This window comes from Oncorhynchus keta, unplaced genomic scaffold (assembly GCF_023373465.1).
Source record: "Oncorhynchus keta strain PuntledgeMale-10-30-2019 unplaced genomic scaffold, Oket_V2 Un_contig_19831_pilon_pilon, whole genome shotgun sequence".
Classification (NCBI taxonomy): domain Eukaryota; kingdom Metazoa; phylum Chordata; class Actinopteri; order Salmoniformes; family Salmonidae; genus Oncorhynchus; species Oncorhynchus keta.
The window spans coordinates 1-59,663 of NW_026281680.1; the positions used below are offsets into that span (position 1 = coordinate 1).

The 59,663-nt window shown below is 37.3% G+C and overlaps 1 pseudogene; it reads left to right on the forward strand.

The window, feature by feature from the left end:
- The first annotated feature begins 8,079 nt into the window (after window positions 1-8,079).
- On the forward strand, window positions 8,080-31,926 carry LOC118381959 (voltage-dependent L-type calcium channel subunit beta-2-like; annotated as a pseudogene).
- The last annotated feature ends 27,737 nt before the right edge of the window (window positions 31,927-59,663 follow it).

Sequence of the window (59,663 nt, forward strand, 5' to 3'; positions counted from 1 at the left end):
GATCCATCTGATGTTACATACTGTCCATGTGATGGAGGAGCCATCTGATGTTACATACTGTCTATGTGATGGAGGAGCCATCTGATGTTACATACTGTCCATGTGATGGAGGAGCCATCTGATGTAACATACTGTACAGGATGGAGGATCCATCTGATGTAACATACTGTCTCATGTGATGGGAGGAGCCATCTGATGTAACATACTGTCCATGTGATGGAGGAGCCATCTGATGTTACATACTGTACATGTGATGGAGATCCATCTGATGTAACATACTGTCCATGTGATGGAGGATCCATCTGATGTTACATACTGTACATGTGATGGAGGAGCCATCTAATGTAACATACTGTACATGTGATGGAGGAGCCATCTGATGTTACATACTGTACATGTGATGGAGGATCCATCTGATGTAACATACTGTACATGTGATGGAGGAGCCATCTGATGTAACATACTGTCCATGTGATGGAGGATCCATCTGATGTAACATACTGTACATGTGATGGAGGAGCCATCTGATGTTACATACTGTCCATGTGATGGAGGATCCATCTGATGTTACATACTGTACATGTGATGGAGGAGCCATCTAATGTAACATACTGTACATGTGATGGAGGAGCCATCTGATGTTACATACTGTCCATGTGATGGAGGAGCCATCTAATGTTACATACTGTACATGTGATGGAGGAGCCATCTGATGTTACATACAGTCCATGTGATGGAGGAGCCATCTGATGTTACATACTGTCCATGTGATGGAGGATCCATGGAGTGGAGGAGCCATCTAATGTTACCTGTACATACTGTTACATACATGTGATGGAGGATCCATCTGATGTTACATACTGTCCATGTGATGGAGGAGCCATCTGATGTTACATACTGTACATGTGGATGGAGGATCCATCTGATGTAACATACTGTCCATGTGATGGAGGAGCCATCTGATGTTACATACTGTCCATGTGATGGAGGATCCATCTGATGTTACATACTGTCCATGTGATGGAGGAGCCATCTGATGTAACATACTGTACATGTGATGGAGGAGCCATCTGATGTGTCCATGTGATGGAGGAGCTGATGTAACATACTGTACATGTGATGGAGGATCCATCTTACATACTGTCCATGTGATGGAGGAGCCATCTGATGTAACATACTGTCCATGTGATGGAGGAGCCATCTGATGTTACATACTGTCCATGTGATGGAGGATCCATCTGATGTAACATACTGTCCATGTGATGGAGGAGCCATCTGATGTTACATACTGTACATGTGATGGAGGAGCCATCTAATGTAACATACTGTACATGTGATGGAGGAGCCATCTGATGTTACATCCATCTGATGTAACATACTGTACATGTGATGGAGGAGCCATCTGATGTAACATACTGTCCATGTGATGGAGGAGCCATCTGATGTAACATACTGTACATGTGATGGAGGAGCCATCTGATGTTACATACTGTCCATGTGATGGGAGGAGCCATCTGATGTTACATACTGTACATGTGATGGAGGAGCCATCTGTAACATACTGTACATGTTATCTGATACATAGTCCATGTGATGGAGGAGCCATCTGATGTAACATACTGTACATGTGATGGAGGAGCCATCTGATGTTACATACTGTCCATGTGATGGAGGAGCCATCATGTGATGGAGGAGATCCATCTGATGTTACATACTGTCCATGTGATGGAGGAGCCATCCATACTGTACATGTGATGGAGGAGCCATCTGATACTGTCCATGTGATGGAGATCCATCTGAGTTACATACTGTCCATCTGATGGAGGAGCCATCTAATGTTACATACTGTACATGTGATGGAGGAGCCATCTGATGTTACATACTGTCCATGTGATGGAGGAGCCATCTGATGTAACATACTGTACATGTGATGGAGGAGCCATCTGATGTAACATACTGTCCATGTGATGGAGGAGCCATCTAATGTAACATACTGTACATGTGATGGAGGAGCCATCTGATGTAACATACTGTCCATGTGATGGAGGAGCCATCTGATGTTACATACTGTCCATGTGATGGAGGAGCCATCTGATGTAACATACTGTCCATGTGATGGAGGAGCCATCTGATGTAACATACTGTACATGTGATGGAGGAGCCATCTAATGCCATCTAATGTAACATACTGTACATGTGATGGAGGAGCCATCTGATGTTACATACTGTACATGTGATGGAGGAGCCATCTAATGTAACATACTGTACATGTGATGGAGGAGCCATCTGATGTTACATACTGTACATGTGATGGAGGAGCCATCTGATGTAACATACTGTACATGTGATGGAGGATCCATCTGATGTAACATACTGTCCATGTGATGGAGGAGCCATCTAATGTAACATACTGTACTGATGGAGGAGCCATCTAATGTAACATACTGTCCATGTGATGGAGGAGCCATCTGATGTTACATACTGTACATGTGATGGAGGAGCCATCTGATGTAACATACTGTACATGTGATGGAGATCCATCTGAGCTACATACTGTCTGGAGGAGCCATCTGTGTTACATACTGTCCATGTGATGGAGGAGCCATCTAATGTAACATACTGTACATGTGATGGAGGAGCCATCTAATGTTACATACTGTCCATGTGATGGAGTAGCCATCTAATGTAACATACTGTACATGTGATGGAGGAGCCATCTAATGTAACATACTGTCCATGTGATGGAGGAGCCATCTAATGTTACATACTGTCCATGTGATGGAGGAGCCATCTGATGTAACATACTGTACATGTGATGGAGGAGCCATCTGATGTTACATACTGTCCATGTGATGGAGGAGCCATCTGATGTAACATACTGTACATGTGATGGAGGAGCCATCTGATGTAACATACTGTACATGTGATGGAGGAGCCATCTGATGTTACATACTGTCCATGTGATGGAGGAGCCATCTAATGTTACATACTGTACATGTGATGGAGGAGCCATCTAATGTTACATACTGTCCATGTGATGGAGTAGCCATCTAATGTAACATACTGTACATGTGATGGAGGAGCCATCTGATGTTACATACTGTACATGTGATGGAGGATCCATCTAATGTAACATACTGTCCATGTGATGGAGGAGCCATCTGATGTAACATACTGTACATGTGATGGAGGAGCCATCTGATGTTACATACTGTCCATGTGATGGAGGAGCCATCTGATGTAACATACTGTACATGTGATGGAGGAGATCTGATGTAACATACTGTACATGTGATGGAGGAGCCATCTGATGTTACATACTGTCCATGTGATGGAGGAGCCATCTAATGTTACATACTGTACATGTGATGGAGGAGCCATCTAATGTTACATACTGTCCATGTGATGGAGTAGCCATCTAATGTAACATACTGTACATGTGATGGAGGAGCCATCTGATGTTACATACTGTACATGTGATGGAGGATCCATCTAATGTAACATACTGTCCATGTGATGGAGGAGCCATCTGATGTAACATACTGTACATGTGATGGAGGATCCATCTAATGTAACATACTGTACATGTGATGGAGGATCCATCTGATGTTACATACTGTCCATGTGATGGAGGAGCCATCTGATGTTACATACTGTACATGTGATGGAGGATCCATCTAATGTAACATACTGTACATGTGATGGAGGAGCCATCTGATGTTACATACTGTACATGTGATGGAGGAGCCATCTGATGTAACATACTGTCCATGTGATGGAGGATCCATCTGATGTAACATACTGTACATGTGATGGAGGAGCCATCTGATGTTACATACTGTCCATGTGATGGAGGATCCATCTGATGTTACATACTGTACATGTGATGGAGGAGCCATCTAATGTAACATACTGTACATGTGATGGAGGAGCCATCTGATGTTACATACTGTCCATGTGATGGAGGAGCCATCTGATGTAACATACTGTCCATGTGATGGAGGAGCCATCTGATGTAACATACTGTACATGTGATGGAGGATCCATCTGATGTAACATACTGTCCATGTGATGGAGGAGCCATCTAATGTAACATACTGTACATGTGATGGAGGAGCCATCTAATGTAACATACTGTCCATGTGATGGAGGAGCCATCTGATGTTACATACTGTACATGTGATGGAGGAGCCATCTAATGTAACATACTGTACATGTGATGGAGGAGCCATCTGATGTAACATACTGTACATGTGATGGAGGAGCCATCTGATGTTACATACTGTACATGTGATGGAGGAGCCATCTGATGTTACATACTGTACATGTGATGGAGGAGCCATCTGATGTAACATACTGTACATGTGATGGAGGATCCATCTGATGTAACATACTGTCCATGTGATGGAGGAGCCATCTAATGTAACATACTGTACATGTGATGGAGGAGCCATCTAATGTAACATACTGTCCATGTGATGGAGGAGCCATCTGATGTTACATACTGTACATGTGATGGAGGAGCCATCTGATGTAACATACTGTACATGTGATGGAGGAGCCATCTGATGTTACATACTGTCCATGTGATGGAGGAGCCATCTGATGTTACATACTGTACATGTGATGGAGGAGCCATCTAATGTAACATACTGTCCATGTGATGGAGGATCCATCTGATGTAACATACTGTCCATGTGATGGAGGATCCATCTAATGTAACATACTGTACATGTGATGGAGGAGCCATCTGATGTTACATACTGTACATGTGATGGAGGAGCCATCTGATGTAACATACTGTACATGTGATGGAGGATCCATCTGATGTTACATACTGTCCATGTGATGGAGGAGCCATCTGATGTAACATACTGTCCATGTGATGGAGGAGCCATCTGATGTAACATACTGTCCATGTGATGGAGGAGCCATCTAATGTTACATACTGTACATGTGATGGAGGAGCCATCTGATGTTACATACTGTCCATGTGATGGAGGAGCCATCTAATGTAACATACTGTACATGTGATGGAGGAGCCATCTGATGTTACATACTGTACATGTGATGGAGGATCCATCTAATGTAACATACTGTCCATGTGATGGAGGAGCCATCTAATGTTACATACTGTCCATGTGATGGAGGAGCCATCTGATGTTACATACTGTCCATGTGATGGAGGAGCCATCTAATGTTACATACTGTCCATGTGATGGAGGATCCATCTGATGTTACATACTGTACATGTGATGGAGGAGCCATCTGATGTAACATACTGTACATGTGATGGAGGAGCCATCTGATGTCACATACTGTCCATGTGATGGAGGAGCCATCTGATGTTACATACTGTACATGTGATGGAGGAGCCATCTAATGTAACATACTGTACATGTGATGGAGGAGCCATCTAATGTTACATACTGTACATGTGATGGAGGAGCCATCTGATGTTACATACTGTCCATGTGATGGAGGAGCCATCTGATGTAACATACTGTCCATGTGATGGAGGAGCCATCTGATGTAACATACTGTCCATGTGATGGAGGATCCATCTGATGTTACATACTGTCCATGTGATGGAGGAGCCATCTGATGTTACATACTGTACATGTGATGGAGGAGCCATCTGATGTCACATACTGTCCATGTGATGGAGGAGCCATCTGATGTAACATACTGTACATGTGATGGAGGAGCCATCTGATGTTACATACTGTACATGTGATGGAGGAGCCATCTGATGTTACATACTGTACATGTGATGGAGGAGCCATCTGATGTTACATACTGTCCATGTGATGGAGGAGCCATCTAATGTAACATACTGTACATGTGATGGAGGAGCCATCTAATGTAACATGTCCATGTGATGGAGGACCCTTCTAATGTAACATACTGTCCATGTGATGGAGGAGCCATCTAATGTAACATACTGTCCATGTGATGGAGGACCCTTCTAATGTAACATACTGTCCATGTGATGGAGGAGCCATCTGATGTAACATACTGTCCATGTGATGGAGGAGCCATCTGATGTAACATACTGTCCATGTGATGGAGGAGCCATCTGATGTTACATACTGTCCATGTGATGGAGGAGCCATCTGATGTAACATACTGTACATGTGATGGAGGAGCCATCTGATGTTACATACTGTCCATGTGATGGAGGAGCCATCTGATGTAACATACTGTACATGTGATGGAGGAGCCATTTGATGTTACATACTGTCCATGTGATGGAGGAGCCATCTAATGTTACATACTGTACATGTGATGGAGGAGCCATCTGATGTTACATACTGTCCATGTGATGGAGGAGCCATCTGATGTAACATACTGTCCATGTGATGGAGGAGCCATTTGATGTTACATACTGTCCATGTGATGGAGGAGCCATCTGATGTCACATACTGTCCATGTGATGGAGGATCCATCTGATGTTACATACTGTACATGTGATGGAGGAGCCATCTGATGTTACATACTGTCCATGTGATGGAGGAGCCATCTGATGTTACATACTGTCCATGTGATGGAGGAGCCATCTGATGTAACATACTGTCCATGTGATGGAGGAGCCATCTAATGTAACATACTGTACATGTGATGGAGGAGCCATCTGATGTTACATACTGTCCATGTGATGGAGGAGCCATCTGATGTTACATACTGTCCATGTGATGGAGGAGCCATCTGATGTTACATACTGTCCATGTGATGGAGGAGCCATCTGATGTTACATACTGTACATGTGATGGAGGAGCCATCTAATGTTACATACTGTACATGTGATGGAGGAGCCATCTGATGTAACATACTGTCCATGTGATGGAGGAGCCATCTGATGTTACATACTGTCCATGTGATGGAGAGCCATCTGATGTTACATACTGTACATGTGATCTGATGTAACATACTGTCCATGTGATGGAGGATCCATCTGATGTTACATACTGTCCATGTGATGGAGGAGCCATCTGATGTAACATACTGTACATGTGATGGAGGAGCCATCTGATGTCACATACTGTCCATGTGATGGAGGAGCCATCTGATGTAACATACTGTCCATGTGATGGAGGAGCCATCTGATGTAACATACTGTCCATGTGATGGAGGAGCCATCTGATGTCACATACTGTCCATGTGATGGAGGATCCATCTGATGTAACATACTGTACATGTGATGGAGGAGCCATCTGATGTTACATACTGTCCATGTGATGGAGGAGCCATCTGATGTTACATACTGTCCATGTGATGGAGGAGCCATCTGATGTTACATACTGTCCATGTGATGGAGGAGCCATCTGATGTCACATACTGTCCATGTGATGGAGGAGCCATCTGATGTTACATACTGTCCATGTGATGGAGGAGCCATCTGATGTAACATACTGTCCATGTGATGGAGGAGCCATCTGATGTTACATACTGTCCATGTGATGGAGGAGCCATCTGATGTAACATACTGTCCATGTGATGGAGGAGCCATCTGATGTTACATACTGTCCATGTGATGGAGGAGCCATCTGATGTAACATACTGTCCATGTGATGGAGGAGCCATCTGATGTAACATACTGTCCATGTGATGGAGGATCCATCTGATGTTACATACTGTACATGTGATGGAGGAGCCATCTGATGTTACATACTGTCCATGTGATGGAGGAGCCATCTGATGTAACATACTGTACATGTGATGGAGGAGCCATCTGATGTTACATACTGTACATGTGATGGAGGAGCCATCTGATGTTACATACTGTACATGTGATGGAGGAGCCATCTAATGTAACATACTGTACATGTGATGGAGGAGCCATCTGATGTTACATACTGTACATGTGATGGAGGAGCCATCTGATGTTACATACTGTACATGTGATGGAGGAGCCATCTAATGTTACATACTGTACATGTGATGGAGGAGCCATCTGATGTTACATACTGTACATGTGATGGAGGAGCCATCTAATGTTACATACTGTCCATGTGATGGAGGAGCCATCTAATGTAACATACTGTACATGTGATGGAGGGTGTTTCTGTGTGATCCTAGGTAACAGACATGATGCAGAAAGCACTCTTCGACTTTTTAAAACACAGATTTGAAGGGAGGTGAGTTATACAGGTTGTATCAACTGTGGATTTGACAATAAATCAAATATACATATTGTTTATCCAAACGTTTTAACTTCAAATAAAATATCACGTTTTCTCTGTGTTTCTCAGAATTACTATAACTCGTGTGACTGCAGACATCGCTCTAGCGAAGCGGTCCATACTCAACAACCCCAACAAGAAAGCCCTGATGGACCGCTCAAACACACGCTCTAACCTAGGTAAGGTATCGGTTAACTATCTAACCCCAGCACTAATCCTCTAACCCCAACCCCGTAATCCTAACTGTGTCATGGTAACTAATCTAGGTTAAAGTATGGGCTAACACACCTTACCACAGGAACTAACACATTCGCTAACCTCAGCAGAAAATATAACAGTTCATTTCCTTTTGTTTGTCTAGAACCCTGTGGGTCATAATGTTTGCTAATAATTGCACAGTAGATTATTGTTGATTTGGGGTTGGGTCTCAAAATAATCAGAAAACTTACAGCTACCATACTTTACAATACAATATTATAGCAACCATATTTTAAAATACAATGTTATAGAAATCAAATCAAATTTATTTATATAGCCCTTCGTACATCAGCTGATATCTCAACGTGCTGTACAGAAACCCAGCCTAAAACCCCAAACAGCAAGCAATGCAGGTGTAGAAGCACGGTCCCTAGAAAGGCCAAAACCTAGGAAGAAACCTAAAGAGGAACCAGGCTATATGGGGTGGCCAGTCCTCATCTGGCTGTGCCGGGTGGAGATTATAAAAGAACATGGCCAAGATGTTCAAATGTTCATAAATTACCAGCATGGTCCAATAATAATAAGGCAGAACAGTTGAAACTGGAGCAGCAGCATGGCCAGGTGGACTGGGGACAGCAAGGAGTCATCATGTCAGGTAGTCCTGATGCATGGTCCTAGGGCTCAGGTCCTCCGAGAGAGAGAAAGAAAGAGAGAAAGAGAGAATTAGAGAGAGCACACTTAAATTCACACAGGACACCGAATAGGACAGGAGAAGTACTCCAGATATAACAAACTAACCCTAGCCCCCCGACACATAAATTACTGCAGCATAAATACTGGAGGCTGAGACAGGAGGGGTCAGGAGACACTGTGGCCCCATCCGAGGACAGCCCGGACAGGGCCAAACAGGAAGGATATAACCCACCCACTTTGCCAAAGCACAGCCCCCACACCACTAGAGGGATATCTTCAACCACCAACTTACCACCCTGAGACAAGGCTGAGTATAGCCCACAAAGATCACCGCCACGGCACAACCCAAGGGGGAGGCGCCAACCCAGACAGGATGATCACATCAAGAAACCATACAGTGATCGGTCAGGTTTATAAAATACATTTTACACCCAATCAGAACAGGTTTATATCGGGTAATGCCAATACCCAATCAGAACAGGTTAATGTCGGGTAATGTCCATACTCAATCAAACCAGGTTTATATCGGGGTAATGTCCATACCCAATCAAACCAGGTTTATATCAGGGTAATGCCCATACCCAATCAAACTGGTTTATATCGGGGTAATGTCCATACCCAATCAAACCAGGTTTATATCGGGGTAATGTCCATACCCAATCAAACTGGTTTATATCGGGGTAATGTCCATACTCAATCAAACCAGGTTTATATCGGGATAATGTCCATACCCTAACAGAACAGGTTTATATCGGGTAATGCCCCTACCCAATCAAACCAGGTTTATATCGGGTAATGTCCATACCCAATCAAACTGGTTTATATCGGGGTAATGTCCATACTCAATCAGACCAGGTTTATATCGGGGTAATGTCCATACCCTAACAGACCAGGTTTATATCGGGGTAATGTCCATACCCTAACAGACCAGGTTTATATCGGGGTAATGTCCATACCCTAACAGACCAGGTTTATATCGGGGTAATGTCCATACCCTAACAGACCAGGTTTATATCGGGTAATGTCCATACCCTAACAGAACAGGTTTATATCGGGTAATGCCCATACCCAATCAAACTGGTTTATATCGGGGTAATGTCCATACTCAATCAAACCAGGTTTATATCGGGGTAATGTCCATACTCAATCAAACTGGTTTATATCGGGTAATGTCCATACCCAATCAAACTGGTTTATATCGGGGTAATGTCCATACTCAATCAAACCAGGTTTATATCGGGGTAATGTCCATACTCAATCAAACCAGGTTTATATCGGGGTAATGTCCATACCCTAACAGAACAGGTTTATATCGGGGTAATGTCCATACTCAATCAAACTGGTTTATATCGGGGTAATGTCCATACCCTAACAGAACAGGTTTATATCGGGGTAATGTCCATACTCAATCAAACCAGGTTTATATCGGGGTAATGTCCATACCCAATCAAACCAGGTTTATATCGGGGTAATGTCCATACTCAATCAAACCAGGTTTATATCGGGGTAATGTCCATACCCAATCAAACTGGTTTATATCGGGGTAATGTCCATACTCAATCAAACCAGGTTTATATCGGGGTAATGTCCATACTCAATCAAACCAGGTTTATATCGGGGTAATGTCCATACCCTAACAGAACAGGTTTATATCGGGTAATGCCCATACCCAATCAGAGGTTTATATCGGGGTAATGCCCATACCCAATCAAACCGGTTTATATCGGGGTAATGCCCATACCCAATCAGAACAGGTTTATATCGGGGTAATGTCCATACTCAATCAGAACAGGTTTATATCCATACTCAATCAAACCAGGTTTATATCGGGGTAATGTCCATACCAATCAAACCAGGTTTATATCGGGGTAATGTCCAGAACAGAACAGGTTTATATCGGGGTAATGCCCATACCCAATCAGACCGGGGGTAATGCCCATACCCAATCAGAACAGGTTTATATCGGGTAATGTCCATACTCAATCAGAACAGGTTTATATCGGGTAATGCCCATACTCAATCAAACCAGGTTTATTTCGGGGTAATGCCCATACCCAATCAGAACAGGTTTATATCGGGGTAATGTCCATACCCAATCAAACCAGGTTTATATCGGGGTAATGTCCATACCCAATCAAACCAGGTTTATATCGGGGTAATGTCCATACCCTAACAGACCAGGTTTATATCGGGGTAATGTCCATACCCAATCAAACCAGGTTTATATCGGGGTAATGCCCATACCCAATCAGAACAGGTTTATATCGGGGTAATGCCCATACCCAATCAGACCAGGTTTATATCGGGTAATGCCCATACCCAATCAGACCAGGTTTATATCGGGGTAATGTCCATACCCAATCAGACCAGGTTTATATCGGGGTAATGTCCATACCCAATCAGACCAGGTTTATATCGGGGTAATGTCCATACCCAATCAAACCAGGTTTATATCGGGTAATGTCCATACCCAATCAGAGCAGGTTTATATTGGGGTAATGCCCATACCCAATCAGAACAGGTCTATATTGGGGTAATGCCCCTACCCAATCAGACCAGGTTTATATCGGGTAATGCCCATACCCAATCAAACTGGTTTATATCGGGGTAATGCCCATACCCAATCAGAACAGGTTTATATTGGGGTAATGCCCCTACCCAATCAGACCAGGTTTATATCGGGGTAATGCCCATACCCAATCAGAACTGGTTTATATCGGGTAATGTCCATACCCAATCAGAACAGGTTTATATCGGGGTAATGCCCATACCCAATCAGAGCAGGTTTATATCGGGGTAATGCCCATACCCAATCAGAACAGGTTTATATCGGGGTAATGTCAATACCAAATCAAACCAGGTTCATATCGGGGTAATGCCCATACTCAATCCAATCAGGTTTATATTGGGGTAATGCCCATACCCAATCAAACCAGGTTTATATCGGGGTAATGCCCATACCCTAACAGACCAGGTTTATATCAGGGTAATGCCCATACCCAATCAGACCAGGTTTATATTGGGGTAATGCCCATACCCAATCAGACCAGGTTTATATCGGGGTAATGTCCATACCCAATCAGACCAGGTTTATATTGGGGTAATGTCCATACCCAATCAGACCAGGTTTATATCGGGTAATGCCCATACCCAATCAGAGCAGGTTTATATTGGGGTAATGCCCATACCCAATCAGACCAGGTTTATATCGGGGTAATGTCCATACCCTAACAGACCAGGTTTATATCGGGTAATGCCCATACCCAATCAGACCAGGTTTATATCGGGTAATGTCCATACCCTAACAGACCAGGTTTATATCGGGGTAATGTCCATACCCTAACAGAACAGGTTTATATCGGGTAATGCCCATACCCAATCAAACCAGGTTTATATCGGGGTAATGTCCATACCCTAACAGACCAGGTTTATATTGGGGTAATGCCCATACCCTAACAGACCAGGTTTATATTGGGGTAATGCCCATACCCAATCAGAACAGGTTTATATCGGGGTAATGCCCATACCCAATCAGTGCAGGTTTATATTGGGGTAATGCCCATACCCAATCAGAGCAGGTTTATATTGGGGTAATGCCCATACCCAATCAGAACAGGTTTATATGGGGTAATGCCCATACCCAATCAGAGCAGGTTTATATTGGGGTAATGCCCATACCCAATCAGAGCAGGTTTATATTGGGGTAATGCCCATACCCAATCAGAACAGGTTTATATTGGGGTAATGCCCCTACCCAATCAGACCAGGTTTATATCGGGTAATGCCCATACCCAATCAAACCAGGTTTATATTGGGGTAATGTCCATACCCTAACAGAACAGGTTTATATCGGGGTAATGCCCATACCCAATCAGAGCAGGTTTATATTGGGGTAATGCCCCTACCCAATCAGACCAGGTTTATATCGGGGTAATGCCCCTACCCAATCAGAACAGGTTTATATCGGGGTAATGCCCCTACCCAATCAGACCAGGTTTATATCGGGGTAATGTCCATACCCAATCAAACCAGGTTTATATTGGGGTAATGTCCAAACCCTAACAGAACAGGTTTATATCGGGGTAATGCCCATACCCAATCAGAGCAGGTTTATATTGGGGTAATGCCCATACCCAATCAGAGCAGGTTTATATCGGGGTAATGCCCATACCCAATCAGAGCAGGTTTATATTGGGGTAATGCCCATACCCAATCAGAACAGGTTTATATTGGGGTAATGCCCTACCCAATCAGACCAGGTTTATATCGGGGTAATGCCCATACCCTAACAGAACAGGTTTATATCGGGGTAATGCCCATACCCAATCAGAGCAGGTTTATATTGGGGTAATGCCCATACCCAATCAGAACAGGTTTATATTGGGGTAATGTACCTACCCAATCAAACCAGGTTTATATCGGGTAATGCCCCTACCCAATCAGACCAGGTTTATATCGGGTAATGCCCATACCCAATCAGACCAGGTTTATATCGGGTAATGTCCATACCCAATCAGAACAGGTTTATATCGGGGTAATGCCCATACCCAATCAGAGCAGGTGGGGTAATGCCCATACCCAATCAGACCAGGTTTATATCGGGTAATGCCCATACCCAATCAGAGCAGGTTTATATTGGGGTAATGCCCATACCCAATCAGACCAGGTTTATATCGGGGTAATGCCCATACCCAATCAGAACAGGTTTATATCGGGGTAATGCCCCTACCCAATCAAACCAGGTTTATATCGGGTAATGCCCATACCCAATCAGAACTGGTTTATATTGGGGTAATGCCCATACCCAATCAGAACAGGTTTATATCGGGTAATGTCCATACCCTAACAGACCAGGTTTATATCGGGGTAATGTCCATACTCAATCAAACCAGGTTTATATCGGGGTAATGCCCATACCCAATCAGACCAGGTTTATATCGGGTAATGTCCATACCCAATCAGACCAGGTTTATATCAGGGTAATGCCCATACCCAATCAAACCAGGTTTATATCGGGGTAATGCCCATACCCAATCAGACCAGGTTTATATTGGGGTAATGCCCATACCCAATCAAACCAGGTTTATATCGGGGTAATGTCCATACCCAATCAGAGCAGGTTTATATTGGGGTAATGCCCATACCCAATCAGACCAGGTTTATATCGGGTAATGCCAATACCCAATCAGACCAGGTTTATATCGGGGTAATGCCCATACCCAATCAAACCAGGTTTATATTGGGGTAATGCCCCTACCCAATCAGAGCAGGTTTATATCGGGGTAATGCCCATACCCAATCAGAGCAGGTTTATATCGGGGTAATGCCCATACCCAATCAGACCAGGTTTATATCGGGGTAATGCCCATACCCAATCAAACTGGTTTATATCGGGTAATGTCCATACCCAATCAGAGCAGGTTTATATTGGGGTAATGCCCATACCCAATCAGAGCAGGTTTATATTGGGGTAATGCCCATACCCAATCAGAACAGGTTTATATTGGGGTAATGCCCCTACCCAATCAGACCAGGTTTATATCGGGGTAATGCCCATACCCAATCAAACCAGGTTTATATTGGGGTAATGTCCATACCCAAACAGAACAGGTTTATATCGGGGTAATGCCCATACCCAATCAGAGCAGGTTTATATTGGGGTAATGCCCCTACCCAATCAGACCAGGTTTATATCGGGGTAATGCCCCTACCCAATCAGAACAGGTTTATATCAGGGTAATGCCCCTACCCAATCAGACCAGGTTTATATCGGGTAATGTCCATACCCAATCAAACCAGGTTTATATTGGGGTAATGTCCAAACCCTAACAGAACAGGTTTATATCAGGGGCAATGCCCATACCCAATCAGAGCAGGTTTATATTGGGGTAATGCCCATACCCAATCAGAGCAGGTTTATATCGGGGTAATGCCCATACCCAATCAGAGCAGGTTTATATTGGGGTAATGCCCATACCCAATCAGAGCAGGTTTATATTGGGGTAATGCCCATACCCAATCAGAACAGGTTTATATTGGGGTAATGCCCCTACCCAATCAGACCAGGTTTATATCGGGTAATGCCCATACCCAATCAAACCAGGTTTATATTGGGGTAATGTCCATACCCTAACAGAACAGGTTTATATCGGGTAATGCCCATACCCAATCAGAGCAGGTTTATATTGGGGTAATGCCCCTACCCAATCAGACCAGGTTTATATCGGGGTAATGCCCCTACCCAATCAGAACAGGTTTATATCGTGGGGTAATGCCCCTACCCAATCAGACCAGGTTTATATCGGGTAATGTCCATACCCAATCAAACCAGGTTTATATTGGGGTAATGTCCAAACCCTAACAGAACAGGTTTATATCGGGTAATGCCCATACCCAATCAGAGCAGGTTTATATTGGGGTAATGCCCATACCCAATCAGAGCAGGTTTATATCGGGGTAATGCCCATACCCAATCAGAGCAGGTTTATATTGGGGTAATGCCCATACCCAATCAGAACAGGTTTATATTGGGGTAATGCCCCCTACCCAATCAGACCAGGTTTATATCGGGTAATGCCCATACCCTAACAGAACAGGTTTATATCGGGGTAATGCCCATACCCTAACAGAACAGGTTTATATCGGGGTAATGCCCATACCCAATCAGAGCAGGTTTATATTGGGGTAATGCCCATACCCAATCAGAACAGGTTTATATTGGGGTAATGTACCTACCCAATCAAACCAGGTTTATATCGGGGTAATGCCCCTACCCAATCAGACCAGGTTTATATCGGGCAATGCCCATACCCAATCAGACCAGGTTTATATCGTGGGGTAATGTCCATACCCAATCAGAACAGGTTTATATCGGGGCAATGCACATACCCAATCAGAGCAGGTGGGGTAATGCCCATACCCAATCAGACCAGGTTTATATCGGGGTAATGCCCATACCCAATCAGAGCAGGTTTATATTGGGGTAATGCCCATACCCAATCAGACCAGGTTTATATCGGTAATGCCCATACCCAATCAGAACAGGTTTATATCGGGTAATGCCCCTACCCAATCAAACCAGGTTTATATCGGGTAATGCCCATACCCAATCAGAACTGGTTTATATTGGGGTAATGCCCATACCCAATCAGAACAGGTTTATATCGGGTAATGTCCATACCCTAACAGACCAGGTTTATATCGGGGTAATGTCCATACTCAATCAAACCAGGTTTATATCGGGGTAATGCCCATACCCAATCAGACCAGGTTTATATCGGGGTAATGTCCATACCCAATCAGACCAGGTTTATATCGGGTAATGCCCATACCCAATCAAACCAGGTTTATATCGGGTAATGCCCATACCCAATCAGACCAGGTTTATATTGGGGTAATGCCCATACCCAATCAAACCAGGTTTATATCGGGTAATGTCCATACCCAATCAGAGCAGGTTTTATATTGGGGTAATGCCCATACCCAATCAGACCAGGTTTATATCGGGGTAATGCCAATACCCAATCAGACCAGGTTTATATCGGGTAATGCCCATACCCAATCAAACCAGGTTTATATTGGGGTAATGCCCCTACCCAATCAGAGCAGGTTTATATCGGGTAATGCCCATACCCAATCAGAGCAGGTTTATATCGGGGTAATGCCCATACCCAATCAGACCAGGTTTATATCGGGTAATGCCCATACCCAATCAAACTGGTTTATATCGGGGTAAATGTCCATACCCAATCAGACCAGGTTTATATCGGGGTAATGCCCATACCCAATCAGACCAGGTTTATATCGGGGTAATGCCCATACCCAATCAAACTGTTTATATCGGGGTAATGTCCATACCCAATCAGAGCAGGTTTATATCGGGTAATGTCCATACCCAATCAGAGCAGGTTTATATTGGGGTAATGCCCATACCCAATCAGACCAGGTTTATATTGGGGTAATGTCCATACCCAATCAGAGCAGGTTTATATTGGGGTAATGTCCATACCCAATCAAATCAGGTTTATATCGGGTAATGTCCATACCCTAACAGACCAGGTTCATATGCCCATACCCAATCAAACCAGGTTTATATCGGGGTAATGCCCATACCCAATCAGACCAGGTTTATATCGGGGTAATGCCCATACCCAATAAGAACAGGTTTATATTGGGGTAATGTCCATACCCAATCAAATCAGGTTTATATCGGGTAATGTCCATACCTAACAGACCAGGTTCATATCGGGGTAATGCCCATACCCAATCAAACCAGGTTTATATCGGGTAATGCCCATACCCAATCAAACCAGGTTTATATCGGGTAATGTCCATACCCAATCAGACCAGGTTTATATGGGGTAATGTCCATACCCAATCAGACCAGGTTTATATTGGGGTAATGTCCATACCCTAACAGACCAGGTTTATATCGGGTAATGTCCATACCCAATCAAACCAGGTTTATATAGGGGTAATGCCCATACCCAATCAAACCAGGTTTATATCAGGGTAATGCCCATACCCAATCAGACCAGGTTTATATCGGGGTAATGCCCATACCCAATCAGACCAGGTTTATTTATCCATACCCAATCAGAACAGGTTTATATGTGCCCATCCCAATCAGAACAGGTTTATATCGGGTAATGCCCATACCCAATCAGACTGGTTTATATCGGGGTAATGTCCATACCCAATCAGACCAGGTTTATATCGGGGTAATGCCCATACCCAATCAGAACAGGTTAGATCGGGGTAATGTCCATACCCAATCAGACCAGGTTTATATTGGGGTAATGCCCATACCCAATCAGAGCAGGTTTATATCGGGGTAATGTCCATACCCAATCAGACCAGGTTTATATCGGGGTAATGCCCATACCCAATCAAACCAGGTTTATATTGGGGTAATGCCCATACCCAATCAAACCAGGTTTATATCGGGGTAATGTCCATACCCAATCAGAACTGGTTTATATCGGGTAATGTCCATACCCAATCAAACCAGGTTTATATCGGGGTAATGTCCATACTCAATCAGAACAGGTTTATATCGGGGTAATGTCCATACCCAATCAGACCAGGTTTATATCGGGGTAATGTCCATACCCAATCAGACCAGGTTTATATTGGGGTAATGTCCATACCCAATCAAACCAGGTTTATATCGGGGTAATGCCCATACCCAATCAAACTGGTTTATATCGGGGTAATGTCCATACCCAATCAGACCAGGTTTATATCGGGGTAATGTCCATACCCTAACAGACCAGGTTTATATTGGGGTAATGTCCATACCCAATCAGACCAGGTTTATATCGGGGTAATGTCCATACTCAATCAGACCAGGTTTATTTTGAGGTAATGTATCATACCACGTCAGAACAGGGTTGATAATCAGGTAATGTATCATACCACGTCAGAACAGGGTTGATAATGAGGTAATGTATCATACCCGGTTCCACCTGTCACTAGAGACCGTCCTAGAGACATTAATGACACTCAGTGTGTTCAATTTACTCATTATGATTTCCCTGTTAAAAGATGCGTTTTCTGTTGCCCTTTGCAGAAGCTTGAATTATTTACTATGTTCGTTCGTTTCCTGAGTGAGTTTTCGAAACTTAGTGTTTGTTGGTTTTTCAAGTGAACTGTGATCTTGCGGTTTCCTTTTATCAGTAAAGTAGTATGTTATGTCACACACCCTATCAGGACAGGGTCTACAGTATATTGACTAACCTAACTGTACAGTAGTGGGAAAGTAATTAACTTGTTTCTTTACACCCTGTCCCTCTCTTTGCTGTCTGGTTCCAGATACTGCTGGTATGTACAATACTACTAATATAATATAGTACATTAACCATAGTGTAAGCAGGTGTATGACTAAAACAGTGTTAGCTCATTTGAGTCTGACCCTCTTCCTCACTGCTGTTCAAAGAGCAATTGTTGAGAAACCCTCCCACTGGTCTACGTGTAGATTGTTCTGTATAGAAACCCTACCACTGGTCTACGTGTAGACTGTTCTGTATAGAAACCCTACCACTGGGCTACGTGTAGACTGTTCTGTATAGAAACCCTCCCACTGGTCTACGTGTAGATTGTTCTGTATAGAAACCCTACCACTGGTCTACGTGTAGACTGTTCTGTATAGAAACCCTACCACTGGGCTACGTGTAGATTGTTCTGTATAGAAACCCTTCCACTGGTTTCTATACAGCCCTTTAAAGAAGCCAGTCCCCTTTAAAGAAGCCAGTCCCCTTTAAAGAAGCCAGTGCCCTTTAAAGAAGCCAGTGCCCTTTAAAGAAGCCAGTGCCCTTTAAAGAAGCCAGTGCCCTTTAAAGAAGCCAGTGCCCTTTAAAGAAGCCAGTGCCCTTTAAAGAAGCCAGTGCCCTTTAAAGAAGCCAGTGCCCTTTTAAGAAGGCAGTGCCCTTTTAAGAAGTCAGTGCCCTTTAAAGAAGCCAGTGCCCTTTTAAGAAGCCAGAGACACTTTAAGAAGCCAGTGCCCTTTAAAGAAGGCAGTGCCCTTTTAAAAAGCCAGTGCCCTTTAAAGAAGCCAGTGCCCTTTAAAGAAGCCAGTGCCCTTTTAAGAAGCCAGAGACACTTTAAGAAGCCAGTGCCCTTTTAAGAAGCCAGTGCCCTTTTAAGAAGCCAGAGACACTTTAAGAAGCCAGTGCCCTTTAAAGAAGCCAGTGCCACTATAAGAAGCCAGAGACACTTTAAGAAGCCAGAGACACTTTAAGAAGCCAGCGCCCTTTTAAGAAGCCAGTGCCACTATAAGAAGCCAGAGCCACTTTAAGAAGCCAGCGCCCTTTTAAGAAGCCAGTGCCACTATAAGAAGCCAGAGCCACTTTAAGAAGCCAGCGCCCTTTTAAGAAGCCAGTGCCACTTGAAGAAGCCAGAGCCACTTTAAGAAGCCAGTGCCCTTTTCAGAAGCCAGTGCCACTATAAGAAGCCAGAGCCACTTTAAGAAGCCAGCTTTTAAGAAGCCAGTGCCACTTTAAGAAGCCAGAGCCACTTTAAGAAGCCAGTGCCCTTTTTAGAAGCCAGCACCCTTTTAAGAAGCCAGAGCCACTTTAAGAAGCCAGTGCCCTTTTCAGAAGCCAGTGCCACTATAAGAAGCCAGAGCCACTTTAAGAAGCCAGCGCCCTTTTAAGAAGCCAGTGCCACTTTAAGAAGCCAGAGCCACTTTAAGAAGCCAGTGCCCTTTTTAGAAGCCAGCACCTTTTAAGAAGCCAGAGCCCTTTTAAGAAGCCAGTGCCCTTTTTAGAAGCCAGCACCCTTTTAAGAAGCCAGTGCCCTTTTAAGAAGCCAGTGCACTTTAAGAAGCCAGTGCCACTTTAAGAAGCCAGTGCCCTTTAAGAAGCCAGAGCCCTTTTAAGAAGCCAGTGCCCTTTTAAGAAGCCAGCACCCTTTTAAGAAGCCAGTGCCCTTTTTTGAAGAAAGCGCCCTTTTAAGAAGCCAGCGCACTTTTAAGAAGCCAGTGCCACTTTAAGAAGCCAGCGCACTTTTAAGAAGCCAGTGCCACTTTAAGAAGCCAGTGCCCTTTTAAGAAGCCAGAGCCCTTTTAAGAAGCCAGTGCCCTTTAAGAAGCCAGCACCCTTTTTAGAATCCAGCGCCCTTTTAAGAAGCCAGTGCCACTTTAAGAAGCCAGTGCCCTTTTAGAAGCCAGCACCCTTTAAGAAGCCAGTGCCCTTTTAAGAAGCCAGTGCACTTTAAGAAGCCAGTGCCACTTTAAGAAGCCAGTGCCCTTTTAAGAAGCCAGAGCCCTTTTAAGAAGCCAGTGCCCTTTTAAGAAGCCAGCACCCTTTTAAGAAGCCAGCGCCCTTTTAGAAGAAAGCACCCTTTTAAGAAGCCAGCGCCCTTTTGAAGAAAGCACCCTTTTAAGAAGCCAGCGCCCCCGCAGAGCCACTTTAAGAAGCCAGCCCTTTTTAGAAGCCAGTGCCCTTTTAGAAGCCAGTGCCCTTTTAGAAGCCAGTGCCCTTTTTAGAAGCCAGTGCCCTTTTTAGAAGCCAGTGCCCTTTAAGTAGCCAGTGCCCTTTTAAGAAGCCAGTGCCCTTTTTAGAAGCCCGTGCAACTTTAAGAGCTCTGTTGCATTATTGCCATAACCATGCTAGAAACTCAGTTTGTAGTTTCGTTTTTTTAAATGATGCAACTCTTGCAATTTTAGGAGTTAAGAAATAAACATGTTAGCTCTGGAAAGCCCCTTTTTAAATGCAGCCATAGAAACTGCTTTGGGTTCCCGAGTGGCGCAGTGGTCTAAGGCACTGCATCTCAGTGCAAGAGGCATCACTACAGTCCCTGGTTTGATTCCAGGCTATATCACATCCGGCCGTGTTTAGAGTCCCATAGGGCAGTGCACAATTGGCCCAGCGTCAGTCCGGGTTTGGCCGGGGTAGGTGCGCCATTGTAAATAAGAATTTGTTCTTAAGTTACTTGCCAAGTTAAATAAACGTTAAATATGCATTTCCCCTGTGATTGTAACTAGAAACAGGCTTTATATTAATTCATTATTGGATAACCGAATACAGTTTTACTTGTTTTTCCTTTCACACATTCCTTGTAACTCTATGGCACCTCTGCTCTAGACTGTGCTGTATAAAAGGACACAGTAGATGTGATCATTTATCCTGTAACATTTGGATACGTCAGGGCTTGTTTAGAAAGGTTAGGGTTTGATTGGAGGGTTAATTGATGGAGGTTTTAGTGACCACCATGCTCCATGTCTCTGCAGCCCAAATCCAGGGGGAGGTGGAGCGGATCTTTGAGCTAGCCCGGAGCCTACAACTGGTGGTTCTGGATGCAGACACAGTGAACCACCCCATCCAGCTGTCTAAAACATCTCTGGCCCCCATCCTGGTCTACATCAAGGTCTCCTCCCCAAGGTAAGGTTCCCCAAAGCTGGGTTAGTAAAGGTTCCACACAGCTGGGTTAGTAAAGGTTCTATACAGCTGGGTTAGCTGGATGCAGACACAGTAAACCACCCCATCCAGCTGTCTAAAACGTATCTGGCCCCCATCCTGGTCTACATCAAGGTCTCCTCCCCCAAGGTAAGGTTCCTCAAAGCTGGGTTAGTGAAGGTTCCACACAGCTGGGTTAGTAAAGGTTCCACACAGCTGGGTTAGTAAAGGTTCTATACAGCTGGGTTAGCTGGATGCAGACACAGTGAACCACCCCATCCAGCTGTCTAAAACATATCTGGCTTCCATCCTGGTCTACATTAAGGTCTCCTACACCAAGGTACGGTTCCTCAAAGCTGGGTTAGTGAAGGTTTTATACAGCTGGGTTAGTAAAAGTTCTTTATAGCTAAGTTAGTAAATGTTCCTCGCAGCTGGGTTAGTAAGTGTACTATACAGCTGGGTTAGTAAATGTACTATACAGCTGGGTTTGTAAAGGTACTATACAGCTGGGTTAGTAAAGGTTCCACACAGCTCAGTTAGTAAAGGTTCTATACAGCTGGGTTAGTAAAGGTTCTTTATAGCTAAGTTAGTAAATGTTCCTCGCAGCTGGGTTAGTAAATGTACTATACAGCTGGGTTAGTAGAAGGTTCTATACGGCTGGGTTAGTAAAGGTTCTGTACGGCTGGGTTAGTAAGGTTCTACTACCGCTGGGTTAGTAAAGGTTCTACTACCGCTGGGTTAGTAAAGGTTCTATACGGCTGGGTTAGTAAAGGTTCTGTACGACTGGGTTAGTAAAGGTTCTATACAGCTGGATTAGTAAAGGTTCTATACGGCTGGGTTAGTAAAGGTTTTTGTACGGCTGGGTTAGTAAAGGTTCTACACGGCTGGGTTAGTAAAGGTTCTGTACGGCTGGGTTAGTAAAGGTTCTATACAGCTGGATTAGTAAAGGTTCTATACGGCTGGGTTAGTAAAGGTTCTGTACGGCTGGGTTAGTAAAGGTTCTGTACGGCTGGGTTAGTAAAGGTTCTGTACGGCTGGGTTAGTAAAGGTTCTATACAGCTGATTAGTAAGGTTCTATACGGCTGGGTTAGTAAAGGTTTTGTACGGCTGGGTTAGTAAAGGTTCTATACAGCTGGATTAGTAAAGGTTCTATACGGCTGGGTTAGTAAAGGTTTTGTACGGCTGGGTTAGTAAAGGTTCTATACAGCTGGATTAGTAAAGGTTCTATACGGCTGGGTTAGTAAAGGTTTTGTACGGCTGGGTTAGTAAAGGTTCTATACAGCTGGATTAGTAAAGGTTCTATACGGCTGGGTTAGTAAAGGTTTTGTACGGCTGGGTTAGTAAAGGTTCTATACAGCTGGGTTAGTAAAGGTTCTATACGGCTGGGTTAGTAAAGGTTCTGTACGGCTGGGTTAGTAAAGGTTCTATACAGCTGGATTAGTAAAGGTTCTATACAGCTGGGTTAGTAAAGGTTTTGTACGGCTGGGTTATTAAAGGTTCTATACAGCTGGATTAGTAAAGTTTCTATACAGCTGGATTAGTAAAGGTTCTATACGGCTGGGTTAGTAAAGGTTTTGTACGGCTGGGTTAGTAAAGGTTCTATACAGCTGGGTTAGTAAAGGTTCTATACCGCTGGATTAGTAAAGGTTCTATACAGCTGGATTAGTAAAGGTTCTATACAGCTGGGTTAGTAAAGGTTCTATACCGCTGAATTAGTAAAGGTTCATACAGCTGGATTAGTAAAGGTTCTATACAGCTGGGTTAGTAAAGGTTCTATACAGCTGGGTTAGTAAAGGTTCTATACCGCTGGATTAGTAAAGGTTCTATACCGCTGGATTAGTAAAGGTTCTATACAGCTGGATTAGTAAAGGTTCTATACGGCTGGGTTAGTAAAGGTTCTGTACGGCTGGGTTAGTAAAGGTTCTACTACCGCTGGGTTAGTAAAAGGTTCTACTACCGCTGGGTTAGTAAAGGTTCTATACGGCTGGGTTAGTAAAGGTTCTGTACGGCTGGGTTAGTAAAGGTTCTATACAGCTGGATTAGTAAAGGTTCTATACAGCTGGATTAGTAAAGGTTCTATACGGCTGGGTTAGTAAAGGTTCTGTACGGCTGGGTTAGTAAAGGTTCTATACAGCTGGATTAGTAAAGGTTCTATACGGCTGGGTTAGTAAAGGTTTTGTACGGCTGGGTTAGTAAGGTTCTATACAGCTGGATTAGTAAAGGTTCTATACGGCTGGGTTAGTAAAGGTTTTGTACGGCTGGGTTAGTAAATGTTCTATACGGCTGGGTTAGTAAAGGTTCTATACAGCTGGATTAGTAAAGGTTCTATACAGCTGGGATTAGTAAAGGTTCTATACGGCTGGGTTAGTAAAGGTTTTGTACGGCTGGGTTAGTAAAGGTTCTATACAGCTGGATTAGTAAAGGTTCTGTACGGCTGGGTTAGTAAAGGTTCTATACAGCTGGGTTAGTAAAGGTTTTGTACGGCTGGGTTAGTAAAGGTTCTATACAGCTGGATTAGTAAAGGTTCTGTACGGCTGGGTTAGTAAAGGTTCTATACAGCTGGGTTAGTAAAGGTTCTATACAGCTGGATTAGTAAAAGGTTCTATACAGCTGGGTTAGTAAAAGGTTCTATACAGCTGGGTTAGTAAAGGTTTTGTACGGCTGGCTTAGTAAAGGTTCTATACGGCTGGATTAGTAAAGGTTCTATACAGCTGGATTAGTAAAGGTTCTATACTTTGGCTGGGTTAGTAAAGGTTCTGTACGGCTGGGTTAGTAAAGGTTCTATACAGCTGGATTAGTAAAGGTTCTATACGGCTGGGTTAGTAAAAAAGGTTTTGTACGGCTGGGTTAGTAAAGGTTCTATACGGCTGGGTTAGTAAAGGTTCTATACAGCTGGATTAGTAAAGGTTCTATACAGCTGGATTAGTAAAGGTTCTATACGGCTGGCCAGTTAGTAAAGGTTTTTGTACGGCTAGGTTAGTAAAGGTTCTATACAGCTGGATTAGTAAAGGTTCTGTACGGCTGGGTTAGTAAGGTTCTATACAGCTGGGTTAGTAAAGGTTTTGTACGGCTGGGTTAGTAAGGTTCTATACAGCTGGATTAGTAAGGTTCTGTACGGCTGGGTTAGTAAAGGTTCTATACAGCTGGGTTAGTAAAGGTTCTATACAGCTGGATTAGTAAAGGTTCTATACAGCTGGGTTAGTAAAGGTTCTATACAGCTGGGTTAGTAAAGGTTCTATACAGCTGGATTAGTAAGGTTCTACAGCTGGATTAGTAAAGTTTCTATACGGCTGGGTTAGTAAAGGTTTTGTACGGCTGGGTTAGTAAAGGTTTTGTACGGCTGGGTTAGTAAAGGTTCTATACAGCTGGATTAGTAAGGTTCTATACGGCTGGGTTAGTAAAGGTTTTTTGTACGGCTGGGTTAGTAAGGTTCTATACCGCTGGGTTAATTGAGTTTATAAACATTAAAGTTAGGTTGTATATGTTCTTTTCACGTCTCTTCTGCTCTTCCTCTGTACCTCTTTTCTTCTGTCATCCAGGTGTTATCAAGGCTGATCAAGACCAGGGTAAGTCTCAGACCAAGCATCTCAACGTCCAGATGGTGGCTGCAGACAAGCTGGCCCAGTGCCCAACGGTGAGTAACCATAACCCTACCATAATAACCCTAAACCAAACCTTACCCTCCCCTAACTGGCCCAGTGCCCAACGGTGAGAGTAACCTAATCATATCAACCATAACCCTACCATAATAACCCTAACCTTAGCCAGTGCCCAACGGTGAGACTAACCTAATCATAACAGCCATAACCCTGCCATAATAACCCTAACCCTAACCTCCCCTAACTGTCCCAGTGTCCCATGTTGGGAGTGGCCAAGCCAATCCCAACCATAATAACCATAACCCTAACCTAACCGTAATAACAACAACCCTATCCCATACCTAACCCAACCCGACTGGCCCAATGCCCCACAGTGAGAGTCACCTTAACCCTAACCCAAACCTTACCCTCACCCTAACCAGCCCAGTGTCCTTTTTGTGATTTTTCTATATGACCATGACAGTCTGATAACCAGCCTGAGTGTATGTTGATTTTACCTGGATAACAGATGATATCTGCAATTTTGCTTTTGATCCTGTATGTATCATGGCAAACTCAGCTAAGAACTCTGGCCAACTCTCAGCTAAGAACTTTTTAAACTTCTCATTCCATTTTTTATGTGCAGCAGTCGTCAAAAATGTAACAAAGTGCTTATACAGAAACCCAGCCTAAAACCCCAAACAGCAAGCAATGCAGTCTGGAAATTATAACACACTCTTGACCGTTACTTTGTCATTCAAAGGTTGATTGAAATAGACCTGGATCAGGCTTCTTCCAAGTGGTTTGAGAATGATCTGTCAGATAGGATACATTGTGTGATTTCAAGGGTGTCAAGTGTAATGTCCTGATGTTACACAAATGGTGGTCAGTATTTAGGACCAATTACAATTCCTTTTTACTCTTTATATATACTGAACAAAAATATAAATGCAACATGCAACAATTTCTAACATTTTACTGAGTTACAGTTCATATAATGAAATCTGTAAATTGCAATAAATTCATTAGGCCCTAATCTATGGATTTCACATGACTGGGAATGCAAATAGGCATTTGTTGGTCACAGATACTGTACCTCAAAAAAGTAGGTGCGTGGATCAGAAAACCAGTCAGTCTCTGGTGTGACCACTATCTGCCTCATGCAGCACGACATCTTGTTTTCATAGAGTTTATCAGGCTGTATGCAGGCCATGGAAGAACTGGGACATTTTCAGCTTCCAGGAACTGTGTCCAGATCCTTGCGACATGGCACCGTGCATTATCATGCTGAAGAGGTGATGGCGGCTGATGATGAATGGCATGACAATGGGCCTCAGGATCTCATCACGGCATCTTTGTACATTCAAATTGGCATCGATAAAAATGCAATTGTGTTCATTGTCCATAGCTTATACCTGCCTATACCATAACCCCACCACCACCATGGGACACTCTGTTCACAAAGTTGACATCAGCAAACCGCTCGCCCACACAATGCCATACACATCGTTGCTTTATTCCAGGACAATGTGGACCGCCCAGATAGGGTCAAAGTGGCTACTCTTAGCAAAAAGGTAGCAATCAACACAAGCTACTGGGAATCCAACACAAGCTACTGGGGAATCCTACACAACCTATTGGGAATCCTACACAAGCTACTGGGGAATCTACACAACCTACTGGGGAATCCTACACAAGCTACTGGGGAATCCAACACAAGCTACTGGGGAATCTACACACGCTACTGGAATCCTACACAAGCTACTGTGGAATCCTACACAAGCTACTGGGGAATCCTACACAAGCTACCGGGAATCCTACACAAGCTACTGGGGAATCCTACACAAGCTACTGGGGAATCTAAATACCTCTGCTGTTTTCAACCAGGATCTCAGCATTCACTACCTCATTGCCTGCGTCCGTTATGGGTCCGCGTTCAAATGACCACCCCATGACTACCGACCCGTAGCACTCACATCTGTAGCCATGAAGTACTTTGAAAGGCTGGTCATGCCTCACATCAACACCATTATCCCAGAAACCCTAGACCCACCTTAATTTGCATACCACCCCTACAGATCCACAGATGATGTAATCTCTATTGCACTCCACTGCCCTTTCCCACCTGGACAAAAGGAACACCTATGTGAGAATACTGTTCATTGACTACAGCAATACTGTACTATTGACTACAATAGTGCCCTCAAAGCTCATCACTAAGCTAAGGACCCTGGGACTAAACACCTCCATCTGCTACTGGATCCTGGACTTCCTGACGGGCCGCCCCCAGGTGGGGGTAGGTAACAACACATCCGCCACACTGATCCTCCTCACAGGAGCCCCTCAATGGTGCGTGCTCAGTCCCCTCCTGTACTCCTTGTTCACTTATGACTGCATGGTCAGGCACAACTCCAACACCATCATTAAGTTTGCTGATGACAAGGCCTGATCACCGACAACGACGAGACAGATTATAGGGAGGAGGTCATAGACCTGGTCATGTGGTGCCAGGACAACCTTCTCAGGACAACTCTACATACATGTACATACAGTGTGGAGAACAAGTATTTGATACACTGCTGATTTTGCAGGTTTTCCTACTTACAAAGCATGTAGAGGCCTGTAATTTTATCATAGGTACACTTCAACTGTGAGAGACGGAATCTAAAACAAAAATCCAGAAAATCACATTGTATGATTTTTAAGTAATTCATTAGCATTTTATTGCATGACATAAGTATTTCATCACCTACCAACCAGTAAGAATTCTGGCTCTCACAGACATGTTCGTTTTTCTTTAAGAAGCCTCCTGTTCTCCACTCATTACCTGTATTAACTGCACCTGTTTGAACTCGTTACCTGTGTAAAAGACACCTGTCCACACACTCAATCAAACAGACTCCAACCTCTCCACAATGGCCAAGACCAGAGGGTTGTGTAAGACCATCAGGGATAGAATTGTAGACCTGCACAAGGCTGGGATGGGCAACAGGACAATAGGCAAGCAGCTTGGTGAGAAGGTAACAACTGTTGGCGCAATTATTAGAAAATGGAAGAAGTTCAAGATGACGGTCAATCATCCTCAGTCTGGGGCTCCATGCAAGATCTCACATCGTGGGGCATCAATGATCATGAGGAACGTGAGGGATCAGCCCAGAACTACACGGCAGGACCTGGTCAATGACCTGAAGAGAGCTGGGACCACAGTCTCAAAGAAAACCATAAGTAACACACTACGCCGTCATGGATTAAAATTCTGCAGCGTACGCAAGGCCCCATGCTCAAGCCAGCGCATGTCCAGGCCCATCTGAAGTTTGCCAATGACCATCTGGATGATCCAGAGGAGGAATGGGAGAAAGTCATGTGGTCTGATGAGACAAAAATAGAGCTTTTTGGTCTAAACTCCACTCGCCGTGTTTGGAGGAAGAAGAAGGATGAGTAGAACCCCAAGTACACCATCCCAACCGTGAAGCATGGAGGTGTGGATGCTTTTCTGCAAAGGGGACAGGACGACTGCACCGTATTGGGGAGGCTGGATGGGGCCATGTATCGTGAGATCTTGGCCAGCAACCTCCTTCCCTCAGTAAGAGCGTGAAGATGGGTCGTGGCTGGGTCTTCCAGCATGACAACGACCTGAAACACACAGCCAGGGCAACTAAGGAGTGGCTCCGTAGAAGCATCTCAAGGTCCTGGAGTGGCCTAGCAGGTCTCCAGACCTGAACCCAATAGAAAATCTTTGGAGGGAGCTGAAAGTCCGTATTGCCAGTGACAGCCCCGAAACCTGAAGGACCTGGAGCGCTGTATGGAGGAGTGGGCCCAAAATCCCTGCTGCAGTGTGTAAAAACCTGGTCAAGAACTACAGGAAACGTATGATCTCTGTAATTGCAAACAAAGGTTTCTGTACCAAATATTAAGTTCTGATTTTCTGATGTATCAAATACTTATGTCATGTAATAAAATGCAAATTAATTACTTAAAAAAATCATACAATGTGATTTTCTGGATTTTTTGTTTTAGATTCCGTCTCTCACAGATGAAGTGTACCTATGATAAAAATTGCAGACCTCTACATGCTTTGTAAGTTGGAAAATCGGCAAAATCGGCAGTGTATCAAATACTTGTTCTCCCCACTGTTATTTTCCTGATACCACACTCCCCAGAGCCCTCACCTCCTCCCTGTAGGCTATCACATCGTTGTTGGTATTCAAGCTTACTACTGTTGTCATCTGCGAACTTGATGATTGAGTTGGATGCGTGCTTGGCCATGCAGTCATGGGTGAGCAGGGAGTGCAGGAAGGGTTGAGCACGCACCCTTGGCACATGCTCTGAGGATGCGGCTAGGGATGTTGTCTGGGCCGGCATCCTTGCAAGGGTTAACACACTTGAAAGTCTTGCTCATGTCGGCCACGGAGAGGTATTATCTAGGTGAGTTTCTGAGTTCGACAGAATATGAACGTCATCTGTTACTAGCATGTTATTGATTTGATGAACCTTGTTTCTTAGGCTACATAAGTTAATGTGGGCTATTGTTAGCACTTTTCTAGGATGCTTGCTTGTATTTAATTTCTTAGCAGAAGAAGACATGGTCATGTTTATTGTGTTCGAGCTGACATCCTACCAGGGCACACCGCCTCAGTGTAATGAGTATAACTGGTTCACAGGCCCATGGTTACTGCATACAGTAGCTGCAGGATAAACATAGGCATTCAGGGCAGTTAGAGGGACATACATTTAGTTACTTACATTGTGTCTGCTAACACCCCTGTGATAATGTACATTATCTGCAGCATTATGACAACTCTGCGACACAATTGTAAGGATTAACTGAGTCCAGGAGCCAAGATGATTTGGATGGACTCCATCATTCCTGTCGAGCGTCTTCTGTTTCCAGAAGGTGTCAAAGTATCTATAAAAGTGATTGCAACAGAGTTACAGTTACCGGTGTGTAATGCCAATAGCCCTTGAAACCCGCGGCCCAACATTGGTAACCTGAAAGAGTTGGGCTTTTTTGGAATCTTTCAGTTCTAGAATCAGTTATACTGTATCAGTCTGTATCCTCTGTATCAGTCTGTATCCCCCTACATCAATCTGTCCCAGTTCACATCAGCCTGTAGCACCCTGTATCAATCTGTATCAGTGTGTATCATCCTGTATAAATCTGTATCACCCTGTATCCGGTCTATCAGTCTGTGTAAGACTGTATCACCCTGTATCGGTCTATCAGTCTGTATAAGTTTGCATCACCCTTTATCCCCTGTATCAGTCTCTGTCACCCTGTATCAGTCTATGTCAGTCGATCAGTCTCTATCAGTCTGTATAAGTATGTATCAGTCTGCATCACCCTGTATCCCCCTGTATCAGTCTCTATCACCCTGTATCAGTCTGCATAAGTCTATGTCAGTCGATCAGTCTCTATCAGTCTGCATCACCCTGTATCCCCCTGTATCAGTCTCTATCACCCTGTATCAGTCTGCATAAGTCTATGTCAGTCGATCAGTCTGTATAAGTATGTATCAGTCTGCATCACCCTGTATCCCCCTGTATCAGTCTCTATCACCCTGTATCAGTCTGCATAAGTCTATGTCAGTCGATCAGTCTCTATCAGTCTGTATAAGTATGTATCAGTCTGCATCACCCTGTATCAGTTTATCACCTGTATCCATCTGTATCAGTCTTTATCACCCTGTATCCGTCTGTATCCGTCTGTATCACCCTGTATAATACTAGCAGTCTGTATCACCCTGTATCAGTCTGTATCACCTGTATCATACTAGCAGTCAATATCAGTCTGTATCACCCTGTACCAGTCTGTATCACCCTGTATCATACTAGCAGTCAGTATCAGTCTGTATCACCCTGTACCAGTCTGTATCACCCTGTATCATACTAGCAGTCAGTATAAGTCTGATTCACCCTGTATAATTCTCAATCACCCTGTATCAGTCTGTACCACCCTTCTCCTCCGATCTGTCTGTATCCCCCTGTATCTGTCTGTATAACCCTGGTCGATGCCTCTCCATGCTGAATCTGTCCTTGTTATCTGAGATTACGTTCTTTCTTTCCATCCTGTCTAAATCAGGTTCCTAATCAGAGATATGCTTGATTTGATTATCAGACAGTGTTATTTGAAGTAACTGGTATCCAAGGGTAAAGCAGCAGTGACATGGATTCAGTCTGAATGACACTAACAACCTGTCTGGCCTGCAGGAGATGTATGACGTAATCTTGGATGAGAACCAGCTGAGTGATGCCTGTGAGCACATAGCAGACTACCTAGAGGCCTACTGGAGGGCCACCCACCCCCCAGAAACAGAACCTGTTAACCCCTTAGTGGAGAAGCTGGCAGAGAACACTCTGGCTATCAGCCCTGCTCCAAAGGTAACACGAAATCTAACCATAACTCCAACCTCAACCCAAAATCTAACCACAACCCAACTTCACAGTTAGAACACCACCATAGTTATAATGTCACCATAGTTATAATGTCAACATAGTAAGAAGAACATAGTTATTATGTCACCATAGTTATAATGTCACCATAGTTATAATGTCACCATAGTTATAATGTCACCATAGTTATAATGTTACCATAGTTATAATGTTACCATAGTTATAATGTCACCATAGTTATAATGTCACCATAGTAAGAAGAACATAGTTATTATGTCACCATAGTTATAATGTCACCATAGTTATAATGTTACCATAGTTATAATGTCACCATAGTTATAATGTCACCATAGTTATAATGTCACCATAGTTATAATGTCACCATAGTTATAATGTTACCATAGTTCTAATGTTACCATAGTTATAATGTCACCATAGTTATAATGTCACCATAGTTATAATGTCATCATAGTAAGAAGAACATAGTTATAATGTCACCATAGTTCTAATGTCACCATAGTTATAATGTCACCATAGTTATAATGTCACCATAGTTATAATGTCACCATAGTTCTAATGTTACCATAGTTATAATGTCATCATAGTAAGAAGAACATAGTTATAATGTCATCATAGTTATAATGTTACCATAGTTCTAATGTCACCATAGTTATAATGTCATCATAGTTATAATGTTACCATAGTTCTAATGTTACCATAGTTATAATGTCAACATAGTTATAATGTTACCATAGTTATAATGTCACCATAGTAAGAAGAACATAGTTATTATGTCACCATAGTAAGAAGAACATAGTTATTATGTCACCATAGTTATTATGTCACCATAGTTATAATGTCACCATAGTTATTATGTCACCATAGTTATAATGTCACCATAGTTATAATGTCACCATAGTTATTATGTCACCATAGTTATAATGTCACCATAGTTATAATGTCATCATAGTTATAATGTCACCATAGTTATAATGTTACCATAGTTATAATGTCACCATAGTTATAATGTCATCATAGTTATAATGTTACCATAGTTCTAATGTCACCATAGTTATAATGTCAACATAGTTATAATGTCATCATAGTTATAATGTCACCATAGTTATTATGTCATCATAGTTATAATGTCATCATAGTTATAATGTTACCATAGTTCTAATGTCACCATAGTTATAATGTCACCATAGTTATTATGTCACCATAGTTATAATGTCATCATAGTTATAATGTTACCATAGTTCTAATGTCACCATAGTTATAATGTCACCATAGTTATAATGTCATCATAGTTATAATGTCACCATAGTTATTATGTCATCATAGTTATAATGTCATCATAGTAAGAAGAACATAGTTATAATGTCACCATAGTAAGAAGAACATAGTTATTATGTCACCATAGTTATAATGTTACCATAGTTATTATGTCACCATAGTTATAATGTCACCATAGTAAGAAGAACATAGTTATTATGTCACCATAGTAAGAAGAACATAGTTATAATGTCACCATAGTAAGAAGAACATAGTTATTATGTCACCATAGTTATAATGTTACCATAGTTATTATGTCACCATAGTTATAATGTCACCATAGTTATAATGTCACCATAGTTATTATGTCACCATAGTTATAATGTCACCATAGTTATAATGTCATCATAGTTATAATGTCACCATAGTTATAATGTTACCATAGTTATAATGTCACCATAGTTATAATGTCATCATAGTTATAATGTTACCATAGTTCTAATGTCACCATAGTTATAATGTCAACATAGTTATAATGTCATCATAGTTATAATGTCACCATAGTTATTATGTCATCATAGTTATAATGTCATCATAGTTATAATGTTACCATAGTTCTAATGTCACCATAGTTATAATGTCACCATAGTTATTATGTCACCATAGTTATAATGTCATCATAGTTATAATGTTACCATAGTTATAATGTCACCATAGTTATAATGTCAACATAGTAAGAAGAACATAGTTATTATGTCACCATAGTTATAATGTCACCATAGTTATAATGTCACCATAGTTATAATGTCACCATAGTTATAATGTCAACATAGTTATAATGTCACCATAGTTATAATGTCACCATAGTTATAATGTCACCATAGTTATAATGTCACCATAGTTATAATGTCACCATAGTTATAATGTCACCATAGTTATAATGTCACCATAGTTATAATGTCACCATAGTTATAATGTCACCATAGTTATAATGTCACCATAGTTATAATGTCACCATAGTTATAATGTCAACATAGTTATAATGTCACCATAGTTATAATGTCAACATAGTTATAATGTTACCATAGTTATAATGTCATCATAGTTATAATGTCAACATAGTTATAATGTTACCATAGTTATAATGTTACCATAGTTATAATGTCACCATAGTTATAATGTCAACATAGTTATATAATGTTACCATAGTTATAATGTCACCATAGTTATAATGTCAACATAGTTATAATGTCACCATAGTTATAATGTCACCATAGTTATAATGTCAACATAGTTATAATGTCACCATAGTTATAATGTCATCATAGTTATAATGTCACCATAGTTATAATGTCACCATAGTTATAATGTTACCATAGTTATAATGTCACCATAGTTATAATGTCATCATAGTTATAATGTCATCATAGTTATAATGTCACCATAGTTATAATGTCAACATAGTTATAATGTCACCATAGTTATAATGTCACCATAGTTATGTCACCATAGTTATAATGTCACTGTAGTTATAAGGTCAACATAGTTATAATGTCAACATAGTTATAATGTCAACATAGTTATAATGTTACCATAGTTATAATGTCAACATAGTTATAATGTCAACATAGTTATAATGTCAACATAGTTATAATGTTACCATAGTTATAATGTCAACATAGTTATAATGTTACCATAGTTATAATGTCACCATAGTTATAATGTCATCATAGTTATAATGTCATCATAGTTATAATGTCACCATAGTTATAATGTCACCATAGTTATAATGTTACCAGAGTTATAATGTCACCATAGTTATAATGTCAACATTGTTATAATGTCAACATAGTTATAATGTCATCATAGTTATAATGTCATCATAGTTATAATGTCACCATAGTTATAATGTCAACATAGTTATAATGTCACCATAGTTATAATGTCACCATAGTTATAATGTCATCATAGTTATAATGTCATCATAGTTATAATGTTACCATAGTTATAATGTTACCATAGTTATAATGTCACCATAGTTATAATGTCATCATAGTTATAATGTCATCATAGTTATAATGTCACCATAGTTATAATGTTACCATAGTTATAATGTTACCATAGTTATAATGTCACCATAGTTATAATGTTACCATAGTTATAATGTCATCATAGTTATAATGTCATCATAGTTATAATGTCACCATAGTTATAATGTTACCATAGTTATAATGTTACCATAGTTATAATGTCACCATAGTTATAATGTTACCATAGTTATAATGTCACCATAGTTATAATGTCAACATAGTTATAATGTTACCATAGTTATAATGTCATCATAGTTATAATGTCACCATAGTTATAATGTTACCATAGTTATAATGTTACCATAGTTATAATGTCACCATAGTTATAATGTTACCATAGTTATAATGTCACCATAGTTATAATGTCATCATAGTTATAATGTTACCATAGTTATAATGTCATCATAGTTATAATGTCAACATAGTTATAATGTTACCATAGTTATAATGTCATCATAGTTATAATGTCAACATAGTTATAATGTTACCATAGTTATAATGTCACCATAGTTATAATGTCAACATAGTTATAATGTTACCATAGTTATAATGTTACCATATTTATAATGTCAACATAGTTATAATGTTACCATAGTTATAATGTCATCATAGTAATAATGTCAACATAGTTATAATGTTACCATAGTTATAATGTCACCATAGTTATAATGTCACCATAGTTATAATGTCACCATAGTTATAATGTCACCATAGTTATAATGTTACCATAGTTATAATGTCACCATAGTTATAATGTCACCATAGTTATAATGTCACCATAGTTATAATGTCAACATAGTTATAATGTCACCATAGTTATAATGTCACCATAGTTATAATGTCATCATAGTTATAATGTCAACATAGTTATAATGTTACCATAGTTATAATGTCATCATAGTTATAATGTCAACATAGTTATAATGTTACCATAGTTATAATGTCACCATAGTTATAATGTCAACATAGTTATAATGTTACCATAGTTATAATGTCACCATAGTTATAATGTCATCATAGTTATAATGTCAACATAGTTATAATGTTACCATAGTTATAATGTCATCATAGTTATAATGTCACCATAGTTATAATGTCACCATAGTTATAATGTCAACATTGTTATAATGTCAACATAGTTATAATGTCATCATAGTTATACTGTCATCATTGTTATAATGTCACCATAGTTATAATGTCACCATAGTTATAATGTCATCATAGTTATAATGTCATCATAGTTATAATGTCACCATAGTTATAATGTCACCATAGTTATAATGTCATCATAGTTATAATGTCATCATAGTTATAATGTCACCATAGTTATAATGTTACCATAGTTATAATGTTACCATAGTTATAATGTCACCATAGTTATAATGTTACCATAGTTATAATGTCATCATAGTTATAATGTCATCATAGTTATAATGTCACCATAGTTATAATGTTACCATAGTTATAATGTTACCATAGTTATAATGTCACCATAGTTATAATGTTACCATAGTTATAATGTCACCATAGTTATAATGTCATCATAGTTATAATGTTACCATAGTTATAATGTCATCATAGTTATAATGTCAACATAGTTATAATGTTACCATAGTTATAATGTCATCATAGTTATAATGTCAACATAGTTATAATGTTACCATAGTTATAATGTCACCATAGTTATAATGTCAACATAGTTATAATGTTACCATAGTTATAATGTTACCATATTTATAATGTCAACATAGTTATAATGTTACCATAGTTATAATGTCATCATAGTTATAATGTCAACATAGTTATAATGTTACCATAGTTATAATGTCACCATAGTTATAATGTCACCATAGTTATAATGTCACCATAGTTATAATGTCACCATAGTTATAATGTTACCATAGTTATAATGTCACCATAGTTATAATGTCACCATAGTTATAATGTCACCATAGTTATAATGTCAACATAGTTATAATGTCACCATAGTTATAATGTCACCATAGTTATAATGTCATCATAGTTATAATGTCAACATAGTTATAATGTTACCATAGTTATAATGTCATCATAGTTATAATGTCAACATAGTTATAATGTTACCATAGTTATAATGTCACCATAGTTATAATGTCAACATAGTTATAATGTTACCATAGTTATAATGTCACCATAGTTATAATGTTACCATAGTTATAATGTCAACATAGTTATAATGTTACCATAGTTATAATGTCATCATAGTTATAATGTCAACATAGTTATAATGTTACCATAGTTATAATGTCACCATAGTTATAATGTCAACATAGTTATAATGTTACCATAGTTATAATGTCACCATAGTTATAATGTCACCATAGTTATAATGTCACCATAGTTATAATGTCACCATAGTTATAATGTCACCATAGTTATAATGTCAACATAGTTATAATGTTACCATAGTTATAATGTCATCATAGTTATAATGTCAACATAGTTATAATGTTACCATAGTTATAATGTCACCATAGTTATAATGTCAACATAGTTATAATGTTACCATAGTTATAATGTCACCATAGTTATAATGTCACCATAGTTATAATGTCAACATAGTTATAATGTTACCATAGTTATAATGTCAACATAGTTATAATGTCAACATAGTTATAATGTCATCATAGTTATAATGTCATCATAGTTATAATGTCACCATAGTTATAATGTCATCATAGTTATAATGTCATCAGTTATAATGTCACCATAGTTATAATGTTACCATAGTTATAATGTTACCATAGTTATAATGTCACCATAGTTATAATGTTACCATAGTTATAATGTCATCATAGTTATAATGTCATCATAGTTATAATGTCACCATAGTTATAATGTTACCATAGTTATAATGTTACCATAGTTATAATGTCACCATAGTTATAATGTTACCATAGTTATAATGTCAACATAGTTATAATGTCATCATAGTTATAATGTCACCATAGTTATAATGTCACCATAGTTATAATGTCACCATAGTTATAATGTCATCATAGTTATAATGTCACCATAGTTATAATGTCACCATAGTTATAATGTTACCATAGTTATAATGTTACCATAGTTATAATGTTACCATAGTTATAATGTCACCATAGTTATAATGTCATCATAGTTATAATGTCATCATAGTTATAATGTCACCATAGTTATAATGTCACCATAGTTATAATGTTACCATAGTTATAATGTCACCATAGTTATAATGTCAACATTGTTATAATGTCAACATAGTTATAATGTCATCATAGTTATAATGTCATCATAGTTATAATGTCACCATAGTTATAATGTCAACATAGTTATAATGTTACCATAGTTATAATGTCACCATAGTTATAATGTCACCATAGTTATAATGTCACCATAGTTATAATGTCACCATAGTTATAATGTTACCATAGTTATAATGTCACCATAGTTATAATGTCATCATAGTTATAATGTCATCATAGTTATAATGTCACCATAGTTATAATGTTACCATAGTTATAATGTTACCATAGTTATAATGTCACCATAGTTATAATGTTACCATAGTTATAATGTCATCATAGTTATAATGTCATCATAGTTATAATGTCACCATAGTTATAATGTTACCATAGTTATAATGTCACCATAGTTATAATGTCACCATAGTTATAATGTTACCATAGTTATAATGTCATCATAGTTATAATGTCAACATTGTTATAATGTCAACATAGTTATAATGTCATCATAGTTATAATGTCATCATAGTTATAATGTCACCATAGTTATAATGTCAACATAGTTATAATGTTACCATAGTTATAATGTCACCATAGTTATAATGTCACCATAGTTATAATGTTACCATAGTTATAATGTCACCATAGTTATAATGTTACCATAGTTATAATGTCACCATAGTTATAATGTCATCATAGTTATAATGTCATCATAGTTATAATGTCACCATAGTTATAATGTTACCATAGTTATAATGTTACCATAGTTATAATGTCACCATAGTTATAATGTTACCATAGTTATAATGTCATCATAGTTATAATGTCATCATAGTTATAATGTCACCATAGTTATAATGTTACCATAGTTATAATGTTACCATAGTTATAATGTCACCATAGTTATAATGTTACCATAGTTATAATGTCAACATAGTTATAATGTCATCATAGTTATAATGTCACCATAGTTATAATGTCACCATAGTTATAATGTCACCATAGTTATAATGTTACCATAGTTATAATGTTACCATAGTTATAATGTCACCATAGTTATAATGTTACCATAGTTATAATGTTACCATAGTTATAATGTTACCATAGTTATAATGTTACCATAGTTCTAATGTCACCATAGTTATAATGTCACCATAGTTATAATGTCATCATAGTTATAATGTCACCATAGTTATTATGTCATCATAGTTATAATGTTACCATAGTTATAATGTCACCATAGTTATAATGTCACCATAGTTATAATGTCACCATAGTTATAATGTCATCATAGTTATAATGTTACCATAGTTCTAATGTCACCATAGTTATAATGTCATCATAGTAAGAAGAACATAGTTATAATGTCACCATAGTAAGAAGAACATAGTTATTATGTCACCATAGTTATTATGTCACCATAGTTATAATGTCACCATAGTTATAATGTCACCATAGTTATAATGTCACCATAGTTATAATGTTACCATAGTTATAATGTCACCATAGTTATAATGTCACCATAGTTATAATGTCAACATAGTTATAATGTCACCATAGTTATAATGTCACCATAGTTATAATGTCACCATAGTTATAATGTCACCATAGTTATAATGTCACCATAGTTATAATGTCAACATAGTTATAATGTCACCATAGTTATAATGTCAACATAGTTATAATGTTACCATAGTTATAATGTCATCATAGTTATAATGTCAACATAGTTATAATGTTACCATAGTTATAATGTCACCATAGTTATAATGTCAACATAGTTATAATGTTACCATAGTTATAATGTCACCATAGTTATAATGTCAACATAGTTATAATGTTACCATAGTTATAATGTCACCATAGTTATAATGTCAACATAGTTATAATGTCACCATAGTTATAATGTCACCATAGTTATAATGTCAACATAGTTATAATGTCACCATAGTTATAATGTCATCATAGTTATAATGTCACCATAGTTATAATGTCACCATAGTTATAATGTTACCATAGTTATAATGTCACCATAGTTATAATGTCATCATAGTTATAATGTCATCATAGTTATAATGTCACCATAGTTATAATGTCAACATAGTTATAATGTCACCATAGTTATAATGTCACTAGTTATAATGTCGCCATAGTTATAATGTCACCATAGTTATAATGTCACCATAGTTATAATGTCAACATAGTTATAATGTCACCATAGTTATAATGTTACCATAGTTATAATGTCAACATAGTTATAATGTCATCATAGTTATAATGTCACCATAGTTATAATGTTACCATAGTTATAATGTCACCATAGTTATAATGTTACCATAGTTATAATGTCACCATAGTTATAATGTCATCATAGTTATAATGTCATCATAGTTATAATGTCACCATAGTTATAATGTCACCATAGTTATAATGTTACCAGAGTTATAATGTCACCATAGTTATAATGTCAACATTGTTATAATGTCAACATAGTTATAATGTCATCATAGTTATAATGTCATCATAGTTATAATGTCACCATAGTTATAATGTCAACATAGTTATAATGTCATCATAGTTATAATGTCATCATAGTTATAATGTCACCATAGTTATAATGTTACCATAGTTATAATGTTACCATAGTTATAATGTCACCATAGTTATAATGTTACCATAGTTATAATGTCATCATAGTTATAATGTCATCATAGTTATAATGTCACCATAGTTATAATGTTACCATAGTTATAATGTTACCATAGTTATAATGTCACCATAGTTATAATGTTACCATAGTTATAATGTCAACATAGTTATAATGTCATCATAGTTATAATGTCACCATAGTTATAATGTCACCATAGTTATAATGTCACCATAGTTATAATGTCATCATAGTTATAATGTCACCATAGTTATAATGTCACCATAGTTATAATGTTACCATAGTTATAATGTTACCATAGTTATAATGTTACCATAGTTATAATGTCACCATAGTTATAATGTTACCATAGTTATAATGTCACCATAGTTATAATGTCATCATAGTTATAATGTTACCATAGTTATAATGTCATCATAGTTATAATGTCAACATAGTTATAATGTTACCATAGTTATAATGTCATCATAGTTATAATGTCAACATAGTTATAATGTTACCATAGTTATAATGTCACCATAGTTATAATGTCAACATAGTTATAATGTTACCATAGTTATAATGTCACCATAGTTATAATGTCAACATAGTTATAATGTTACCATAGTTATAATGTCATCATAGTTATAATGTCAACATAGTTATAATGTTACCATAGTTATAATGTCATCATAGTTATAATGTCACCATAGTTATAATGTCACCATAGTTATAATGTCAACATTGTTATAATGTCAACATAGTTATAATGTCATCATAGTTATACTGTCATCATAGTTATAATGTCACCATAGTTATAATGTCACCATAGTTATGTCATCATAGTTATAATGTCACCATAGTTATAATGTCACCATAGTTATAATGTCAACATTGTTATAATGTCAACATAGTTATAATGTCACCATAGTTATAATGTCACCATAGTTATAATGTCACCATAGTTATAATGTCATCATAGTTATAATGTCATCATAGTTATAATGTCACCATAGTTATAATGTTACCATAGTTATAATGTTACCATAGTTATAATGTCACCATAGTTATAATGTTACCATAGTTATAATGTCATCATAGTTATAATGTCATCATAGTTATAATGTCACCATAGTTATAATGTTACCATAGTTATAATGTTACCATAGTTATAATGTCACCATAGTTATAATGTTACCATAGTTATAATGTCACCATAGTTATAATGTCAACATAGTTATAATGTTACCATAGTTATAATGTCATCATAGTTATAATGTCACCATAGTTATAATGTTACCATAGTTATAATGTTACCATAGTTATAATGTCACCATAGTTATAATGTTACCATAGTTATAATGTCACCATAGTTATAATGTCATCATAGTTATAATGTTACCATAGTTATAATGTCATCATAGTTATAATGTCAACATAGTTATAATGTTACCATAGTTATAATGTCATCATAGTTATAATGTCAACATAGTTATAATGTTACCATAGTTATAATGTCACCATAGTTATAATGTCAACATAGTTATAATGTTACCATAGTTATAATGTTACCATATTTATAATGTCAACATAGTTATAATGTTACCATAGTTATAATGTCATCATAGTTATAATGTCAACATAGTTATAATGTTACCATAGTTATAATGTCACCATAGTTATAATGTCACCATAGTTATAATGTCACCATAGTTATAATGTCACCATAGTTATAATGTTACCATAGTTATAATGTCACCATAGTTATAATGTCACCATAGTTATAATGTCACCATAGTTATAATGTCAACATAGTTATAATGTCACCATAGTTATAATGTCACCATAGTTATAATGTCATCATAGTTATAATGTCAACATAGTTATAATGTTACCATAGTTATAATGTCATCATAGTTATAATGTCAACATAGTTATAATGTTACCATAGTTATAATGTCACCATAGTTATAATGTCAACATAGTTATAATGTTACCATAGTTATAATGTCACCATAGTTATAATGTCATCATAGTTATAATGTCAACATAGTTATAATGTTACCATAGTTATAATGTCATCATAGTTATAATGTCACCATAGTTATAATGTCAACATTGTTATAATGTCAACATAGTTATAATGTCATCATAGTTATACTGTCATCATAGTTATAATGTCACCATAGTTATAATGTCACCATAGTTATAATGTCATCATAGTTATAATGTAATCATAGTTATAATGTCACCATAGTTATAATGTCACCATAGTTATAATGTCATCATAGTTATAATGTCATCATAGTTATAATGTCACCATAGTTATAATGTTACCATAGTTATAATGTTACCATAGTTATAATGTCACCATAGTTATAATGTTACCATAGTTATAATGTCATCATAGTTATAATGTCATCATAGTTATAATGTCACCATAGTTATAATGTTACCATAGTTATAATGTTACCATAGTTATAATGTCACCATAGTTATAATGTTACCATAGTTATAATGTCACCATAGTTATAATGTCATCATAGTTATAATGTTACCATAGTTATAATGTCATCATAGTTATAATGTCAACATAGTTATAATGTTACCATAGTTATAATGTCATCATAGTTATAATGTCAACATAGTTATAATGTTACCATAGTTATAATGTCACCATAGTTATAATGTCAACATAGTTATAATGTTACCATAGTTATAATGTTACCATATTTATAATGTCAACATAGTTATAATGTTACCATAGTTATAATGTCATCATAGTTATAATGTCAACATAGTTATAATGTTACCATAGTTATAATGTCACCATAGTTATAATGTCACCATAGTTATAATGTCACCATAGTTATAATGTCACCATAGTTATAATGTTACCATAGTTATAATGTCACCATAGTTATAATGTCACCATAGTTATAATGTCATCATAGTTATAATGTCAACATAGTTATAATGTTACCATAGTTATAATGTCACCATAGTTATAATGTCAACATAGTTATAATGTTACCATAGTTATAATGTCACCATAGTTATAATGTTACCATAGTTATAATGTCAACATAGTTATAATGTTACCATAGTTATAATGTCATCATAGTTATAATGTCAACATAGTTATAATGTTACCATAGTTATAATGTCACCATAGTTATAATGTCAACATAGTTATAATGTTACCATAGTTATAATGTCACCATAGTTATAATGTCACCATAGTTATAATGTCACCATAGTTATAATGTTACCATAGTTATAATGTCACCATAGTTATAATGTCATCATAGTTATAATGTCATCATAGTTATAATGTCAACATAGTTATAATGTCACCATAGTTATAATGTTACCATAGTTATAATGTCACCATAGTTATAATGTCACCATAGTTATAATGTCACCATAGTTATAATGTCACCATAGTTATAATGTTACCATAGTTATAATGTCATCATAGTTATAATGTCAACATAGTTATAATGTTACCATAGTTATAATGTCACCATAGTTATAATGTCAACATAGTTATAATGTTACCATAGTTATAATGTCACCATAGTTATAATGTCACCATAGTTATAATGTCACCATAGTTATAATGTCACCATAGTTATAATGTCAACATAGTTATAATGTCAACATAGTTATAATGTTACCATAGTTATAATGTCATCATAGTTATAATGTCAACATAGTTATAATGTTACCATAGTTATAATGTCACCATAGTTATAATGTCAACATAGTTATAATGTTACCATAGTTATAATGTCACCATAGTTATAATGTCACCATAGTTATAATGTCAACATAGTTATAATGTTACCATAGTTATAATGTCAACATAGTTATAATGTTACCATAGTTATAATGTCACCATAGTTATAATGTCAACATAGTTATAATGTCACCATAGTTATAATGTCACCATAGTTATAATGTCAACATAGTTATAATGTCACCATAGTTATAATGTCATCATAGTTATAATGTCACCATAGTTATAATGTCACCATAGTTATAATGTTACCATAGTTATAATGTCACCATAGTTATAATGTCATCATAGTTATAATGTCATCATAGTTATAATGTCACCATAGTTATAATGTCAACATAGTTATAATGTCACCATAGTTATAATGTCACCATAGTTATAATGTCACCATAGTTATAATGTAACCATAGTTATAATGTCACCATAGTTATAATGTCAACATAGTTATAATGTCACCATAGTTATAATGTTACCATAGTTATAATGTCAACATAGTTATAATGTCATCATAGTTATAATGTCACCATAGTTATAATGTTACCATAGTTATAATGTCACCATAGTTATAATGTTACCATAGTTATAATGTCACCATAGTTATAATGTCATCATAGTTATAATGTCATCATAGTTATAATGTCACCATAGTTATAATGTCACCATAGTTATAATGTTACCATAGTTATAATGTCACCATAGTTATAATGTCAACATTGTTATAATGTCAACATAGTTATAATGTCAACATAGTTATAATGTCATCATAGTTATAATGTCACCATAGTTATAATGTCAACATAGTTATAATGTTACCATAGTTATAATGTCACCATAGTTATAATGTCACCATAGTTATAATGTTACCATAGTTATAATGTCACCATAGTTATAATGTTACCATAGTTATAATGTCACCATAGTTATAATGTCATCATAGTTATAATGTCATCATAGTTATAATGTCACCATAGTTATAATGTTACCATAGTTATAATGTTACCATAGTTATAATGTCACCATAGTTATAATGTTACCATAGTTATAATGTCATCATAGTTATAATGTCATCATAGTTATAATGTCACCATAGTTATAATGTTACCATAGTTATAATGTTACCATAGTTATAATGTCACCATAGTTATAATGTTACCATAGTTATAATGTCAACATAGTTATAATGTCATCATAGTTATAATGTCACCATAGTTATAATGTCACCATAGTTATAATGTCATCATAGTTATAATGTCACCATAGTTATAATGTCACCATAGTTATAATGTCAACATAGTTATAATGTCATCATAGTTATAATGTCATCATAGTTATAATGTCACCATAGTTATAATGTTACCATAGTTATAATGTTACCATAGTTATAATGTCACCATAGTTATAATGTTACCATAGTTATAATGTCATCATAGTTATAATGTCATCATAGTTATAATGTCACCATAGTTATAATGTTACCATAGTTATAATGTTACCATAGTTATAATGTCACCATAGTTATAATGTTACCATAGTTATAATGTCAACATAGTTATAATGTCATCATAGTTATAATGTCACCATAGTTATAATGTCACCATAGTTATAATGTCACCATAGTTATAATGTCATCATAGTTATAATGTCATCATAGTTATAATGTCACCATAGTTATAATGTTACCATAGTTATAATGTTACCATAGTTATAATGTTACCATAGTTATAATGTCAACATTGTTATAATGTCACCATAGTTATAATGTCAACATTGTTATAATGTCAACATAGTTATAATGTTACCATAGTTATAATGTCACCATAGTTATAATGTCACCATAGTTATAATGTCACCATAGTTATAATGTCAACATAGTTATAATGTTACCATAGTTATAATGTCACCATAGTTATAATGTCACCATAGTTATAATGTCAACATAGTTATAATGTCACCATAGTTATGTCATCATAGTTATAATGTTACCATAGTTATAATGTCACCATAGTTATAATGTCATCATAGTTATAATGTTACCATAGTTATAATGTCATCATAGTTATAATGTTACCATAGTTATAATGTCACCATAGTTATAATGTCAACATAGTTATAATGTCAACATAGTTATAATGTCAACATAGTTATAATGTTACCATAGTTATAATGTCACCATAGTTATAATGTTACCATAGTTATAATGTCACCATAGTTATAATGTCATCATAGTTATAATGTTACCATAGTTATAATGTCACCATAGTTATAATGTCAACATAGTTATAATGTCACCATAGTTATAATGTCACCATAGTTATAATGTCACCATAGTTATAATGTCACCATAGTTATAATGTCAACATAGTTATAATGTCACCATAGTTATAATGTCACCATAGTTATAATGTTACCATAGTTATAATGTTACCATAGTTATAATGTCAACATAGTTATAATGTTACCATAGTTATAATGTTACCATAGTTATAATGTCATCATAGTTATAATGTTACCATAGTTATAATGTCACCATAGTTATAATGTCATCATAGTTATAATGTCAACATAGTTATAATGTCAACATAGTTATAATGTCACCATAGTTATAATGTCACCATAGTTATAATGTCATCATAGTTATAATGTCACCATAGTTATAATGTCACCATAGTTATAATGTCACCATAGTTATGTCACCATAGTTATAATGTTACCATAGTTATAATGTTACCATAGTTATAATGTTACCATAGTTATAATGTTACCATAGTTATAATGTTACCATAGTTATAATGTCACCATAGTTATAATGTTACCATAGTTATAATGTCACCATAGTTATAATGTCATCATAGTTATAATGTTACCATAGTTATAATGTCATCATAGTTATAATGTCAACATAGTTATAATGTTACCATAGTTATAATGTCATCATAGTTATAATGTCAACATAGTTATAATGTTACCATAGTTATAATGTCACCATAGTTATAATGTCAACATAGTTATAATGTTACCATAGTTATAATGTCACCATAGTTATAATGTCAACATAGTTATAATGTTACCATAGTTATAATGTCATCATAGTTATAATGTCAACATAGTTATAATGTTACCATAGTTATAATGTCATCATAGTTATAATGTCACCATAGTTATAATGTCACCATAGTTATAATGTCAACATTGTTATAATGTCAACATAGTTATAATGTCATCATAGTTATACTGTCATCATAGTTATAATGTCACCATAGTTATAATGTCACCATAGTTATGTCATCATAGTTATAATGTCACCATAGTTATAATGTCACCATAGTTATAATGTCAACATTGTTATAATGTCAACATAGTTATAATGTCACCATAGTTATAATGTCACCATAGTTATAATGTCACCATAGTTATAATGTCATCATAGTTATAATGTCATCATAGTTATAATGTCACCATAGTTATAATGTTACCATAGTTATAATGTTACCATAGTTATAATGTCACCATAGTTATAATGTTACCATAGTTATAATGTCATCATAGTTATAATGTCATCATAGTTATAATGTCACCATAGTTATAATGTTACCATAGTTATAATGTTACCATAGTTATAATGTCACCATAGTTATAATGTTACCATAGTTATAATGTCACCATAGTTATAATGTCAACATAGTTATAATGTTACCATAGTTATAATGTCATCATAGTTATAATGTCACCATAGTTATAATGTTACCATAGTTATAATGTTACCATAGTTATAATGTCACCATAGTTATAATGTTACCATAGTTATAATGTCACCATAGTTATAATGTCATCATAGTTATAATGTTACCATAGTTATAATGTCATCATAGTTATAATGTCAACATAGTTATAATGTTACCATAGTTATAATGTCATCATAGTTATAATGTCAACATAGTTATAATGTTACCATAGTTATAATGTCACCATAGTTATAATGTCAACATAGTTATAATGTTACCATAGTTATAATGTTACCATATTTATAATGTCAACATAGTTATAATGTTACCATAGTTATAATGTCATCATAGTTATAATGTCAACATAGTTATAATGTTACCATAGTTATAATGTCACCATAGTTATAATGTCACCATAGTTATAATGTCACCATAGTTATAATGTCACCATAGTTATAATGTTACCATAGTTATAATGTCACCATAGTTATAATGTCACCATAGTTATAATGTCAACATAGTTATAATGTCACCATAGTTATAATGTCACCATAGTTATAATGTCATCATAGTTATAATGTCAACATAGTTATAATGTTACCATAGTTATAATGTCATCATAGTTATAATGTCAACATAGTTATAATGTTACCATAGTTATAATGTCACCATAGTTATAATGTCAACATAGTTATAATGTTACCATAGTTATAATGTCACCATAGTTATAATGTCATCATAGTTATAATGTCAACATAGTTATAATGTTACCATAGTTATAATGTCATCATAGTTATAATGTCACCATAGTTATAATGTCAACATTGTTATAATGTCAACATAGTTATAATGTCATCATAGTTATACTGTCATCATAGTTATAATGTCACCATAGTTATAATGTCACCATAGTTATAATGTCATCATAGTTATAATGTAATCATAGTTATAATGTCACCATAGTTATAATGTCACCATAGTTATAATGTCATCATAGTTATAATGTCATCATAGTTATAATGTCACCATAGTTATAATGTTACCATAGTTATAATGTTACCATAGTTATAATGTCACCATAGTTATAATGTTACCATAGTTATAATGTCATCATAGTTATAATGTCATCATAGTTATAATGTCACCATAGTTATAATGTTACCATAGTTATAATGTTACCATAGTTATAATGTCACCATAGTTATAATGTTACCATAGTTATAATGTCACCATAGTTATAATGTCATCATAGTTATAATGTTACCATAGTTATAATGTCATCATAGTTATAATGTCAACATAGTTATAATGTTACCATAGTTATAATGTCATCATAGTTATAATGTCAACATAGTTATAATGTTACCATAGTTATAATGTCACCATAGTTATAATGTCAACATAGTTATAATGTTACCATAGTTATAATGTTACCATATTTATAATGTCAACATAGTTATAATGTTACCATAGTTATAATGTCATCATAGTTATAATGTCAACATAGTTATAATGTTACCATAGTTATAATGTCACCATAGTTATAATGTCACCATAGTTATAATGTCACCATAGTTATAATGTCACCATAGTTATAATGTTACCATAGTTATAATGTCACCATAGTTATAATGTCACCATAGTTATAATGTCATCATAGTTATAATGTCAACATAGTTATAATGTTACCATAGTTATAATGTCACCATAGTTATAATGTCAACATAGTTATAATGTTACCATAGTTATAATGTCACCATAGTTATAATGTTACCATAGTTATAATGTCAACATAGTTATAATGTTACCATAGTTATAATGTCATCATAGTTATAATGTCAACATAGTTATAATGTTACCATAGTTATAATGTCACCATAGTTATAATGTCAACATAGTTATAATGTTACCATAGTTATAATGTCACCATAGTTATAATGTCACCATAGTTATAATGTCACCATAGTTATAATGTTACCATAGTTATAATGTCACCATAGTTATAATGTCATCATAGTTATAATGTCATCATAGTTATAATGTCAACATAGTTATAATGTCACCATAGTTATAATGTTACCATAGTTATAATGTCACCATAGTTATAATGTCACCATAGTTATAATGTCACCATAGTTATAATGTCACCATAGTTATAATGTTACCATAGTTATAATGTCATCATAGTTATAATGTCAACATAGTTATAATGTTACCATAGTTATAATGTCACCATAGTTATAATGTCAACATAGTTATAATGTTACCATAGTTATAATGTCACCATAGTTATAATGTCACCATAGTTATAATGTCACCATAGTTATAATGTCACCATAGTTATAATGTCAACATAGTTATAATGTCAACATAGTTATAATGTTACCATAGTTATAATGTCATCATAGTTATAATGTCAACATAGTTATAATGTTACCATAGTTATAATGTCACCATAGTTATAATGTCAACATAGTTATAATGTTACCATAGTTATAATGTCACCATAGTTATAATGTCACCATAGTTATAATGTCAACATAGTTATAATGTTACCATAGTTATAATGTCAACATAGTTATAATGTTACCATAGTTATAATGTCACCATAGTTATAATGTCAACATAGTTATAATGTCACCATAGTTATAATGTCACCATAGTTATAATGTCAACATAGTTATAATGTCACCATAGTTATAATGTCATCATAGTTATAATGTCACCATAGTTATAATGTCACCATAGTTATAATGTTACCATAGTTATAATGTCACCATAGTTATAATGTCATCATAGTTATAATGTCATCATAGTTATAATGTCACCATAGTTATAATGTCAACATAGTTATAATGTCACCATAGTTATAATGTCACCATAGTTATAATGTCACCATAGTTATAATGTAACCATAGTTATAATGTCACCATAGTTATAATGTCAACATAGTTATAATGTCACCATAGTTATAATGTTACCATAGTTATAATGTCAACATAGTTATAATGTCATCATAGTTATAATGTCACCATAGTTATAATGTTACCATAGTTATAATGTCACCATAGTTATAATGTTACCATAGTTATAATGTCACCATAGTTATAATGTCATCATAGTTATAATGTCATCATAGTTATAATGTCACCATAGTTATAATGTCACCATAGTTATAATGTTACCATAGTTATAATGTCACCATAGTTATAATGTCAACATTGTTATAATGTCAACATAGTTATAATGTCAACATAGTTATAATGTCATCATAGTTATAATGTCACCATAGTTATAATGTCAACATAGTTATAATGTTACCATAGTTATAATGTCACCATAGTTATAATGTCACCATAGTTATAATGTTACCATAGTTATAATGTCACCATAGTTATAATGTTACCATAGTTATAATGTCACCATAGTTATAATGTCATCATAGTTATAATGTCATCATAGTTATAATGTCACCATAGTTATAATGTTACCATAGTTATAATGTTACCATAGTTATAATGTCACCATAGTTATAATGTTACCATAGTTATAATGTCATCATAGTTATAATGTCATCATAGTTATAATGTCACCATAGTTATAATGTTACCATAGTTATAATGTTACCATAGTTATAATGTCACCATAGTTATAATGTTACCATAGTTATAATGTCAACATAGTTATAATGTCATCATAGTTATAATGTCACCATAGTTATAATGTCACCATAGTTATAATGTCATCATAGTTATAATGTCACCATAGTTATAATGTCACCATAGTTATAATGTCAACATAGTTATAATGTCATCATAGTTATAATGTCATCATAGTTATAATGTCACCATAGTTATAATGTTACCATAGTTATAATGTTACCATAGTTATAATGTCACCATAGTTATAATGTTACCATAGTTATAATGTCATCATAGTTATAATGTCATCATAGTTATAATGTCACCATAGTTATAATGTTACCATAGTTATAATGTTACCATAGTTATAATGTCACCATAGTTATAATGTTACCATAGTTATAATGTCAACATAGTTATAATGTCATCATAGTTATAATGTCACCATAGTTATAATGTCACCATAGTTATAATGTCACCATAGTTATAATGTCATCATAGTTATAATGTCATCATAGTTATAATGTCACCATAGTTATAATGTTACCATAGTTATAATGTTACCATAGTTATAATGTTACCATAGTTATAATGTCAACATTGTTATAATGTCACCATAGTTATAATGTCAACATTGTTATAATGTCAACATAGTTATAATGTTACCATAGTTATAATGTCACCATAGTTATAATGTCACCATAGTTATAATGTCACCATAGTTATAATGTCAACATAGTTATAATGTTACCATAGTTATAATGTCACCATAGTTATAATGTCACCATAGTTATAATGTCAACATAGTTATAATGTCACCATAGTTATGTCATCATAGTTATAATGTTACCATAGTTATAATGTCACCATAGTTATAATGTCATCATAGTTATAATGTTACCATAGTTATAATGTCATCATAGTTATAATGTTACCATAGTTATAATGTCACCATAGTTATAATGTCAACATAGTTATAATGTCAACATAGTTATAATGTCAACATAGTTATAATGTTACCATAGTTATAATGTCACCATAGTTATAATGTTACCATAGTTATAATGTCACCATAGTTATAATGTCATCATAGTTATAATGTTACCATAGTTATAATGTCACCATAGTTATAATGTCAACATAGTTATAATGTCACCATAGTTATAATGTCACCATAGTTATAATGTCACCATAGTTATAATGTCACCATAGTTATAATGTCAACATAGTTATAATGTCACCATAGTTATAATGTCACCATAGTTATAATGTTACCATAGTTATAATGTTACCATAGTTATAATGTCAACATAGTTATAATGTTACCATAGTTATAATGTTACCATAGTTATAATGTCATCATAGTTATAATGTTACCATAGTTATAATGTCACCATAGTTATAATGTCATCATAGTTATAATGTCAACATAGTTATAATGTCAACATAGTTATAATGTCACCATAGTTATAATGTCACCATAGTTATAATGTCATCATAGTTATAATGTCACCATAGTTATAATGTCACCATAGTTATAATGTCACCATAGTTATGTCACCATAGTTATAATGTCAACATAGTTATAATGTCAACATAGTTATAATGTCACCATAGTTATAATGTCACCATAGTTATTATGTCACCATAGTTATGTCACCATAGTTATAATGTCATCATAGTTATAATGTTACCATAGTTATAATGTCATCATAGTTATAATGTTACCATAGTTATAATGTCACCATAGTTATTATGTCACCATAGTTATGTCACCATAGTTATAATGTCACTGTAGTTAGAACCTCACTGTAGTTAGAACCTCACTGTAGTTAGAACCTCACTGTAGTTAGAACCTCACTGTAGTTAGAAGGTCAACAGAGTTGGAACAGAATAGGAATGTCACCATAGTTAGAACGTCACATTATTGGATCATAATTAGAACGTTACCATAGTTATATCACCATAGTTAGAATGTTATAGTATTTATAATGTCACCTTAGTGGTACTCAAACTCCTGTTTTCATTTTCATCATGTGTCATTTGTCATTTCTTCTCCCTCTTTACTAATATCCTGTGGAAAATACCAGAAGTGAGATATCTTTTTCTGGTGAGTCACCACGTAGACACCATCTACCGTCTACACCATAGACACATATAAACACCCCATATATACACCATATGTACACCAAATACAGTATACACCATTGACACACCATATATAAACCATATACATACCATATGTACACCAAATACATTTACATTTTACATTTAAGTCATTTAGCAGACGCTCTTATCCAGAGCGACTTACAAATTGGTGCATTCACCTTATGACATCCAGTGGAACAGCCACTTTACAATAGTGCATCTAAATCTTTTAAGGGGGGGTGAGAAGGATTACTTTATCCTATCCTAGGTATTCCTTAAAGAGGTGGGGTTTCAGGTCAAATCAAATCAAATCAAATTTATTTATATAGCCCTTCGTACATCAGCTGATATCTCAAAGTGCTGTACAGAAACCCAGCCTAAAACCCCAAACAGCAAACAATGCAGGTGTAAAAGCACGGTGGCTAGGAAAAACTCCCTAGAAAGGCCAAAACCTAGGAAGAAACCTAGAGAGGAACCGGGCTATGTGGGGTGGCCAGTCCTCTTCTGGCTGTGCCGGGTAGAGATTATAACAGAACATGACCAAGATGTTCAAATGTTCATAAATGACCAGCATGGTCGAATAATAATAAGGCAGAACAGTTGAAACTGGAGCAGCAGCAGTCAGGTGGAATGGGGTCAGCAAGGAGCCATCATGTCAGGTAGTCCTGGGGCACTGTCCTAGGGCTCAGGTCCTCCGAGAGAGAGAGAAAGAAAGAGAGAATTAGAGAGAGCATATGTGGGGTGGCCAGTCCTCTTTTGGCTGTGCCGGGTGGAGATTATAACAGAACGTGGCCAAGATGTTCAAATGTTCATAAATGACCCAGCATGGTTGAATAATAGTAAGGCAGAACAGTTGAAACTGGAGCAGGAGCATGGCCAGGTGGACTGGGGACAGCAAGGAGTCCTCATGTCAGGTAGTCCTGGGACATGGTCCTAGGGCCCAGGCCAGTTGAAACTGGAGCAGCAGCATGGCCAGGTGGACTGGGGACAGCAAGGAGTCATCATGTCAGGTAGTCCTGGGGCATGGTCCTAGGGCTCAGGTCCTCCGAGAGAGAGAAAGAAAGAGAGAAGGAGAGAATTAGAGAACGCACACTTAGATTCACACAGGACACCGAATAGGACAGGAGAAGTACTCCAGATATAACAAACTGACCCTAGCCCCCCGACACATAAACTACTGCAGCATAAATACTGGAGGCTGAGACAGGAGGGGTCAGGAGACACTGTGGCCCCATCCGAGGACACCCCCGGACAGGGCCAAACAGGAAGGATATAACCCCACCCACTTTGCCAAAGCACAGCCCCCACACCACTAGAGGGATATCTTCAACCACCAACTCACCATCCTGAGACAAGGCCGAGTATAGCCCACAAAGATCTCCGCCACGGTACAACCCAAGGGGGGCAACCCAGACAGGCCGACCACAACAGTGAATCAACCCACCCAGGTGACGCACCCCCCCCAGGGACGGCACGAGAGAGCCCCAGCAAGCCAGTGACTCAGCCCCGTAACAGGGTTAGAGGCAGAGAATCCCAGTGGAAAGAGGGGAACCGGCCAGGCAGAGACAGCAAGGGCGGCCCGTTGCTCCAGAGCCTTTCCGTTCACCTTCCCACTCCTGGGCCAGACTACACTCAATCATATGACCCACTGAAGAGATGAGTCTTCAGTAAAGACTTAAAGGTTGAGACCGAGTTTGCGTCTCTGACATGGGTAGGCAGACCGTTCCATAAAAATGGAGCTCTATAGGAGAAAGCCCTGCCTCCAGCTGTTTGCTTAGAAATTCTAGGGACAATTAGGAGGCCTGCGTCTTGTGACCGTAGCGTACGTGTAGGTATGTACGGCAGGACCAAATCAGAGAGGTAGGTAGGAGCAAGCCCATGTAATGCTTTGTAGGTTAGCAGTAAAACCTTGAAATCAGCCCTTGCTTTGACAGGAAGCCAGTGTAGAGAGGCTAGCACTGGAGTAATATGATCAAATTTTTGGTTCTAGTCAGGATTCTAGCAGCCGTATTTAGCACTAACTGAAGTTTATTTAGTGCTTTATCCGGGTAGCCGGAAAATAGAGCATTGCAGTAGTCTAACCTAGAAGTGACAAAAGCATGGATTAATTTTTCTGCATCATTTTGGACAGAAAGTTTCTGATTTTTGCAATGTTACGTAGATGGAAAAAAGCTGTCCTCGAAATGGTCTTGATATGTTCTTCAAAAGAGAGATCAGGGTCCAGAGTAACGCCGAGGTCCTTCACAGTTTTATTTGAGACGACTGTACAACCATTAAGATTAATTGTCAGATTCAACAGAAGATCTCTTTGTTTCTTGGGACCTAGAACAAGCATCTCTGTTTTGTCCGAGTTTAATAGTAGAAAGTTTGCAGCCATCCACTTCCTTATGTCTGAAACACATGCTTCTAGCGAGGGCAATTTTGGGGCTTCACCATGTTTCATTGAAATGTACAGCTGTGTGTCATCCGCATAGCAGTGAAAGTTTACATTATGTTTTCGAATAACATCCCCAAGAGGTAAAATATATAGTGAAAACAATAGTGGTCCTAAAACAGAACCTTGAGGAACACCGAAATGTACAGTTGATTTGTCAGAGGACAAACCATTCACAGAGACAAACTGATATCTTTCCGACAGATAAGACCTAAACCAGGCCAGAACATGTCCGTGTAGACCAATTTGGGTTTCCAATCTCTCCAAAAGAATGTGGTGATCGATGGTATCAAAAGCAGCACTAAGGTCTAGGAGCACGAGGACAGATGCAGAGCTCGGTCCGATGCCATTAAAATGTCATTTACCACCTTCACAAGTGCCGTCTCAGTGCTATGATGGGGTCTAAAACCAGACTGAAGCATTTCGTATACATTGTTTGTCTTCAGGAAGGCAGTGAGTTGCTGCGCAACAGCCTTCTCTAAAATCTTTGAGAGGAATGGAAGATTCGATATAGGCCGATAGTTTTTATATTTTCTGGGTCAAGGTTTGGCTTTTTCAAGAGAGGCTTTATTACTGCCACTTTTAGTGAGTTTGGTACACATCCAGTGGATAGAGAGCCGTTTATTATGTTCAACATAGGAGGGCCAAGCACAGGAAGCAGCTCTTCAGTAGTTTAGTTGGAATAGGGTCCAGTATACAGCTTGAAGGTTTAGAGGCCATGATTATTTTCATCATTGTGTCAAGAGATATAGTACTAAAACACTTGAGCGTCTCTCTTGATCCTAGGTCCTGGCAGAGTTGTGCAGACTCAGGACAACTGAGGTTTGGAGGAATACGAGGTTTAAAGAGGAGTCCGTAATTTGCTTTCTAATAATCATAATCTTTTCCTCAAAGAAGTTCATGAATTTATCACTGCTAAAGTGAAAGTCATCCTCTCTTGGGGAATGCTGCTTTTAGTTAGCTTTGCCACAGTATCAAAAAGGAATTTCGGATTGTTCTTATTTTCCTCAATTAAGTTAGAAAAATAGGACGATCGAGCAGCAGTAAGGGCTCTTCGGTACTGCAGGGTACCGTCCTTCCAAGCTAGTCGGAAGACTTCCAGTTTGGTGTGGCGCCATTTCAGTTCCAATTTTCTGAAGCTTGCTTCAGAGCTCGGGTATTTTCTGTGTACCAGGGAGCTAGTTTCTTATGAGACATTTTTTTAGTTTTTAGGGGTGCAACTGCATCTAGGGTATTGCGCAAGGTTAAATTGAGATCCTCAGTTAGGTGGTTAACGGATTTTTGTCCTCTGGCGTCCTTGGGTAGGCAGAGGGAGTCTGGAAGGGCATCAAGGAATCTTTGTGTTGTCTGTGAATTTATAGCACGACTTTTGATGTTCCTTGGTTGGGGTCTGAGCAGATTATTTGTTGCAATTGCAAACGTAATAAAATGGTGGTCCGATAGTCCAGGATTATGAGGAAAACATTAAGATCCACAACATTTATTCCATGGGACAAAACTAGGTCCAGCGTATGACTGTGACAGTGAGTGGGTCCAGAGACATGTTGGACAAACCCACTGAGTCGATGATGGCTCCAAAAGCCTTTTGGAGTGGGTCTGTGGACTTTTCCATGTGAATATTAAAGTCACCAAAGATTAGAATATTATCTGCAATGACTACAAGGTCTGATAGGAATTCAGGGAACTCAGTGAGAAACGCTGTATATGGCCCAGGAGGCCTGTAAACAGTAGCTATAAAAAGTGATTGAGTAGGCTGCATAGATTTCATGACTAGAAGCTCAAAAGACGAAAACGTCATTATTTTTTTTTGTAAATTGAAATTTGCTATCGTAAATGTTAGCAACACCTCCGCCTTTGCGGGATGCAATGGGGATATGGTCACTAGTGTAGCCAGGAGGTGAGGCCTCATTTAACACAGTAAATTCATCAGGCTTAAGCCATGTTTCAGTCAGGCCAATCACATCAAGATTATGATCAGTGATTAGTTCATTGACTATAATTGCCTTTGAAGTAAGGGATCTAACATTAAGTAGCCCTATTTTGAGATGTGAGGTATCATGATCTCTTTCAGTAATGACAGGAATGGAGGTGGTCTTTATCCTAGTGAGATTGCTAAGGCGAACACCGCCATGTTTAGTTTTGCCCAACCTAGGTCGAGGCACAGACACGGTCTCAATGGTGATAGCTGAGCTGACTACACTGACTATGCTTAGTGGCAGACTCCACTATGCTGGCAGGCTGGCTAATAGCCTGCTGCCTGGCCTGCACCCTATTTCATTGTGGAGCTAGAGGAGTTAGAGCCCTGTCTATGTTGGCAGATAAGATGAGAGCACCCTCCAGCTAGGATGGAGTCCGCCACTCCTCAGCAGTTCAGGCTTGGTCCTGTTTGTGGGTGAGTCCCAGAAAGAGGGCCAATTATCTACAAATTCTATCTTTGGGAGGGGCAGAAAACAGTTTTCAACCAGCGATTGAGCTGTGAGACTCTGCTGTAGAGCTCATCACTCCCCCTAACTGGGAGGGGGCCAGAGACAATTACTCGATGCCGACACATCTTTCTAGCTGATATGCACGCAGAAGCTATGTTGCGCTTGGTGATCTCTGACTGTTTCATCCTAACATCGTTGGTGCCGACGTGATAACAATATCTCTATACTCTCTACACTTCAGTTTTAGCTTTAGCCAGCACCATCTTCAGATTAGCCTTAA